Source organism: Camelus bactrianus, chromosome 7 (assembly GCF_048773025.1).
Source record: "Camelus bactrianus isolate YW-2024 breed Bactrian camel chromosome 7, ASM4877302v1, whole genome shotgun sequence".
Lineage (NCBI taxonomy): Eukaryota > Metazoa > Chordata > Mammalia > Artiodactyla > Camelidae > Camelus > Camelus bactrianus.
In genome coordinates this window covers 5,639,384-5,700,331 of record NC_133545.1, presented here as the reverse complement: position 1 = coordinate 5,700,331, position 60,948 = coordinate 5,639,384, and the positions used below count along the sequence as shown (strand labels likewise).

At 52.4% G+C, this 60,948-nt stretch overlaps 5 protein-coding genes across 24 annotated transcripts; 4 read left to right on the top strand and 1 right to left on the bottom strand.

The window, feature by feature from the left end:
• The first annotated feature begins 2,571 nt into the window (after positions 1 to 2,571).
• Positions 2,572 to 15,537, top strand: LRRC61 (leucine rich repeat containing 61). 3 transcript variants are annotated; one of them, XM_074366826.1, is made up of 5 exons: positions 2,572 to 2,807; positions 3,289 to 3,461; positions 3,871 to 4,035; positions 5,851 to 7,006; positions 14,000 to 15,537. In XM_074366826.1, the coding sequence occupies exon 5, from the start codon at positions 14,128 to 14,130 to the stop codon at positions 14,905 to 14,907; it is 780 nt and encodes a 259-aa protein (XP_074222927.1). In that variant the 5' UTR covers positions 2,572 to 2,807; positions 3,289 to 3,461; positions 3,871 to 4,035; positions 5,851 to 7,006; positions 14,000 to 14,127; the 3' UTR covers positions 14,908 to 15,537. The 3 variants fall into 3 exon arrangements, with proteins under 3 accessions (XP_074222927.1, XP_045372497.2, XP_074222928.1); XM_045516541.2 differs by lacking the exon at positions 5,851 to 7,006; XM_074366827.1 differs by lacking the exons at positions 3,871 to 4,035; positions 5,851 to 7,006.
• On the top strand, positions 7,013 to 10,331 carry ZBED6 (zinc finger BED-type containing 6). The gene has a single exon (XM_045516540.2). The coding sequence runs from the start codon at positions 7,411 to 7,413 to the stop codon at positions 9,136 to 9,138; it is 1,728 nt and encodes a 575-aa protein (XP_045372496.2). The 5' UTR covers positions 7,013 to 7,410; the 3' UTR covers positions 9,139 to 10,331.
• Positions 15,538 to 15,767: 230 nt separating the features above from the next.
• On the bottom strand, positions 15,768 to 18,983 carry RARRES2 (retinoic acid receptor responder 2). 9 transcript variants are annotated; one of them, XM_010954835.3, is made up of 6 exons: positions 18,837 to 18,983; positions 17,717 to 17,913; positions 17,374 to 17,478; positions 16,397 to 16,492; positions 16,085 to 16,213; positions 15,768 to 15,909 (listed from the first exon to the last, which is right to left on the bottom strand). In XM_010954835.3, exons 2-5 carry the CDS (start codon positions 17,888 to 17,890, stop codon positions 16,094 to 16,096), a joined length of 495 nt encoding a protein of 164 aa, XP_010953137.1. In that variant the 5' UTR covers positions 17,891 to 17,913; positions 18,837 to 18,983; the 3' UTR covers positions 15,768 to 15,909; positions 16,085 to 16,093. The 9 variants fall into 9 exon arrangements, with proteins under 9 accessions (XP_010953137.1, XP_010953136.1, XP_045372500.1 ...); XM_010954834.2 differs by having other exon boundaries at positions 15,768 to 15,888; positions 18,837 to 18,982; XM_045516544.2 differs by having other exon boundaries at positions 16,085 to 16,210; positions 18,837 to 18,981.
• A 15,757-nt stretch (positions 18,984 to 34,740) lies between these two features.
• Positions 34,741 to 40,266, top strand: REPIN1 (replication initiator 1). 6 transcript variants are annotated; one of them, XM_074366800.1, is made up of 3 exons: positions 34,741 to 35,180; positions 35,855 to 36,052; positions 37,461 to 40,266. In XM_074366800.1, the coding sequence occupies exons 2-3, from the start codon at positions 35,896 to 35,898 to the stop codon at positions 39,185 to 39,187; spliced, it is 1,884 nt and encodes a 627-aa protein (XP_074222901.1). In that variant the 5' UTR covers positions 34,741 to 35,180; positions 35,855 to 35,895; the 3' UTR covers positions 39,188 to 40,266. The 6 variants fall into 6 exon arrangements, with proteins under 6 accessions (XP_074222901.1, XP_074222899.1, XP_074222898.1 ...); XM_074366798.1 differs by having other exon boundaries at positions 35,017 to 35,180; positions 35,926 to 36,052; positions 37,464 to 40,266; XM_074366797.1 differs by having other exon boundaries at positions 35,017 to 35,180; positions 35,926 to 36,052.
• A 3,569-nt stretch (positions 40,267 to 43,835) lies between these two features.
• Positions 43,836 to 58,231, top strand: ZNF775 (zinc finger protein 775). 5 transcript variants are annotated; one of them, XM_074366788.1, is made up of 4 exons: positions 43,845 to 43,946; positions 45,347 to 45,420; positions 48,579 to 48,656; positions 55,883 to 58,231. In XM_074366788.1, exons 3-4 carry the CDS (start codon positions 48,626 to 48,628, stop codon positions 57,460 to 57,462), a joined length of 1,611 nt encoding a protein of 536 aa, XP_074222889.1. In that variant the 5' UTR covers positions 43,845 to 43,946; positions 45,347 to 45,420; positions 48,579 to 48,625; the 3' UTR covers positions 57,463 to 58,231. The 5 variants fall into 5 exon arrangements, with proteins under 5 accessions (XP_074222891.1, XP_074222889.1, XP_074222890.1 ...); XM_074366789.1 differs by lacking the exon at positions 43,845 to 43,946 and adding an exon at positions 43,999 to 44,385; XM_074366790.1 differs by lacking the exon at positions 45,347 to 45,420 and having other exon boundaries at positions 43,836 to 43,946.
• Positions 58,232 to 60,948: the final 2,717 nt, after the last annotated feature.

The following is a 60,948-nucleotide window of genomic DNA, read 5'->3' as shown; positions in this document are numbered from 1 at the left end:
GAATATAAAATGGCACAAACAGCTTGGCAGTTTCTTAGAGAGTTAAACATAATTTACCATCCACTCCACTCAATCTTATTTACCAAAGATAATTGAAAATGTCAGTCCACACAAAGACTTATACAGGTATGTTCACAGCAGCTTTATTTGTGATAGCCTAAAACTGAAAACAACCCAAATCATCAACAGGGTGAATGGGTCAACAAATGGCACTGTATTCCTCTAAAGGAATTCTACTCAGCAATAAAAAGTAATGGGTTCCTGATTCACACATCAACATGGATGAATCTCAAAAACATTGTGTTAAGTAAAAGAGGCCAAACATATAAAGACTGCATACAGGATAGTTCCATCTATATGAAGCACTAGGAACTGTAAACCCAATCTTTCATAACAGAAGGTATAGTAACAGTTAGCTGGAGCCCAAGGTGAGAGGTTAACTGGGAAAAAGCAAGATGGATCTATTACTTTGGGGTATGTGTGGTAGAAATATCCTACATCGTGATTGTGGTGGTGGTTCTGCAGGTGAATAAATTTGTTAAAACTCATTGAAATGTGCACTTAAAATTGAGACATATATTGGATCTAAATTATACCTGAAAAAATAGATGTATTCCTGTAGGGAGAGATAATTAGTACAGAACAGAAAGACATTAGAACAGAAATACAGAGCCTAGGAGAAGATCCCCAAGAACAAATCAGTGAGGAAAGGATGGACTGCAAAAGAACTGGCTCTCTAAATGAAAAAAAAAAAAAAAAAAGGTTAGATTTAATCTCTCAGATCACGCACAAAAGTAAAGTTCAGGTGGGTTAAAGACAGAAGCAAACATCTAGTTATCTATGAGGTGTTTTTTCATAGGTGTCATATTTTTTCTGTGCTTTATTAGATGTTTGAAATACTTTATATCTAAAAATATATACAAGTCATGAGGTAGTTGAAGATTTCTTTAAAAGGACACAAAAAGCACTAACCATCAAAGAAACACTGAAAAGTTGAACTTCGTTGTGATGAACTTCTGACCTCACAATACATGATTAAGAGAGAAGTTAAGAGACAGATTGGGAGAGAGTATTCACAATATATATGCCTAATAAAGGATATATGTCCAGAAAATATTAACAACTCCTAAAAGTCAGTAAGGAAAAGACAAAAAAACCCAATTGTTTTCAAAATGGGAACATTGTTGAATGAATTTACAGTGAATAGTCCCCTCTTTGTTCAGGTCTTCCTAGCCCTGAACATGATCTGCCTGTCCACTTGTTCAGGTGTTCTTTTTGTAGTCCTATGTTTAAAAATGTATTTTTCACATAAATTTTGTACATTTTATTAAGCTTATTCCATGACGTTTAATCTTTATCGTTAGTAAAATTGAATCTTTTCTTTATATTTGTTAAATGGTTGTTGTTTGCATATATTTGCTTTTGATTTCTATATATTAGCATTAAATCCAGCCAGTTTACTGAGTTCTCTTATCGTGTATAACAGTTCTTTCAGCTTATTATCTGTGTCTCCCAGTTTTGCAATCAAACCACCCTTGGTTCTAGAGTGCCTCTGGGTTAACACTGCAAAGGGACCAGCTCTGAGCCCACTATATACGGACCCCGACACAACAGTATGATTTTAGTATCACTTGTGGCTCCTCCCATCTCCTACTGTAACACACTGTGGGACTGGGTCTCTGTTTCCTCATCTGTATAATGGAAAAATCAATAACCACCATCTCGGAGGCATGGAATCAAACAAGATTTAAAATAGCTTTGGTAAAGTGAAAAGATATATACTCTCATTGCAGGGGTCCTAGTTTTAGCCCAAGCCGGAGGACTGCACCAGCCTGGAGCTGATGGACTTGGGCCCAGAGGAGGGGAGCCAGAAAAAGATGGCAAGAACCGAGACCAGCCCTGGGAAGGTGAGTAGGGAGGACTGCCCAAGGCCCAGTGGTGTCCCAGCAGAGGCCCTTGAATTTGTCTTACTGTAGTGGTGGAAAGAAGCTCAAGGTAGCCTGTGAAGCAAGAGTTGGGTTAGTGCCCAGGTGGGACCAGCGCAAGGAGAGAGGGACAATTGTTTGGGGAGTTGGCAGAGCACCACAGTGGTGGAAGGCATGGATGACCCCTGGGTTCTGGGAGAGGCCATCAGCGCATCACCGGGAATGTGCCCCATAAGACGCTTTATGGGCTTCCTGAAATGCTGGGTGAGCCTTCAAGGCAGGAAAAGACTCCGACACATGGATCACTGCCGTCACCGTGGTCCCTTCCGTCTGCACGTGCGAACGAGACCCAGGTTGCACTCGGGCAGTCAGACTCCGGTGGCGCAGAGAGGCCGGGGCGGAAGGGGCCTTGGGGATCGGCTGGTGGAGAAGTATGACTGGACTACGTCGGCCCGGAGAGCGTGCAAGTGTTCCTTTTAAGGCCTATTAAACTAGCACTACTGAACTAATACCAAGGGACCTAGGTCAAGGAGGGAGCAGCGGCCGACATCCGGCGGAGGAGGCGGCGTGACCCCCACCCACTTCCGGCCTCGGCCTCTTGCGCCTGCGCACTTGGTGCTGGCCGCCGGCTCGGGGAACGTACCAACCGCGGGACGGGGGTGGGCGCGGCGCCGCGGGCTGTTGCTCCCGGAGGTGTAGCTCTTTGCGACCCGGGACCCCCCCGGCTCTGCGGGGGCCTTTGGCGCCTTCGGGTACGACTCGCGGTGGCGCGGAGGTGGGTGCGGGTGGCGGCGCCTTGCTACCCGCCGCGGGGGCGCGGTCGGCCACAGCAGGAGCCGCGTCCAGCTCCGCCAGCCCAGCCAGCCGGACCCCTGGCCGTAGGTGAGCCGGGGTGGGGGCGTTGTGGTCCCGCTTCACAGCTGTGGACTCGGGGGATGCGGAGATGGCTTGCTCTGGCCTGCCCCGCTCATTGGCGGCTCAGGTGACCCCCTCCTAGCCTAGCCTCTCCTTCCCAGTGCCCTGCACCTGAAACACGAGGTGAGGCCAGAATGTACTGGACGGCGGCTCGTAACGTATCCATTGCGCACTCTGCGCCAGTAACTGCTCTTAAACACTGTGGTATGCAGACATGGACTCCCTTAATCCGTAACAAGCCAGTGAGCTGGCTGCTGTTAGCCCTGTTGTATAGACCAGGAAACCGAAGCACACTAGTGCACGTAGCGCTCAGTCACAGCTGGTGATCCATCTTGTTGTCCTCAAGTGTGTGCGTGTGTCATCCGTTATGAGAAGTGTCACAAACAACTTCTGATAACCAAAGTCCTGGAATTTGTGGGTGACTTTCTTTTTACATTTCTTATTTTAGATTCACGTAGATTCAAGGTTGGCTCTGCACAGTGTCCACCTCGCTGTCATCCTGACGTGGTTCAGTGGAAAAGAGAGAGGTAGCATTACTGTGGGTCCCAGGGATTGCACACGATCCTGGACCTATCCCCAGGGGGCTGTCAGGAGATAAGGATCCGGAAGCAGTAGCCTAAGGTAAGCCACCCTTCCAAGACAGAATCGAAACTCCCATGTCATAGGCCCGGTTTGCCTCTAGGTCAGCCCGAGGCCTGGCTCCAGGGTGCCTTGCCCTGGCGCTGGGAGGCATTTCCAAGTCATCCTCTCCTCCTGAGCCCGCATGCAGCCAGGCAGTTACTCATCTTTAGGTTTGTGTTTCTAGGGTACAGGGCTGACTCACGGTAGACATTTGACAAATTTTTGTTAAATGGTCAAGTGGATCAAGAGTCTCTGCAGAATATGGACAGACTGGTGGGACAAGGCAAGTTGGCGGACAGAACAGGATTGGTGCCCTGGGGTAAACTAGCAGGTCCTCAGGTAAAGGCTTTGGGGTGTGACCTAGGCAGCAGCCTGACTCAAGTGTTTTCCTTTTCCTTGCTCTTATCAGTGAGAGCAGGCCAGCCACGGGCCCACCTAGTTCTGTGTTCCTGGGAGCAATGAAGCCTACCAACTGCTTCTGGAGGCCCGGCGCTGGCTCTGGACCTCCACTCTGCCACTGACCATCACGTTGCTGCTCTGGGTTTCCGTTTCCTCAATCAAAACAAGAGCGGAGGTGAGCCCCTGTGGTTCTGATGCCTGGAGCACCTCCTGTGGGGCAGGACAGGGTCTTGCACTTCATTTGCACCTTGACCCACAGCGTCATCCACAGCGCCTCCACAGTGTCACTGCCCGTGGGCCGCAGACATCGGGTTCGGTGGCGGCTGCCTGGGTAATTTCTCTTAGTTCTTCTGAGGGCCCTCCTGCTGGAAGGGGCTCCTCTGCATCATATTGTCCACGCTTCTCCATGGCCAGTTCTCGCTTGAGCCACCGGTCAACAGTGAAGGCCATCCTGCCAGCCCTGGTGATCCTTCTGAATGGTTATCATTGCCCAGTGTCAGAATGTTCTGGCTCCCATCTCCTCACTTACCCTGCACTTTGCTCTGGTCTGGAGAGACGCACACTCCCTGCTCTCAGATGTTCAGGGTGGGATCTGAGCCACCTTCCTTTGAACCTTCTCTTTCCCCGGGACACGTGTCCTGGCTCCCCGGGCTCCTCCTTCCTCACATTCTCTTCTTTCCACACATTTTTCTTTTGTTTTCTTCATGTCTCTTTTCTTTTGATAGTCCTGAATTTGACCTCATCTCCGGAAGATGAATGCGGGGAAGGGAATTAAGGATTGTCCATAGGTTTGGGGTCTGAGCATCTGGGTGAACAGGTGTCCCATTTACCGAGATGGAGTTGACTGTGGGAAGAGCAGGTGAGGGGAGCCTGGGAGGGAGTTGGGAGCCAAGAGGGGTTCACAGGGGTCTGTGTGGAAATGCAGATGCAGCTCCAGTTGGGGAGGAGGTAAGGAAGTAGAACCAGGGCCTGGAAACGAGGAACCCTGGGAATCGCCATTGAGGGATGGGCAGAGACTGAAAAGGAGTCACAGGTGACAGGAAAGCCAAGAGAACATGGTGTCCCAGGGCCTTGGGCCACAGCATTCTAGATGGAGGGCTCGAGCAATTGCTCCAGTGCAGAGAAGTCCCCTGAGGTGGGGCCATGAGGGTCACCAGGGGGCCTCAGCTGTGTCAGTGTCAGGGACCTGTTGGGGCGGGAGCTGGAGAGGAGTGGGCTTTCGAGGAATGGGAGGTGAGAAGGTAGAAACAGCCCTTCAGGAGTTTGTCTGTGATAGGATGCCGGGGGTCTGGGTCAGTGGCATCGGGAGTGGCCCCACACCGTGTGCTCTGGCAGAGGCTTAGGAAGCCTCGGGCTGCATGATCCGTGAAAACTGATCGCTGTTACCTTTTCATGGTGCCCTGGAGGTGCCAAGTACCACCTAGGGGCACAGGATGCAGAGACCGGCCACCTCCACTCGCTGCCGGCCTGCAGCTCTTCCAGGGAGACCTAGCTGTTTTCCTCATGAGTGTCTTCCTTATGGGGTCTCACAGCCCCTGTAGTGCTCCTCCACACCCTACACCTTGGCTTAAATTGTCTGTGTCGTGCATGTCTCTTATTCACGTTTGTCTCGCCCACCAGCCTGAGGGCCATGTGCATGCAGGTGCCTTGCCAACTTTATATTGTATCCATCACACAGGAACATTGCCAAGTGCCTACTAGGTTCTGGGTGAACATTGAAAGAAAAGAGAGAAACCTCAGTTAATTTGGCAAAGAAGATGGACCCAGAAACCACTAACGTGCAGAGGGCTGTGGGGGTTCTGGTCCAGGGCGGCTCCGTTGGGTCTGGAGGAGTGAACGTCAGGCTTCATTCACCAAGGAGGTCGGGGTCTGGAGAGTTTTGTCCTGGGGCTGATTCCATGTGGTAACTGCACCTCCATCCTCAGCTCTCTTCTCCCCTCTCCGGCCTCACCTCCCCTCGTTGAGCTGTTCTTCTCATCTTGCCTTACAGCCTGGGCCTTCTCATTGCCCCAAGCTCCCAAGCATGTCGGAAGTAGAAAAGGTCAGAAAGCCCCCCAAGAAACATACACCCTCAAGATCAGTGGGGCAAGAGCCCCCTCTGTGTGCTGACTCTGCCAAGACTAGAGCCAAGAGCCCAGTTACCACTCTGGCTTCTTCCAGCTCCAAGTTCAACACCAGAGCCACCAACACCTCTTGTGGACTTGGCTGGGATGCAGGGGGGCACCTGCCAGAGAACGAGGTCAAACTTGAGTTTGCAGACATAGAGGAGAAGGCTGGTGGCTCCAGGAAGATCAGCGCCTCCAACTCCCAGAAGAAGAGTGAGAGGGAGCTGCCCCTGCAGAGGAAGAGACCTCGATCCCTCCCCAGAGCCTTGTCTGTCCCTTCGCCTGACCAGGCTTTCCTGGAGGAGCAGGAGGAAGGTCCCCTGGGCCTGCATGTCTGCAACAAGAAGAGAAGGGCCTACTCCCTGGAGAGGCCTGGTCTTCACCCAGCTGTCTCTGGGGCAAATTGCCACGCCAGCCCTGGGCAGGATAAGAATAAGCCAAAGGGAGACCCTGGACCCTGTGGTCTCAAATCTGTGCTGGGGCAGGAGCCCCCGGTGCAGCCTAGGAAGAAGGTGTCCAAGCAGAAGGCACGTGGACGGAGAAAGGAGGGGGAGCAGGCAGCAAGGACATCGAGGGACCCAGTGCTCAGCTCTGGACAGGCCCCTTCCAGCCTGGTACTGGTTCAGACCAGCAGCCCGGACAGGCGAGAGGTGGGCCAGCCTGGTGAGAATGAGGAGGTGAGGCAGACCGACGTCCTCATAGCCCGCCTGGCCAGAGAGGTGCGTCACCTCAAGAAGTGGAAGAAGAGGCATTTGCTCCCTGGCGTTGGGGAGCAGCCGCCCCTGCTGAGCCTCCAGAGGCCACTCTGCCCCAAGAAGCTGGTCAGCACGGCAGGGGCGGAGGCCAAGGGCTGGGCCCCTGGGCCGCCCCCAGGCCCCCTGGACACCATGGGTCAGAAGCCCACACCCGACCTGAGACGATTCTTCACCGTCAACTACAGGAACATCTGCCGGGTCACCTGCACTCTGTGCCATGCGAGCATCAGACAGGGCAAGGTGAAGGGGCAGTCCCAGCCCTCGGGTCTGGTCCGCCACTTGGCAAGTAAGCATGGGCTGGACGTGGGGAGAAAGCCAACTGCGGCCGGCCCTGGGAGGGAGCGGGGAGGGGCTGAGAAGAAACAGAAGGGCCTGCCCGCAGGTGCCGCTGGCCAGGTCTCCGAGGGGCTCCCATCACCACGACGCTGCCCGGATGCCTCACCTCCAGAAGACGGGGAGGGGCAGGCAGCCCCAGGCAGGCCTGAGCAGTTGGTACAGGATCTGCCCCCGCTGCCTACTCCCACCAGAGATAAACCTACTGCTGCCCCTGTGGCGGGTGGGGAGGACCAGGGTGGCCTGTATGCCCCCAACCAGCCCCGAGCACAGGCCTGGAACCACAGCATTGCCGAGTTACTCTGCAGCCTGGCCTTGCCACTTTCTTTTGTTTCGTCCCCACCCTTCAGAAGATTTATGGCCCAGGTGGATCCCTGCTACCACCTGCCACCTCCAGCCTTCTTCTCTGGGAAAGCCTTGCCTCTGCTCTATGAAGCAATGGGGGAGCAGGTGCGTCAGGAAATGCGGTGGGCTAAGGGTGGCTGCGTTCACCTCAGTGTGTCCGTGGCAGCCCAGGACACAGTTGTGGACTATGTGGCCATCACTGCCCACTGGGGGATGACACGGCCGGGTAGCCAACAGGTGGGGTCTGGGAGCCCAAGGAAGCAGGCTGTGCTCTGGGTCTGGGGCCTTCCCCTGGAGAGTGCCCTAGAGGACAGGCAGTGGGAGCTGCGGGAGCAGCTCAGCTTGTGGCTCAGCCACGGCTCCCTGAGGCCGGGCTTTCTGGTGGCGGGTGGCTGCCCCAGCCTGGAGCAGGCGGTGAGGACAGAGGGCTACATCCCTGTCCCTTGCTTTGTCCACTGCCTCGACTCTCTGGTGGGAAGCTTTCTGTGTCACCATCACAGCGTCCAGATCATCCTGGGCACGGCCAGGGCCATCTGCAGCCACTTCCAAGGCTCCGCAGAGGCCCGGCGGCTCCTCTCCCGGCTGCAGCGGCGGTGCGGCCTCCCAGCGCACCAGCCCTTTTGGGAGCTCTCGGACCACTGGGTCTCTGCCTACCACCTGATGGAGTGGCTGGTGGAGCAGCAGCGGCCACTGCAGGAGTATGAGGAGAAACACCAGCTGGGGAAGGCGGGGACGGCCCTGTCGGCCATGTTTTGGAGCCTGACAGACAGCCTGGTCCAGCTCCTGCGGCCCTTCCAGATGGTGGTCCGGGAGGCGAGCACCACACAGGCTTCCTTGAGCCTGGTGCTGCCCCAGCTGCGCTACCTGCACATCTTCCTGGAGCAGGTTCGCGGGTACTTTGAGGAGCAGAGCGCTGGGGAGATGGGTGCAGCTGTGCGGCTGGCTGAGGGCTTGGCCCTGCAGCTGACCACTGATGGCCAGCTCACCGAGCTCTTCCACCGCGAGGAGTTTGTGCTGGCGACCCTCTTGGATCCCCGCTTCAAGGGGAGGATCGAGGCCATCCTGCCCGCGGGGGCCGACATTGACCACTGGAAGCAGGTGCTTGTGTACAAGGTGAAGGAGATCATGGTGTCGGAATACTCCTTGCCTCCCTCGCCGTCCCTGCAGAGCCCCAGGGCTGTGCGTGCGGACGCCGCCTTGAGTGGCAGAGTGGCCAAGAGCTCCGGGGCAGAGGGAAAGGACCAAGAGGACCCTGTGCAGAGAGGCAGTGCCTCTGAGTCTTTGCTGTTTGGCCAGAGGGAGAAGAGCCTGCTGGAGCAGCTGGAAAGCGTGGGGCTGCTGGCCTCCAGGAGGAGTGGTGCCTCGCTCTCCATGGAGAACCACCAGGCCAGCGTCATTGTGAAGAAGTACCTGCGCGAGAATGAGGTGGTGGGTGCCCAGGAGGACCCCCTGGCTTACTGGGAGAAGAGGTGGGATGTCTGGCCAGCCCTGGCGAGACTGGCCACCATCTATCTGTCCTGCCCCCCGACGGGCACCTTCTCGGCAAGTGTCTTGGCCTCCCTGGGCAGCCGGACCATCACGGAACATGACCCCCCTCTCCCAGTGGACGCCATCCAGCATCTTCTCTTCCTGAAGACCAACCTGGAGAATTTCCCCAGCTACACCCCGCCGCCCCTTATCTTCCCCAGTGGAGACCTGGCTGATGTGGAACAGACCAGTGAGCCTGACCGCACGGTCTGATGCCCCGAAAAGCTGCCTGTGGAAAGAAGCAGAGTATTGCACCGGAGGACATTAGACAAGGGCAGCGGGAACCTTAAACATGTTTGAAAAGAATGAGGGCAGTTTCTCACCTCTTGCCAGATGGCTGCTTTCGCTTCAGGGAGGTGTCCTTTTCCATCTGGCCGCCGCTTGACTTATGGCCAGCGGTGTGTGTGTGGAAAGGTTTACTCCGCTCATGGGTGACTCCCAGTTGTACTACACAGCTTATTAACTGTGGTGCTCTTTTAAAATACCAGTGGGTAGTAAGGGCCCCCCATGCAGCTTGTCCGTGTGTGTCGGGGGTGCGGGCCCTGAGAGCAGCCAGAGGCCAGGGGAGCCGTGTGTGCTGCGGGGGGGATATGCCCAGCCACCCAGGGCAGGGGGACACTGTGGGCGCTCTTCCCTGAGACAGAGGAGCTGTTTTAAGAGGAAGGGGCCCACGGGCACACAGGGCTTCTCAGGGCCTGTACTCTCCCTGGATCCCAGAGTGCCCCAGAGCTCTGGTGGCTGGGAGCTGAGGGCATGTGACTGAGGAGAGCTGAGACCCCCCAGTCCTCACACTGTCATTTTTACCTGTAGTTTGCAGACCCCCAGAAACCTTGGGGTTTCTTCCTTTCTATAGTGAACACCTCAGGAAGCAAGGAAAGATGTATATCCTAGGAATGGAACAGCCTGGCCTGAGTTCTTTTGGGGCCAGGGCAGGACCTGAGGGCATGGGACCAGGCACTGGGGGGATCCGGTGGAGAAGAAGGAAAAGGCGAGGTAGGGGTGTGTGGGGTGGCCCGTCCCACCCCACAAGACGCGAGTCTAGCTCTCCCAAGGTGCTGGGTCACCAGGGGACGTGGCGATGAGACGGAAGGTGGGGAGACGCAGGGCGAGGCACCAAGGCCTAATCTGCACTGTGGCCCTGGCTGTGGGGGTGAGCCTGGGAGGCCTGTCCCCTTGCTTCCCCTGTGTCACTGTGACTAATTCACTGCAGGACATTCGGAAGTTACTGAGAACACGAGGAGCTGGAGAAATTCACAGTCATCCTTTCATTCAGATGGCCTCTGTTACTACTTAAACATATTTCCTTTTTTTACTTTGAGATCATACCCTGTCCTACTTAGCATGGTGTATTTTCATTTTAACGGTGTCATTGTGGCATCTTCTTGAATAAAGCTTCGTACAGATCACGTTCAGTGGTTGGAGCAGCGTGACTGGAAGTCAGGTCTGGCCTCCACACTGCTTAGGTCGCATCTCCTGTCCCAGCCGTTGGAGAGGGTGTGTGTCACCGGCTCCCTGTGATGAGAGGCCAGGACTGAGGCTGTGCTCTGTAACGTCCCCGACTCTGTATCAACCTCATTTGGTGATGAGATCAGGGCGCTGCCCTGCACCAGCCCGGCCCCCTCCCTGCCTCCCTCCCTTAAATTGCACATGTGGCTCAGACTTGAATGTGAATCGCCTGAGATCATCTTAAAACTGCATCATCCTGTCCCTGCCTCCCACATGCGGGTGCAGTAGGTAAGGTGGGGGCGGGGATGTGATGCACCCCAAGTTGTTCTGGGGGCCGCTCATGGTCAGTGCCACTATCCCCTTGAGCTGTCCTTGGCAGGGGCACCGTCCCCTTGCTGTTCGGCGTCACGGAACCGCACTCTGTGTTCCTGAGGGTGAGGGGCTGGAATGGAGAGGCAGTGGGGTGGGAGCATGTGAGGAAGACGGGGGTCGGTGCAAGGAGGAGGGTGAGAAGCTTCACGGTCTTGGGGGCTTGGGCTCCAGAGCAGTGGTTCTCAACAGGAAAAGTTTTGTTCCCCAGGGGACATTCAGCAGTTTCTGGAGAGGTTTTGGTTGGCACAGCCTGTAGGGGGAATTGTTCCTGTCCTCTCGTGGGTGGAAAACACATGCTGCTGAACATCCTGCAATGGCCAGAGCAGACCCCACAACAGACGCAATCCAGCCCCAAATGGTGGTAGGGCCAGGGTTGAAGAACCTGTGCCAGATCGGGGACGGGAGGCGATGGGGTGGAGGAGGGTCCCCAGTCCGCCGAAGCTGCCAGGTGACTGTCCACCTGAGGCTGCTCTGAGTTGAACTTTTTCTCTCCTAGACTTAGCTCTGCCCCACTCTTCCTGACTCACGGGCATCCTTTCCTGGCCCATTTCCTACAGAGGTAACCTGAGATTCAGAAAAGCTGGCTCTGAACAAGGGAAGATGGGCCTCCCTCCGGAGAGCTGAATGTCACCTGTGTCTTGGTCATAGTCTCATCCACATAACTAAGTCCTTTTCACAGACCCGCACTGGGCCAACAGCCTCTGCTCATTTCCTTGCTTTTCAGAGAGGAGGGCTGACAGGGTTAGGTGTGGCTGAGCCATTCTCCCATCGTGAAGAGCCTCCTCTCAGTTGCTAGCCTCTCCATTTGGGTACACCTGGGTTTGCACAGGTGTGTGGGCCCTTGCCTTGTTGAGGTGTGCAGATCTGAGGTAAGACAGTGACTAGGAGCAGAACGGAGACGGTTGATGCACTGGCAAATCGTGTTTTGACTGTGGTGCTGTTCATCTAACTGCGGACAAGGGTGCAGGACCGAAGGCACAGAGCCGTGGGCTGGAGGGGCATGTATTTCCCACCAGATAGGACCTTGGGGCACAGAAGGCTTGATTTGCAGTCCCAGTGGGATCTTTCTGCTCCTCTGGTTCCTCTTCTGCAGAAAGCATTCCTCTACCCTCCGGCTTTACCGTGGGCAGCGGGTACACCATTCTGTCCCTGCTCCCTCGTTCTTTCCTTCCCTTCGGGCCACCACCTCCATCTCCATCACTAACCTGCTCCTCAGGGCATCTCTCCCTGACCCTCGTGGTCCACTGTGGCCTCCCCTCTGCCCCAGACTGCCCCACCTGATGGCCTCTTCTCGTTTGGACCCAGTGTACCCCAGGGGTTCCTGACCACTTTCACCCCCAAAATAGTATGGCTGGGAGGATAGCCATCCTCCTAGAGTAAGGTCCACAGATAACTGAAAGAAGCCCGTGTCCCCTTAAGGCTGGCCTGGTGTGCTGTGTGCTCACATGGTGGGTGGATCTGCACCTGCCTCCTAAGGCCGATGCCACAGGCACCCTATAGCCTTGTCCCAGCTAAGTCTTCTTGCCCCCACCCTGCCTGTCCCAGCTGCGTGGGAGGTAGGAGCTGTGCGTCTGGTCACGTGGCCAGGTCCCAAGCACGTGTTCTCCCTCCTCTCCATCTCTCGTTGCCTTTGGCGGGGTCCTTGTCGCTTGCTAGTGCTTTTATGGCATGTTTTCAGGGTCTGGTGCCCCTCGTGCCCCACCCCACCCTACAGGCCAGAGCAGGTGTAACCAGATGCAGAGGGGACTGCGTCACTCCCTGCTGACAAACCCCAGCAGATGCTCCTGCGGAGAATGAGCCAGGCTTCTTCAGGTGCCTCCAATGCCTTTTGGCAAGAAACTCTGGTGGAAATGAAGGAGCTGGACTGCTGCCCACGAGGGGGGTGCTGGGTAAAGATGGGGGACCCCTTTCTCAGACGTGGGGTGGGAGGGTTGGGGCCAGATACGTTAGCAGCCTCCCCAGCTCCCCAGGGCTGGAGGAGTGGGGTGTGGGAGGAGCTTTGGGTCTGGTTTCCTAGGAGGGGGAATGGAAAGTGACGTTACTATAGAAACGCAGCTTGGGCCTGGCGGACACTCCAGCCCCGGTGGGTTTTGTAAACAGCGGGAGTGAAAGGCCCCTTGGTTCTCTGCAGGCGTCACCCTGCCTGGCCTGGCCTGGCCTGGGCCTGGCCGGCGTCTGCTGGGTTGGGGAGCTGCCACTTGGAGCAGAAGTCCCTGTTTGTTTTCCTCTCGCCTAAACCCTGACCCCTCTGTGCTCAGCATCGCCAGCGACCCACCCCCAGGCCTCCTCTGTCACGGCTGGTCTTGCACTGGCACTTCGGCTTCTGTGGCCCCTGGTGACTTGAAAGTCCCCTCCTTCCCTTGCCTTTCTGGAGCTAACATAGGTGCCACCCTGCCCCTCCCTCCAAGATGGCTTCCTTGACTGCCTGGCCTGCCCTCCCCAGACCCCCTTTGCCCACTTTGGAAATGATGTCATGTTTGCAGTTGGAACCGTGTTATCTGGCATCCAGAGAAATGCTGTTCTGTGGACGCCGGAGTGAAGAGCCAGTGCCCGGGCGGGCCAGCGGGCGGGCGGGGGCGGGGGTAGCGGTAGCAAAGGCCTGGGGCCTGGCAGTCCTGCCGCCTACTCCCCGGGCGTCTGGCGTCCCTCAGTTGCCTCATCTGGGACTGAAGGCTGAGCCTTCAGGCCCCACAGCTGCAACCAGAGGTTACAAGTTGGCCCATGGAACCCGGAAACCATTTTGAATTCATTGCTTAAAAGAAAAATTGAGTCCAGAATACATTCGGGCGAATAAAGCAAGGCCCAGCGTGCTCTACTTTGTGTTTGCAAATGTATAGCTCTCCCAGGAAGGAAACAAGATCAGCGATGATGGTGACCTGTTATCTATTCAAAAATAAATTTAAATGGTTAAAAAGAAGCACCTCAGAAATAATAACAGATAATCATGAGTGGTTACCAAGAAAGGAAAATACCGCGATTGTGCCTGAGTGCAGATTTGGAAAATGGGAATAATTGGCAACATTGGGCCTGAATTCCATCCAGCATGGCCATGACCCCCAGAGCCAAGTCGGGGGCCCCCCTTAGGTGGGGGCCTGTGCCCACCCACCTCTCTCTAAGGGGCTCTTTGCCCTCCTTTGCCTTGGACTTGAGTCCTCACGTCATGCTGGGCCATCTAGGTTTCTGGCCCTGGCGGTAGAGGCTGGGTGGTCACGGAGGTGCTCGGAGGCCCGCTGACTATGTCATTGTCTCTCCTCAGGGACCTGCAGGCCTGTGAGTCGGGGTGTTGGAAACAGGCCTCCTTCAGGGAGAGCAGCCAGCTGACCTCCAGTGGCACCTACATCCCAGGGACGGACCTGCCAGGGCCTAGGTGGCCCACTTTGTCTCATGGAGCCTCGGGGTGAGAAGCCAGGTGAGGCTGATGGGGTGCGCGTCACACCCCAGCTGCTCAAGTCACGCTCGGGCGAGTTCGCCCTGGAGTCCATCCTGCTGCTGAAGCTGCGGGGCCTGGGGCTGGTGGACCTGGGCTGCTTGGGGGAGTGCCTGGGCCTCGAGTGGCTGGACCTGTCGGGCAACGCGCTCACCCAGCTGGGCCCGCTGGCCTCCCTGCGCCAGCTGGCTGTGCTCAACGTCGCTAACAACCGGCTGACGGGGCTGGAGCCCCTGGCCGCCTGCGAGAACCTGCAGAGCCTCAACGTGGCCGGCAACCTGCTGGCCGGCCCCGGGCAGCTGCAGTGTCTGGCGGGGCTGCGGGGCCTCGAGTGCCTGCGGCTCCGCGACCCACTGGCCCGGCTCAGCAACCCGCTCTGCGCCAGCCCCACCTACGGGGCCGCGGTCCGGGAGCTGCTGCCCGGCCTGAAGGCCATCGATGGCGAGCGCGTGAGCGGGCGCGGCAGTGACTTCTACCAGCTGTGCCGGGACCTGGACAGCTCCCTGCGCCCCAGCTCAGGCCCCGGCCCCCGAGCCCGGGAGGCCCAGCCCTGGGTAGAGCCTGGGTACTGGGAGTCCTGGCCCACCCCCAGCAGCGCCATCCTAGAGGAGGCCTGCCGGCAGTTCCAGGCCACCCTACAGGAGTGCCGCGACCTGGACCGCCAGGCCGGGGACAGCCTGGCCCAGGCTGAGCGGGCGCTCGGCCCTGCAGGCACCACCTCCTCCTTTGTCTTTTGAGCGTGTCCTGCGGCCTGGCCCAGGGCCATGGGGTTGGCACATTATGCCTCCTCACCTACAAGTCCCCGCTTGCCTCCGTGCTTGTTTTCACCATTTCATCATGCTGGTCACTGGCCCTGCACCTGGGGCTCTTCATGGGTCCCTGTCCCCAAGAGCAGCCCCCTCCCTCCCACTCTGACCTCAAGAAAAATTCCCCACCCTCTGCCACATACGTCAGGGACACACCTCCCTCCAGAGCGGCCTCTAGCAGGTGTGAGGGCCCTCAAGCCCTCCATTGGCAGCTGGCATTGTGTGAGGCTGTCCTGCAACCTACACTGCGCCTTGGAAGAGGCCCCGTGTCCACAGCTGCTGCCACTCCTGGCTGCGAGAGCCCGAGACTCAGTGGAAGAAAGTTGCTTCTTCCTAAGGCTCAAGGTGAGAGAAAGACACAGATAGCGAGCCTCCTGTTCCAGCCAGTCCTGGGTGAGGACAGGGCAGAGCACAGAGCGTGGAAGCCGCACCTACCCACCTTCCGAATTCGCCTGTCCCAGTGACCCTCTGCTGTGCCCCCAGTCCTGGGTCTCCCCGGAGCCTGCGCTGACTGTTCCCACCCACGCCCATCCCTATTAAATACTTGTGTTTTTGTTTGCATCACTGCCTGTCATTTCCCGTGGGCTCTTGAAAGCAAGCCTGGGTCCCTGCCAGCTCTGGTCTCTCCTGGGGGAGGCGGAGGAGCACACTGCCTTCTGGGTGTCCAATGGGAAGTATCCTGTGCCCCTCCCCCATCAGGCTTCACTGCATCCAGGGCCTTTCTTCACATACCAGGCCTCTGACCAGTTAAGCTGGGGGGATGGAGAGGGGATATGTACGGGAGGAGGGAACACAGCTGGAGAGCAGTTTTATTAGCTCAGGGATAGTGGGCTGGTCCTCCCTGGGCGCGGAGAAGGGAGGGTGGTCTCTCACTGGTTACCTCCCACAGCTTCCAGGAAGCCAGATGAACTTCTAGAGGAAAGGGGAAAGAAACTAAGACTGGGTGTGAGGGAGGCTGTTTGGGCCCGGTCCCAGCTTTCTTCTCAGGCTGTGAATCCTTCTCCTCCCTGCCTCCCACAGCCTAGCTGCAGCTCAGTCTCCCAGCCCAACCCCACCCCAGGCTGTCCTCGCCCCACTCCGTCCTCTCTTCCTCCCTCTGGCCACCTACCTTCAGTCCTCAGCTGGGGGGCAAGGCTTTGAGGAAGGCAAACTGTCCGGGTAAGTAGTAGCTCTGGAGGTCCTCACCGGCCCGCTGCACCCTGCTGCACTGGGCCTCCTGGTGCTCCTTGCTTCCCTGCTGGCACCAGCGGCTGCTCAGGCCCACGCCAAGCAGCGCCCAGGGAGGGCTGGCAGTGTCCACCACCACATCCCCAAGTCCCAGAGCCCCTCCTCACCCCTCCATCCAGGCTTCGGCCTCCCACCTCTCCCACAGACCCAGTTGCTATCCATCTTGCCAGCCCCCTCCTGTGCCCACGCATACCTGTTGAGCCTGCATCTCTAAGGGGCAGTGGACCATCCGGCCCAAGACTTTATCCTCAGAGTCCAATTTGATGCAGGCCAGGCATTTCCGCTTTCTCTGGGGAGGGGGGCATGGAGCCGGGAGAGGAAAGGGGTGAGGGGAGGCATGCCGCCCCAAGAATGGGGAAGCTGGGGGGCAGCCTACAGCGGGGGTTGTTCCCCTTGGCAGGCCAGCTGGTTCCAGGTGCAGCGCACCTGGAACTGGGGCATTTCAGAAGCCAGACCATCCTGCAGTTTCCCAGCTATGGAACTTGAGGGTGTGAGTGTGTGTAGGCAGGACTCCTCCCCCAGGTGGGTTCTCCCCACCAGAGCCACTCTGCTGTCACCTATTACATTCATTTGCATTTTCTAAGATTTGATGTGAACACAAGAGTCCTGGTATAAAAGTCTGGAAAACCACAAGTATAATCCAGTCCCCACTTTAAAAGATGGAGGGAACTGAGATCTTCAAAGAGTCTACAGAGTAACAGGGCTGGTGCTTGGTGGAGCTGGGACTAGACCCCAGATCATTGGCTCCCAGCCCACGGAGCTCCCTTGGGGCAGTGGACAGTCAAGCCTGGTTTTGAATCAGCCCAGGTTGGGCTACCTCCACTTGAAAACTCATGGAAAATGGGGAGTTCACCAGGCCTAGGGTGGGGGCCCAACAAACCCCACACCATGGGCTTCTTTCACCAGTGACCTGAAGCCTGAGAGAGGAACCCGGATGGGAGGTAGACCCACCTTAAGGAACTCGTGTCCTCTGAACAGCTCAGCTTCCCTCTTCCCTCCCGTCCAGGCCGCCAGCCCACCCACAACCATCATGACCACAGGCTCAGACTGAGGCAGTCAGCTGTAGGGAGGCTGCTCCACCCTGGGGTCTCCAACCCTATCTGCTGCTGAACCCCAGTCCCATGCCCACCGGGAGCGCGTGCCCCGTCACATACACGTGCCCTCACTCACCCCGTTGGGCTTGACCTTGCACTCAGCATTCTTCCAGTCCTTCTTCCGGCAGCTCGTCTGCTGGAGCTTAAATTCCAGCCTCACAAAGGTCCCGGCCGACAAGGGCTGCCAACAGACAGAGGGAGGCCAGCGGCCAGCTAAGCGGGCAGAGCAGTTCCTGGGTGTGACCTGTCCCTGCTCCCCTCAGTGAAACAGCACATTCCCAGGAGGTGGCTGGGGTGGTGGCCTTTCTCTGGAGAGCTGGGTGCTTGGAGCCCAAGTGCTCTTGCTGCTGCTTCCTGAGAAGGCACCGGTGTCCCGGGCCGTGGCCCTGTCCCCCACCCCTCCCTGCGGTGTCGCTCACCATGTCCATGGCACTGTCCATGCTGGTCTTCTGGAAGGCCCACTGCACGGGCGGATGCTTGTGGAATTCTTCCAGGGCCACCTGCAGGCCCCGGTGCTGGGCCTCCGTGAGCTCAGCCCTGCCCAAGCCCATCGCGCCCAGCCACAGGGCCAGCGGGAGCAGCAGCTGCCACATGGCTCCGCCTCAGTCACCCTGACCTTGCGAAAGGTGCGGGTGTGGGTGGACCCTCAGCTCTTCCAGGCTGCCTGTGGAGCCACCAACTCCCTGGCCGTGTGGCTGGGGGGCTACACCTGGCAGAGCTCCAGACCCCCGGCCCTCCAGAGGTGGAGGGACGGGAAGTAGCCCTGTGTTCAGAGACGCCCCTGGTATTCCCCGGGGCCTTCTCCTCCTAGCCCTGCCCCAACTCTTGCCCAGTCCAGCTCAGCCTGGGTTTGGCCCTGACCCTGGTCGGGGCTGTGTCGGCTTCAGTCCTCAAGCTAACAGCTCGGGAAGTGATGCTGTTGCCCACTCCGACCCTTCCCCTTTTTCTGGCCTGTGTTCTCTCTCGCTGTCTCTGACCCCTGCTCCTGCCCCACCCCCCCACCGCTGGCTCGCTGGGTCCTGGCCCCTGACCCTCACCATCCGGCCCCTGCAGCTGGGGGGAAGGGGAGGGGCAGGCACAGAAAGGAGGCCGGCTGGAGGCTGAATATTTTTGGGAGGACGTAAACACGTGGGAGGGGCCCAGAGCGGGTGGGAACTGGGATGCGTAACCCTCCCGGTGCTGAAAGTGCCCGTCGCCATCAGCCCTACCCCCAACCCCAGAAATGAGGGTCTCGCCTCGGCCCCACCCGCGGCTTTCTTCTTAAGGTAGACCCTCCCTCCCTTGCTGTTTTCTCTGGGGCCCTCCCCACCACGGCTCTCCCAGACCTCTGATCCTGCCCCCCATCTACTACTGGGGTCGCCTGAGGGCTGGACCCTCCCTGAGAACTCTACCTTTACAGTGGTCTTAGGACCAGAAAGCCACACATGTGCCTTAAAGAGAGGGCTCACGGACAAGGTGACAAATCTCACCCTTCTGAGGTGCACCCTTTACCCTCCCTGTCCTCCGGTCCAGCTGCCCCCGCCACTGTCCCCTCCTCACCTCCTTTCCTGCGCCTTGGGGTCTCTCTCCTACGCCTCCCAAGGCCGACTCTTGGCCAGGCTGTCAGCCTCTTCCCGGTACCCCCTCCTCCCTCCTGCGGGTCAGCCCCCATCTCCTCCCACTCCCACCTCCTGGGCCCCCTCCAGATCTCAGCGCAGCCGAGGCTCCTCCCCACCCGCCGGGACTTGCCTCTAGGCGCTTGCCCTCCGGGACTTCCCTCCCCATCCCACCCGCCTGCCCCCTGCCCTTTGTCCCGCCTGCCGCTGCCGCTGCCGCTGCCGCTGCCCCTGCCCCTGCCCCTGACGGAGCCGCCCTCCCCTCCGCCAGCTGTCCGCAGTCTCCGCTGGGCCACGTCTCTGCAGAATGCAGGACGGCCCTGCCCCAGGTAGGGCTGCCCTTTCCTTGGGCCCTTCCTGGGCGACCAGTCCCCAGCAACACTCATCTCAAGAAATTCTTCCCAGAAATACAGACATCCTCAAAGCATAGGAGAACATAAGGAGTCATTAGATCCTCCTCCTGGCCCCGCGGCCCCAAAGCCACGCTGAGAAGGAAGGGGCGTCCCTAGAGATGACTCCTGTGGGTGGACGGCGTGGAGGGATTCGTAACCTCGCCAGGGAGTCAGAGAAAACAGGGGTCCCGCTCCCACTTGTCCTGCGCAAATAGGAACAAGCTCTGGGACTTGGTGTGTCTCTCACCAGGACTGCAGCTTCCGGGCCCAGGACCCCTGCCCATCTCCCACGGAGAGGACCTCATTGAACTGCCCAGACCCCTGGAACTTCTGTTCCTTTCTCTGCAAGGTTGTTCTGAGGATGAAATGAGAGTGGCCAGTCTTTGGCACCAGGCTGTCTTCCCTTCCCCATGCACCCTGCCAGGATTCTCTGTGTGGAGCTGGGAGCTTCCTTTGCAATATGCTCTGGGGGCACCAGGAAGACCTTTGGCTTCAATGAGCCAATTCTGTGGCTGGAATCCCACCATCAGTGTTTCAGTCCCATCTGTGAGTTGTCCACGATCATTAAGCAGAGATGAGAGCTGGGGTCTTTGTTCTCCAAGAGCTTCAGGTGGGGCTAGAGAGACAACAGGCACACAGAAGACACTGGGGCCCAGGGCCGCATGCTGGGGGACGTCCTGGGGGTGGGTGACCAGAGAAAACTTCCAAGACAAGGTGGGAGCTGAGGAAATCACAGAAGTCATCCTGTCTTTGGTGGGGGCTGCATCAGTCCCGGGGTGAGCAAGGGGGGCAGGGAGCAGGGCAGTGGCAACGGGAAAGGAAGGAGACGCTGGCGAAGGGGGGGGATGTTGCTGGGGGCAGACACAATGTAGGTCACACCGCCAGACAAAAATCCCCTGTGGGTGAAAAGACTGTGATGGGTGGGCCACCGCACTGCAGAGCAGTCACAGGTGGGGACATGTGAAGGGGTTACTAAGTGCACATCTGTGAGCTCAGCGCCAGGTGCCATGTCCCAACCCAGGGGAGGGGTAACAGCCCTAAGCTACTTAACGGTGGTTAACAACCTTCCCAGCACCGCAGTTGAAACTGGAGATTCACAGATCCAAGTCATTCCGGCGAAGTTTTCCAGTGACCAAACTGACTACCAAAAACATTTTCCTTTAACATTTGCAACCGCAGAGACAAACTAGTATATGTTTTTTGAAAGAACCGACTTGACCTTGAAGCAAAAGCTTATCAGTTTCAAAACTACATCTGTCCAAGTTAGGTAAAGTCACTAACTCCGTGTCAACTCAGTATAATTCACATAAAAGAAAAATAACATTGCATAAATTCAAAAGCTTCATGTGTTTATCAATTTCAACAACGTATCCTTCAAATTTTTCTTGTAATTTTTGTAGCCGGTTTACATAATGTTATCTACCACAGTTAGAATCTTTGACATACTGATTTGTGTGAGAAAAGTAGGCAAAGGCAAAATTATTGATCACTGTTAGTATAAGATTTAATTTGAAATTCTTATATTTTCTGGCTAGATCTCAAATGAGCTTTTCCTTTCTCCAGAGCTTCAAATTTACCTTGGTCAATCAGTAGTGTACTGTTGGTGAGGAAACTTTTGATCTTTGATTATCGAATATTTGGTTAATATTCTTTTTGTTTCCAGAAAATCTTGGAGTTAACAATACAGTAAACCTTAGTAAAACCCTTCCACAATACAACCACTGAATGTTGGCAGAGAAAAGATTATTAAATGCATTGCCTTCTAGTTCTTTCAACAGTCCTATAAACTGGGGATGTTTCAGAGCATTTGCACTTAAATACATAACGATTTTAACAGCTGCGTCACTCTCTTGCAGAGAGTCCATTCAGAAAAGTGAGCACAAGTATCTTCAATGTGCAGCATTCAGTGGGATGAAGCCACGTGGTAAACACCAGTCTCTTGTTTTATTCCATACCCTAGTCGCACTGGTCAGGTGGCAAGTGCTAATTAAGAATGATGTGTATCTATATATGTTCATAAATTCATGGACTATTTCTAGAAGGGAAAACACATTGTTGTGTAACCATGACCACTACCCACCTCCAGAACGTTTTCATTATCCCAAACTGAAACTCTGTACCTATTAAACACTGACTCCCCATTTCCATCCCTTCTCAAGCCCCTGGTTATCAACACTCTACTTTCTGTCTCTATGAATTTGGCTATTCTAGGGGCCTCCTGTAAGCGGCATCATACAATATTTATTCTTTTGTGCCTGGCATATTTCACTTGGCCTAATGTCTTTAAGGTTCATCTATATTGCAGCATGTGTCAGAATTCCCTTCCTTTTTAAGGCTGAATAATATTCCATTGTATGCTTGTGACACATTTTGTTCATCCATTCTGATGATAGACATCTGGGTTATTTCCGCCTTTTGACTATTGTGAATAATGCTGCTGTGAATATGAGTCTACAACATTCTATTGAGATCGTACTTTCACTTCCCGTGAATATATATCCAGAATGGAATTACTGGGTCATATGGCAATTCTCTGTTTAATTTATGAGGAATCATCACACCATTCTCCACAGTGGCTGCACCATTTTACATTCCCACCATCAATGCACAAGGACTCCAGTTTTCCAAGTCCCTGCCAATGCTTTATTTTCTGTTTATTTTTTGGATAACAGTCAAGCTAATAGGTATAAGATAGTATCTCCTTGTGGTTTTGATTTGCATGTTCCCTAATGATGAATGATGTTGGGCATCTCTCATGTACTTAGCCATTTGTGCATCTTCTTTGGAGAAATGACAATCCAAGCGGGTTGACCATATTTCAATTTGTTTGTTTATTTGCTGCTGAGTGGTAGGAGTTCTTTATACATTCTGGATGTTAATCCCTTATCAGATATATGATTTTCAAATACTTCTCCCATTCTGTGGGTTGCTTTTTCACTCTGTTCATAGTATTCTTTGATGCACCAGTTTTTAATTTTGATGAAGTTCAGTTTATCTATTTATTTTGTTGTTGTTGTTTTTGCCTGAGCCTTTGGTGTCATATTCAAGAAGTCATTGCCAAATCCCGTGTAATGAAATTTTCCCCTACGGTTTTTTTCTAAAAATTTTATAGTTTTAGCTCTTATGTTTAGGTCATTAATCCATTTTGAGTTAATTTTCGTTTATGATATTAGGTAAGGCTCCAGCTTCATTCTTTTGCATGGGAATATCCTGTCTTCCCAGAACCATTAGTGGAAAAGAATGTCTTTCCCCATTGAGTAGTCTTGGTACCACTGTCAAAAGTCACTTGACAAAGATTTATTTTTGGGCTCTCTATCCTATTCCATTGGCATGTATGTCTGACTTTATGCCTGTACTGTTTTGATTGCCAAGTTTGTAGTAAGTTTTGAAATCAGGGAGTCCTCCAGGTTTGTTCTTCTATTTCAGAATTGTTTTGGCTATCTGGGGTCTCCTGAGATTCCATATTAATTTTTATTTCTGCAAAAAGTGTCTTTGGGATTTTGATAGGGGTTGTATTGAATCTGTAGATCACTTAGGGTAGTATTTAACAGTTTAACAATAGTGAGTCTTCCAAATTCATGAACATGGGATGTGTTCCCATTTTTTGTATCTTCTTTAATTTCTTTCAGCAATGCTTTATAGTCTTCACTGTATGAGTCTTTCACCTCCCTTGCTTAAGTTAATTCCTAAGTATATTATTCTTTTGGATGCTGTTGTAATTGTAATTTACAGTAATTTCCTTTTCAGATTATTCATTGTTAGTGTGTAGAAATGCAATTGATTTTTATGTGTTGACTTTGTATCTTGCTACTTTGCTGAATTTATTTCTTAATTCCGACAGATTTTTTTGGAATATTGAGGGTTTTCTATGTATAAGGTCATATGAACTGCAGAGATAATTTTACTTCTTCCTTTCCAACTTGGATGTCTGTAATTTATTTTTCTTTCTTTCCTTTTGCAGGGACAGATAATTAGGTTTGTTTGTTTGTTTATTTATTTATTTATTTATTTATTTAATTTTTAGAGGAGGTACTGGGGATCGAACCCAGGACCCCGTGCATACTAAACAAAGGCTCTACCACTTGAGCTATACCTTCCCCCTTGTAATTTATTTTTCTTGCCCCACTGCTCTGGCTGGAACTTCCAGGACTTTGTTGAATAGAAGTAAAAGCAGACATCCTTGTTTCTTTCTTTTTTCTTAACATTTTTTATTGATTTATAATAATTTTACAGTGTTGTGTCGAATTCCAGTGTAGAGCACAATTTTTCAATTATACATGAACATATATGTATTCATTGTCACATTTTTTTCTCTGTGAGCTACCATAAGATCTTGTATATATTTCCCTGTGCTATACAGTATAATCTTATTTATCTATTCTACGTTTTGAAATCCCAATCTATCCCTTCCCACCCCCCTCACCCCCTTGGCAACCACAAGTTTGTATTCTATGTCTATGAGTCTGTTTCTGTTTTGTATTTGTGTTATGTTTGTTTTTTTTTTTAGATTCCACATGTGAGCGATCTCATATGGTATTTTTCTTTCTCTCTCTGGCTTACTTCACTTAGAATGACATTCTCCGGAGCATCCATGTTGCTGCAAATGGCATTATGTTGTTGGGTTTTATGGCTGAATAGTATTCCATTGTATAAATATACCACCTCTTCTTTATCCAGTCTTCTGCTGATGGACATTTAGGCTGTTTCCATGTCTTGGCTATTGTAAATATGGCTGCTATGAACATTGGGGTGCAGGTGTCATTTTGAAGTAGGGTTCCTTCTGCAGACATCCTTGTTTCTGATCTTAAAGGAGAAGCTTTCAGTTTTTTGCTACTGAGTATGATGTTCAGTGTGGGTTTCTCATATATGGCTTTTATTAAGTTGATAGTTTCCTTCTATTCCTAGACTGTTGAGTGGTTTTATCATGAAAGGGTATTGAATTTTGTCAAATGCCTTTTCTGCTTCAATTGAGATGATCATGTGGCTTTTTCCTTCATTCTGTTAACCTGGTATATTACACTGATGGATTTTCATATGTTGAACTATCTTTGCATTCCAAGAATAAATCCCACTTGGTTATAGTGTATAATCCTTTTAATATGCTGCTGAATTTTTTTTGCCAATATTTTATTGAGGTTTTTCTTTTGCATCAGTGTTCAGAAGGGATATTGGTCTACAGTTTTTTCGTAGTTTCTTCTGGCTTTGGTGTCAGAGCAATGCTGGCCTCATAGAACGAGTTAGGAAGTGTTCCCTTCTCTTCAGTATTTTGGAAAAGTTTGAGAAGAATTCATATTAATTCTTCTTTAAAAATGTTTGATAACATTCACCAGTGAACCCGTCTGGCCCTGGGCTTTTCCTTTTGAGGACAGTTTTGATTACTGACTCCATCTCCTTGCCAGGCATAGTTCTATTCAGACTCTCTATTTCTTTGTGATTTAGTCTTGGTAGGTTTTGTGTTTCTATAAATTTATCCATTTCATCTCAGCTCTCCAATTTGTTGGCATACAATTGTTCATGGTACTCTCATAATACTTTTTATTTCTGTAGAATCAGTAGTAATGTCTCCACTTTCATTTCTGACATTAGTAATGTGAGAGATAATTCTTGACCTTATCTTTTATGCCTTTTATTGAACTTTTAAACTAAAATTTCATTTTTTTTTTTGGTGTGAAAAAGCTCCTTCCTATTTAAAAATACCTTCCTGGAATTACAGAATTTCTTTTTAAAAAGTTCCATTTGCTCCTTATTTCAGTGATTTTGATCTTTCATGTGGGAAGCATTCCTCAAATGCCCAGCTAAAAGCTCTTTGGGAGGTCTGGGGCCTTGCCAATGGGTGGGCTGCGTTGTAGGGTGATCAGGTAGTAAGCCTGATTTTTTGTTGTTGTTGTTTGAATGATTCCCAATATTGGTATTGTCCGCAGGTCTTTTCTTTGTAGTCATCCAGTTTTTCCAAAGAAGGGCAATGCTAAACTGGTTGTGTTCTGGGCGCCAAGTGCGGTCAGGAGGCTGAGAGCCATTGTTAGTATGAGGACTTTGACTTTGCCCTCTTGTTTCATTTTGGTCATTGCCCTCACCTGATTCCCTCTCCACAGAGCAAAGCCTCTGGTCTCTGGGAGTGGAGGAGGGGTGAGGATGTTCCCCTGATGTCCCTAACTTCATCCCTGTCTCCCATGTACCTTTCAATCCAGAGCCTTCTGTTCAGTGGATTGAGTCCCCCGCCCCTTGCAGGAGCTCTGTTCTGCTCAGTCACCTCCCCTGTTCCTTCCCCAGCATCTTGTAAAGTGTGCCATGTGTGTGCCATCCACTGTTTCTCCTCTCCCACCTTCTCTTTCCTTGTGAATTCATACCTTTTTATTCCTTTACTGTTGTTTTAATGATGTTTTAGGAGGGAGTAGGGATAAACATGTGTGCACAATCTGCCATGTTTAATAAGGATCTATAAGCTACTTAAGAAGAAAAAGCACTATATATATATATAATCTAAATGTTGAATTCCCAACCCCCCAGTACCTCAGAATGTGACTATATTTGGAGAGATGGACTTTAAAGAGGTAATTAAGGTGAAATGAGGTCATATGGATGGGCCCCAACTCAGTATGACTGGTGTCCTCATAAGGAGAGATTAGGACACAGAAGAAGACTGTGTAAAGACTCACAGAGAAGACAGTCACCTACAGACCAAGGAGAGGCCTAAAAGAACCAACCCTGCCCAGCCCTTGATCTTGAACTTCTGGCTTCCAGAACTGTGAGAGAAACAAATCTCTGTTGTTTAAGGGACCCAGTGTGTGGTACTTTGTTATGGCAGCTCTGGCAAACTTACACCCAAAGACACACACGCACACGCACACGCACACACACACACACACACACACATGCATGCGCACGCGCAGGAAATCCTTTCCTAAGACTTGGTGCTATGCACTCAACCTGACTATTTGAAAAGCGAAGTTTTTGTCTGTGACACAACAATCGGGTGCTTTGTGATCAAAAGAACAAGGCTGGGGTGGCTGAGGCTAAGCTGAAAAAAATAAAAATTACCTTCTTGAGAATAAACATACGAATCTTATCATTTATGTCCAAAAAAGGGTAAGAAATCAGGATGCCATTTTTAACGTTTTAATGTGGTGGGAAATGAAACTTGGCTTCTAATCAATGGATGCACCTTAACATTAATGTGATGTACCATTATGATTATTCTTTAAAGGAAATTCGGCAAACTAATAAGGGAACTTGCACTTTTATAAAGTACATTTAAAAAGGTCAGCTTCATGAGTGCAAAATACTTTCCTAACTCAAAACGGTGAGAAAGCAAATACCAAAGCTGAATGTCCAACAGATCCCACTGGGCTCATTAAACCTCACTCAAGGGTCTACCACTAGATGGGGATAGTGAGTGCAAGCTGGGTCTTTCCTCTGCGCTTAATAAATTCCCCGTTTTTTCAAATAACAAGGCTGTGGGATTATTTTTCTTACATACTTGTGGTTGCTTATCATCACTTTTTGATTCCTGGTTTAACCCTAATAACTTCTTTAAACTCCCTGTGATCCTTAAATCATGCCAATTTGTTGCAATTTTTTGTTGCTTTTTGTTTGCAATGGTTTTGTATGTCGGATGTATGTTTGTTACAGCTGGAAACCAGCACAAAGCAGAGAGAACAGGCAGCATCTCGACTCTCGACCAGGGTAGCTTAGCTACTATGAAATCAAATACACTTCAAGTGTTCTTTTTACAAGTAGTTTTACCTGGGATACTATTTGTTGAATGTAGTAATTTAATAGAATGTTACTATGTAATAATTAAACATGTTTTATTGTTTTAATCTCCAGTAACACCCTAAAAAGAAACCTTCTTAAATCCTATTAAGAGGAAGCTCTCTTGTCATGTTTTAAAACAGCAAAGGCAAACCAGTTCTGACAACATCTGAGACCTCACCGGCCAACTCCCAAGGCACCAAATTTAACTGTGACCCAGATTTGGTCTTGGAGCCCATCAGAAGGCACCACGCTGAAGCCAGGTTTACACTCTGGTTTCTCCAACTCACCAAGTGGTTTTACTCAAGAGGGGCCTGGGTAGGAGTGAGCTCAGGTTAGAGGCAGCATTTTTGTTATTTGGTAAACAAGCACAGATGGCATTCACAAACAGCACCTGATGCTCACAGGAAACCAAACACTTGAAAATACACCTGCCTCAGCTAAATCGCACACTTCAGAGATTCTGTTCAGAATTTTCTTGTGTTTCTAAAATCAAGCTCAGCTTTTAGTAGATTTTAAACCGAGAACGGATATGCACTGGCTTCTAAATCCATCTTTTGAGTTTAGTTGAAGAAGCTGGAGCCTGATGCCCCTCTGGAGTAGAAAAAAGACAGAGATGAGATTTGACCTTGAAGGGGTAAAAATGTAGATTTCTAGGGAGTGTCAAGTACTTTCTCTCTTGGCTGAGACACCAAGGTGATCTGTTGCAGCTTCTCCTGGCAATGTGTAGTCCTGAGAGCAAATCCCCAAGAGGTGGTAAACGTGGTCGCCAGGGCGTGGAGTGCCCTCCTCCCGCTGAACGTGTGACTCTGGCCACGTCAGTCCCCCTCGGAGCCAGTGGTTCCCAAAGGACACCCGCCCTCCAGAATAAAAGAGTACGTTCAAGGCACTGCTACCTATGATCAGAGGCTGTCAAGTGGGAGAGCTGCAGGCTGAAGTTTTCTCACAGGTTCCTTGTTCTTTGCCTCACTCACATACCGATTGGAATTTTTCTGTAAGAAAAAGCGTTTGTTTCCTCTCACTAAAATTTCCATCCGACTCCATCGCCTGCTTAATAAGCGGTAGCCAAGGGGGGAGGTTGGAGGGTCAGCAGTGGACACCAGCTCGGGCCGCTGCCTCGGCGCTCTGCCTTGTGGTCTTGTCAGACTTGTCTCACCTTCATCGGGGAACCCAGTGCTCACGTTTCCTCTTTCAGCTGGTCCACAATCACTCAGGGGTTCCTGCCAGGGGCTGGCACCTTTGTAGAGGCTGGCTGTGTGGTGGTTTAAAAAGGTCAAATCCCTGCCTTCGTGTGGCTTCTATTGATGGGTAACTAGACAGAAGCCATCTGAGTGAATATATAGCCAAGTTATTTTGGATAGGTGATAAAAGCTGGAAGCGCAATAAAGCTGAGACGGGAGCTTAGAAGGTGGTGGGGGGGGAGTGGGTGGTGGGTTGAATAACGGCTCTAATCCCTGTCCAGGCCTTAATCCCTGCCCGGGCCCTAATCCCTGGAACCAGTGAATGTTACCTTCCATGGCAAAAGGGACTGCAGATGTGATAAGCGAAAAATTTTGAGATGGGGAGATTATGTTGGGTAAATAAAATTAAAAACAAAATCTCCTGCCAACCCAGAAAGGCTCCACATAAAGGTAGAAGAGGAATAAAACAGTTTTGTTATTGAATAAGCATTAAGCCAGAAAGAGATGCGCGTTACCAGCCACATGCTAAGAGACTGCAAAGACAGAACTTCCATCCTGTTTTGTAGCCCCACTGCGCAGACGCAGCCCCACTGCGCACTGTTTGCCAGCATAACCAGTCCTCAAGGAGGGGGATGGACCGCACTGTTTATCACAGAGAGTTCATCCTAAATTCACCTGGACTTGGGTGCCCCCCTTACTTGACAGCTAGTTACCTTTATGCCAAGGAAAAATACGCTTCTTGTATCTTGGTGACAGGAGGAGTTTTGCAGCCTGGAGCCCGGCGCTGTCCACCTAGGCTCCCACCCCCCACTGGGGCCAGGACATTGGCTACTGCTCCCTTGATGTTTGCATTTCGAAGAGTTGGCTCCTAGGTGCTTGAGGAAGACAGTCCTTTGTTGTAAAGCTGGCAAGAGGCTTAGTGAGCTTTTAAAAAGATTTGCCTACATCTCAAAGGGGCAGAGAAAGAACTTCCAATTAGAAGTTTTCTAAAGAAAATGCTGTCAGGGAAGTGGTGGGGTGATGGAGATTGGTGGGGGAGTCTCTTTTTGCACCAGGGAGAAATAAAACTTATTTTTCTCAGTTTTAATTTGTATCTTGCCTTACAACTCTCCCAGATTATCTGGATGGCCCTGAAATGTAATCACAAGTGTCCTCATATGAGGGAGGCCGAGGGAGATTTGACTACAGCAGAGACAGCCGTGATCACTGAAGCAGGGTGTTACACCTGGCTTTGTGGGAGGAAGGGGCCCTGGGCCACAGAATACCCAGCTCCAGAAGCTGGAAACAGCTTCTGGAAAGCAAGGAAACAGATTCTCCCTTACAGCCTCTGCAGGGAACACTGCCCTGCTCACACCTTGATTTCCACCCAGTGAAACTGTTTTTGGACTTCTGCCATTCAGAACTGTAAGAGATTAAATGCATGCTGTCTTAAGTCACCAAATTTGTGCTCATTTGTGAAGCAGCCACAGGGACCTTGTACAGGTGGGAGATGCAGAGGGGAGAGAGGTTCACTGGGGAGTGCGTTTTGAGGAGAGGATACCTGAACCCAAATCTGAATGAAGTGAAGGAGTGAACCCTATAAAGAGCTGGAGGAAGAGCCTTCCAGGCAGACAAAACAGCCACTCCGAAGGCCGTATGGTGGGAACGAGATTTTGCAGCTGTGCGGAGTGGCCAGCAGGCAGTCAGACGAGGTGTTTTGTGGCAGCCTTTTGCGATGTTGTCCAAATGTGGAGTCAGCAACCTGATCTATGTTTAAACAGATCAAATGGTCTGGGAGACTGGGCTCCAGGCAGCTTGGCCAGAAGGGAGGCGGGGAGGCGGGGAGAGCAGGCAGCTGCAGGGCCAGGTGGATGCAGAGGCCGGGAGAGGGAAGATGTGGTCAGTGCCCAGCACGGGTGCTCGCTGCAGGAGACCTGGTTTCCTTTAGACGTACTATGTTCTTTCTCTTAGAAAGGGGACTCCTGGAACTAGATGTGCAACCGAAGTGCAGCAGAGTTTGGGGGATGGTATTTGATCTCAACCTAGGGCTTCTCCTCCAATGTCTGTCCTTGCCATGCATTCTGCAGGCCCCCTTCCTGCATTTAGGGATATTTCTAGAACTGCAGAAGTAGGAGCACTTTGCTCTTTTCCTGACGAGTTTCCATAGGACCTCGCAAGACTCCTTTCACCCAAGGCTCCAGCCTTGGACAGTCGGGCCTTCCTCAGTTTGGGCTTTGTCTTCAGATGGGAGGCGGGAGGGGGGTCCCCGGGGCAGAGGGCTGTTTGAGCATCTACAGTGACTGTGGCCATGGGAGGCTGTCCCTGCAGAGGTGGCCTCCACCAAGGTCAGCGTGTCTGCGCTTCCTGCCTCCTCCCCAGACTGCCCGCAAACCTACGGGAATGAGCTCTGTGAGGGTTTCCAAATCTGCCTTCCAGCTGCTGTCTGAAGCCGGAGTTGACAATAGTCCCAGTAGGTCCCATGGGAGTGGAGATTGCCTCTCCTCTCTCCTGCTCCCTGGTCTCCTCCAGCTTTTCAACAGTCCTCAGTTCAGAAATTACCAACAAGCATTTGGTTTTATTTCATAGGAAGTACTTACCCAAGAGATCCTCCCATCGCTAAACCAACATCCTCTCAACATCCTTTCACACTGCGGACAAACGGCACGTACTGTTTCTGTTGGGCTCGCGGTCAGGACCCGCCACTGGCACAGTGGCAGATGGTGGGCGCTGATTAAATATTTGTTGAATGTATGAGCGAGTCCCGTGGGGAGGACTGGACAGTACATCTGCGAGATGTGGATTCAGTTTCCCCTTTTGTAGCTACAGGGCTGCTGTGAGACACTACTGGGTGTCTTTGGAACTGAGCAGGATCCTGATGCCTCCCCGGGATAGACCCCTTCCTCCCATGTCCTCTGCTTTAATTCCTCTCGGAAGTACCTAGATAACAGTATCTGATGCACATTTCCTGAGTTGTTCTACTGATGCTAAAACCCCCGCCACGTGGAAGAAGTTAACTAGTTGATGACCATGAGCCCTTAGCCCCTAGACCCACTGGAGCCTGAGGATGGATAACGTTAACCCCTGTGACACCGCCCTGTTACCCCAGCACCAGCCAATCAGAGACTTGTGCACGAGCCCATCACACACTCTTCGACGCCCCTCCCTCACCTGGCCTTTAAAAATAAATGCCTCATTCTCATCCAGGAGTCTGGGCTTTTAGAGCATGAGCTGCCCTGGGCTCCTTGTCCAGCGCCTTACAGTGAACACTGCACTTTACCCAGTGCCAGTAGATTGGCTTTACTACTCGTGGGTGAGTGGACCCAAGTTTGCTTCAGAATCCATCTTCACAGAGGATTTCTGGAGACATCGTTCCCCTCATCCCCTGGCAAGCCCACATACTTGGCCATCTAGTCCAGGAGTGGGGGCGTGTGGAGGGTCAGGCACTGCTGGAGGGGAAGGTGGATCCTCCCAGGGCCCCTCTCAAGGTTTTGCTGTCCGGTGGGTCCCCAACTCTGCATAGCCCTATCTTTCTCTTGCAAGCATGTCAAAGCTGAGACAGTCTCTATCGGGCTTGGCCATTTGGCCATGTGGCTGGCTGTGGCATCAACCCTCCCCACTCCCTCTCTAAGGCACATTGAGGGGTGAGTCCCAAATACCAAGGCATAGGATTTCCGGTTGGTGTAAAGGCTCAGGGATCCTTCCCTACTCCTTTGCATCTTCTCTCTGCCAAGAGAAGGCACAGTCGTACTCAACTTAGTTTCCTTCGGCTACGCCTAAGAGGAAGTTACAGCAGGTGGCTGACTCCTGCCTGGGCCAAAGGACATTTGTTTTAGTGGGGGCTGGGGAGTGAGCCAGGAGTTGGGGCCCTGTTGAAGTGAAGAGCCTTTCTGCTAAGAGAGACTGACTACAGACAGGTGAAGACAGTCTGTGAGTCTATGAGGGATTCCCCCTCAGCGTTTGGTGACATACAACTTTAGTGTTTAAGAGCGGGGCTAGGTTCCCATCAGCCACGATCTAACTGTGTGGCCTTGGGCAAATTCTTTAACATCCCAGTTCATCAGTTGTTTCATCTGTAAAAGGAGGACTAGAAGAGTCTGTTTCCTAGGATTGTTAAAAGGATTAAATGAGATACGTATGTGGAGAGTTTATCACTATGTCTGACATAAGATAAGGACTCCCTAAAAATTATTGAGTATTTAGGAGGAAACTCCAGTATCTTCTGATCGCACTGATAGAAAAATTCATTCTTCTGTAACCACCAAACTTGACATATATGCTACAATATACAGTCTACCACATTTTCTGAACCTCAAAACTATGTGAACTTACAAAGGTATTTTTTCATATTTTGTGAATTTTATTAGAGGAAAAATATAAGTGTTATACATTTATTCTACAGATAGAAGACTTGACTGTGAGAGGTAAAATAAGGCCTGAATAAGTAGAGGGAGGGACATGAATCTTAAGTCTCTTCAAATGGATTTTTTAAATGTTGACAAGGAAAATTTTTAAATGTTGACAAGAAATTCTAAAGTTAATTTAGAAGACCACATGAGTGCTTCTAGCCAAGAAAGATTTTTTAGGAAAAAAAAAAAGGAATTTATGTAGAGGGGGAGAACTTACACTATTAGACATTAAAACTTATTTTCTATCATAAAGACATAAAATTTAATTTGGGGTGGGGGTGATGTGGCCTATCTAAACATAACACCAAAGGCAGAAACCATAAAAAGCTTTTATTTTATAAGGAGTGCCCCCCAAACAACGTGAAATAAAACCAATTTCCCAACTCTTTTTTTAAATTGAGGTATAGCTGATTTACAATATTATATTAGTTTCAGGTGTGTGGCATAGTGATTCAACATTTTTACAGATTATACTCTATAGATACTATAAAGCATTGGCTATATTCCCTGTGCTGTACAGTAGTACATCCTTAGCTTATTTATTTTATACATAGTAGCTTGTGCCTTTTAACTCCCTACCCCTCCCCGATTCCCTCTCACCACTGGTAACCACTAGTTTGTTGTCTATGTGTGTTTCTCTTTTGTTATATTCACTAGTTTATTTTTTAAATTCAACATATAACTGATAATATACAGTATTTGTCTTTCTCTGTCTGACTTTGTTTCACTAAGCATAATATCCTCTGTGTCATCCACGGTGTTGCAAAGGGCAACAGCATTGCATTCTTTTATGGCTAAGTAGTATTCCACCATATGTATACACCACAACTTCTTTATCCATTTGTCTGTTGATGGACACTTAGGTTGCTTCCATATCTTGGCTATTGTAAATATGAATATTGGGGTGCATATATCTTTTTGAATTAGTGTTTTCATTTCCTTTGGATATATACCCAGGAGTCAATTTCCCAATTTTTAAAAATGGGTAAATAGAAAAGTGGGCATAGGGACATAAATTCAAAAGAGAAAATACAAATGGTTAATAAATAACTATGTGAAAAAACAAGCCAGCCAACTAGTAATTTAAGAAACAAAATTCAAAACAATGAGAAATAACAACTATAAATTAAATTAGAAAAACTAGCTTGGGTTGTCAAGGATATGGAAACGGGGGCATTTCTCAGAAGAAAACTAATAAATTCTCCTCGAAGATAGCTTAGAAAACATTCAAAAAATATACTTTGCCTTTGACCCATCAGTTTCCCCACTTCTAGAATTTTAAAATCAGGCATATCGATAAAATATGAATCCATAATGTTATAGAGAAGTAGAAAATTTATGTGCACTTGTGCTGTGCTTACGAATCGTGTTATAAAAGAACATCTAATAAACGGTAGAAAATTCACAATACTGTTTAGTGAAAAAAGCAGAATAATCTTTGCAAGGCATTATTCCAATGATGTCAAACATGCATAGAAAAAAATATCTCATGATACATATACCAAGATACTAAATGTCATTGACTCTAGGAAGAAAAAATGAGAAATTTTTGTATTTTATTTCCTATTAATGCAACAGATTGTGTTTTTAAAATAACCATATAATTAGAAAGTTGCCTGTGTGTAAAAGCATAAAACTACGTGAAACTGTACAAGCCTGGAAAACTCAGGAAGTGTTTCTTTCGGAAAGCCAAGGCCACCTGCTAGCCGGTGAGTCATGGACGCAGGCTCGCACCTGCCTCCGCGCTCGCCAACCCGCTGCAGTGCGTTTCCGAGCGAAACGCCCCTGGTGCGAGGACCGCCCCTCGGCCAGGCCCCGCGCCCCGCGCCCCGCGGCCACGGTAGCCCGGAACGCCTGCGCTCGGCTAGTTTCTGGAAGCGGGGTTATTCCCTTTTCGAAGTTCACCCGGTCGGGCCTTTGCTTTCTCCACCTCTCAACAGCCCAAGAGGCAGGCTTTTGGGTCGGCCGCGCCCCCGGCCAGGTGGACGGCCGGCGCGGCTCAGCCCCCGCGGTATTCAGATTCCGCCGCCCGGCCAAAGGTCGAGGTGGCCGGAAAAGAGGAGGGGACGGCCTGGGGATGGGGGCGCCATCTCGAAGGCTCGGGCCAGCTAGGAGTTTTTGAGAAGCCAGCGAGGCCCGGTCAAGCCGAGTGACCGCAGTCTGACCACGCGGTCTCCCAGGCACCCGCGTCCTCCGTTGGGACAAAGGGTCGGGAAACTTGAGCCCGGCCCGTCCCGGAAAAATCCGAGCTGTGGTCGCCATGGTAGCAGAGACGGGCCCGCGGCGGCCGCCCCCGTCCCGCGAGGGGGCGCTGGGGGCGGGAGAGGGACCCCGCGCGGCCGGCCCCGCTGCCCGCCCCGCCCTCCGGCCGCGGCCGCCGGCCCGAGCCCAGGACTGACCCTCGGCAGCTCCTGTAGTCACGTGGCGCTGGGAACCGGCGGGGGGGCTGAGCACGGGCCTGGCAGTGGTGAACTCGAACCTGCTGCTGTCGCCGAGGCGGGGTGGGGAGCGCGGCTGCCGGCGCCGGCTTTCCAGCCCCATGGACGCGCCACGCGCCTCCGCGCTCCCCGCCGGAGAGGTTCGTCCGGGCAGGGTGCGGGGTTCCACGCGAGCCCGTGGCGGGGCGGCCCTACCTGCCGGGCGCGTGACCGTCTGTGCGCTGGGTTGGGGGGAGCACTGCTGGACCGAATATGGGGGCGAGCCCGCGCACCTGCGCACAGGCTCCGCGAGCTGCGCTCTGCGTGGGGACCCGAAAGGGCCCACTCGGGGAGCGTGGAGCCGTGTGTCCGCGAATGCGGACATGGGGACACGCGCGAATACAAAAGGGGGGTGTGGGGTCTCCACGGCCCTTTGCCACCCAGGACGCGCCAGGCGATTATGACCGAGTTCTGGTCACACGCGCTCGCCAGCGCAGCCCCCTGGGAAACGGGCCTGGAATTCCTGTTGGGAGGAGGGTGGGGGAAGGGGAGCCAGCAGGGATTCCAGAGTTCCTGCCACAGGCCGGCCTTTGGCCACCAGCATGGAGAATTCGTGCTATGACCTTACCAGTGGAGGAAGTGACCCCCAAACGCAGCCCTGTGCTTTCTTGGTGAAGGGGACAGGTTCATTTGCTAATCCAATATCCATTAAGGTCACTTGGAGGCGGGGTGTGGGGCTTGGGTGGGGGAGGGGGAGGTGGCTGGCGAGGACACAAAGATGACTGCCCTAGGGGAGCTCCGAGCCTCATGCGCGTTTTCTCTCCCCTCCCCACAGGTAAGGCTGGCCTCTCTACCGTCAGAGGTCTGAGCTCTGCCATGGGGGTAGGGGTGTCTTTACTGCTGCAGTTTTCTCTGACATCTGGGGGCTACCAGAGTGTGGGCCGAAGCAGGCGCTCCAGCCGCAGAAGTATCCCCGGGAACCTCCCCAAGAGGAGCTGGACAAAGCCTCATCTCCAGCTCCACAGCCTCCAGGGTAGAGTCTGGCCTTCTTTGTTGGGTTCTCAAACCATTCCATGGCCCCAGTGCTCAGGCCTCCCCCCCCCCCCCAGCCTGGTGGAAGGAAGGCACCTGGTGGGGGAAGGGGCACCTTCTCATATCCTGGGAGCCTTCCCTGTGCTCAGTCTGGCCATTAGGAATGAGTCACATCTATGCTCCTGGAGAGGAGGATGCGCTCTGGGGAATTTACGAGGATGTGCCTGGAACTTGCGAGCAGGCAGTGATGGTCCCTTAAAAGTTTACCTGCCACCCCACCTCAGAGTGGGTGTAGGAGGCTCTCCTGCAGGAATCTGTGCTCCCTGGCTCTGTGGAAGAGCTGAATGTGGGGCAACCCCTGGAGGGGTTGAGGAAGGACTGGGTGGGGGACAGGAGATTACAATCTCTTCCTCCCCTTCTCTGGCCCCAGTAATCCCTACCACCAGAGGGAGGCAGAGCCGGGGATCGCCCCTGAGGGCAGCAGGCTGTGGGTGTTCTTGGATTCGGAGAGCTCTCCTTCCTGCAATGTCCTAATCGAGTGTGGCGGTGGAGGAGGGCAGGCGGGCAGAATGTGGGCACAGTCTGGACAGGCAGCGGCCTGGCATCGTGCTGGGAGTAGCATTCAGTGCTCCCTTCCTATTCCCGAGAAAGGCTGTTCTCACTGGCTCTTCAGGCTTCTCCTGTGAGAGACTGAGGTTAGGAAGGCCAAAGTGTCTCTCCCATGATTAGATTAGATTAGAGCTCAGGAGAGGATAACAGAAAGGAGAAGCTATAGGAATTTCTTTTCTGTTATCTCTTGGCAAATCCAGGTATATCAGAGAACACTGGCCTGGGAGTTTAGAAGACCTGTCCCCTGGTCTTGGTTCTTGCTGTTGGTTTACTTTGTGCCCTCAGGAAAGTCTCATCACCTTTTTATGAATCACAGTTGCTTCATCTGCCAAACAGGGAGCTTTATGTCTCTGGTCCAGCTTCAGAATTGCTGTGAAGCTCAGATATGGCAACAGGAAATGGTAGAAACAAGGAGAGGGCAGCAGGGAAACACCTGGGAAGGTGTAAAGCTCTGTGGGGAGAGGTGACTGCGTTTTCTGGTGAGTCCTAAGGCAGGAATGTTTGCGCAGTCACTACTGGAGTGTTTACTCCATGCCAGACACAGGCTGAGGGGGATTCCAAGAAGTGTCAGAGTTCCTCCTTCCAGGGTCAGTAAAGGCTTAATGACAGATATACTTGAAATGGTCTCTAGGAGCCCAAGATTGAAATAATATAGCAATACGAGGAAACAGAAGAGTCGTCTGGATTCCAGGACTCTATGAGTTGAGAAGGGCAAGCTCCTCGTGGGCCTGGGGTCTGCAGAGGAGGAACTGGGGGCAGGATATGTGATCTCTAGAGTGACCATGCTTTTCCACCCTCAGCAGAGGAAGAACCGATGCTGGAACGCCGCTGCAGGGGCCCCGTGGCCATGGGCCCCTCCCAGCCCCGACTCCTCTCTGGGCCCTCCCAGGAGTCACCCCAGACCCTGGAGAAGGAGCCCCAAGGGCTGAGGTCAAAAGGCTCTTCCGTGGCCCAGTCAGGCAGCCAGGCCCTAGGGCGGGCCCGTCGTTGTGCCCACTGTCGAAGGCACTTTACCGGCTGGGTGGCCCTCTGGCTTCATGCCCGCCGCTGCCAGGCCCGGCTGCCTCTGCCCTGTGCCGAATGCGGCCGGCGCTTCCGCCACGCCCCCTTCTTGGCACTACACTGCCAGGTCCATGCTGCTGCCACCCCAGACCTGGGCTTCGCTTGCCACCTCTGCGGGCAGAGCTTCCGAGGCTGGGTGGCCCTGGTTCTGCATCTGCGGGCCCACTCGGCTGCCAAGCGACCCATCGCCTGTCCCGACTGTGAAAGACGCTTCTGGCGAAGAAAGCAGCTGCGAGCCCATTTGCGGCGGTGCCACCCCCCTGCCCCTGAGGCCCGGCCTTTCATCTGCGGCAACTGCGGCCGCAGCTTCGCCCAGTGGGACCAGCTAGTTGCTCACAAGCGGGTTCACGTCGCCGAGGCCCTGGAGGAGGCGGCGGCCAAGGCTCTCGGGCCTCGGCCACGGGGCCGCCCAGCGGTGACCGCCCCCCGGCCAGGCGGAGACGCTGTCGACCGCCCCTTCCAGTGTGCCTGCTGTGGCAAGCGCTTCCGCCACAAGCCCAACCTGATCGCCCACCGCCGCGTGCACACGGGTGAGCGGCCCCACCAGTGCCCCGAGTGCGGGAAGCGCTTCACCAATAAGCCCTACCTGACTTCCCACCGGCGCATTCACACCGGCGAGAAGCCCTACCCGTGCACCGAGTGTGGCCGCCGCTTCCGCCACAAACCCAACCTTCTGTCTCACAGCAAGATCCACAAGCGATCCGAAGGGGCGGCCCAGGGGGCCCCCGGCTTTGGGAGCCCCCAGTTTCCCGCCGGCCCTCTGGAGCCTTCATCGGAGCCCACCTCCGAGGCCCCACTGAAAACCGCCCAGGAGCCGGCTCCGGAGCCTCTGGAGGCCCCCGGGGAGCCCCGCCAGGACCGGGTGTTAGTGCCCCCCTCTCTCTACAGTTGCGAAGACTGTGGTCGGAGCTTCCGGCTGGAGCGCTTCCTGCGGGCCCACCAGCGGCAGCACACGGGCGAGCGGCCCTTCACCTGCGCCGAGTGCGGGAAGAACTTCGGCAAGAAGACCCACCTGGTGGCGCACTCCCGGGTCCACTCCGGCGAGCGGCCCTTCGCCTGCGAGGAGTGCGGGCGCCGCTTCTCGCAGGGCAGCCACCTGGCAGCCCACCGGCGTGACCACGCGCCCGAGCGGCCCTTCGTCTGCCCGGACTGCGGGAAGGCTTTCCGCCACAAGCCCTACCTGGCGGCCCACCGGCGCATCCACACCGGCGAGAAACCCTACGTCTGCCCCGACTGCGGCAAAGCCTTCAGCCAGAAGTCCAACCTGGTGTCCCACCGGCGCATCCACACGGGCGAGCGCCCCTACGCCTGCCCCGACTGCGACCGGAGCTTCAGCCAGAAGTCCAACCTCATCACCCACCGCAAGAGCCACATCCGGGATGGCGCCTTCTGCTGCGCCATCTGCGGCCAGACCTTTGACGACGAGGAGAAGCTCCTGGCCCATCAGAAGAAGCATGATGTCTGAGAGGGCGGGGCCACGGGGCCGAGGGAGGGCGGACCTGGGCGTCATTCACACTGTGCCCTGTGCTGCTGCTGTAGGTGAGGGAGGGGAAGAAGGGGAGTGAGCTGGGCCCTGTTAAGGAGGGAGGTCGTCTCCCCCCCCCCGCCATCAGGAAGCCCACTTGCAGAGCAGAGACCCTGGCCTTCAGCTGATGTTTGCTAAAGTTTGGTCCTGACTGTCCTGTGCCCTGGAAAAGTAGCAATAGCAGCTCTACCCACTTCTTAGAGCCCTCCCGCCGGAGGGGCCACCAGTGGACAGGAAGCCCCTCCTCCTCTGGTGGTAACGCCTTAATGTCTCTCTCTCTTAATATGAGTTCCTTCAGCTCATTTTTTGGAAGTAGGTGTGGTACAGTCCTTAGTGGATGAGCACCTGGGAGGAAAAGTGGACCAGCTGGATACACCTGGGAGAACCTGCCAACCTTGTTAGGCAGCACCTGGACCTTTTCCAGGACTGGGAGGCCAAGCCAGGCTGCTCCCACCTGCCCCACCCTGTCCCCCCCAACCCCTGCACAGGCACCCAGACTTGGAGAGACCTGTCTGCTGTTAGTACTTGGCTTCCTTTCCTCCCTGAAGTTCAACCCCCCCCCACCCCCACCCCGGGCATCTTGCCATTGGTCTGACTTGCTTTATCCACCACCGTCCCAGCGCTTAGAGCATCCCCTGGCTGTCAGCCGCCCTATGTCAGGGCTTTTGCCTGAACACCCCAACCCTCCTTCACTCCTTTCAGAACTCGACATGTTGTGGAAAGGACTGCCCCATTGACAATGGAAGGTCAGCTGATGGGCAAGGAGGGTGAGTTTCCCTTTCAGCATTTCTAGCGTATGGACAGCCAGCCTCCGCCTGAACACTTAGGTGATAGGGAGTCCCCTCACCTCCTGAGGCCCTGGTTCTATTGTAGGGTAATTCTAATTGTTAGAAATTCTTCCTTATAATGAATGAAGTCTGCTTCCCTGTAATTTCTACTGTTGGGCCTTGTTCTCTGGAACTAAACACAACCACTTAACCCTCCTTTTCAAACTAGAGAATAAAGATCTGGTTTTAGAACCGGTGGCTGAGAAGTGTTCCTTTGTCCTGGGGAGCTGGGGAGGTGGAGGGAGGGGCAGCAGCTCTACTTGGATGGGGACAGGTGGGCAACAGGCCAAGTGGCCCAACATGTCATGCTTTTCTGCTTCCTGCCCTCCTTCCCCAGGTTGGGGCCAGGCTCACTCAGCAAGTGGGGTTACCTCTTCAGTGGTGCAGCCTTCTGTGGGGTTGTCAGCCTTGCAGGGGCCAGTTGTCGGGGAAAAGGTCTGATTTGATTCTGTCCTGCGGGCCTCTGGCTGGCCTGCTCCGCTTCCCCATGTTGGTTACTATGTTTGCTTCCCTGCACTGGTTGTTTCATACACATTTGATCACTTATTTTTGACAGGTATAGGCCCTTTCCTGACTTACTAATTTTTGCATAGACCTCCAGCACCTAGCACAGAGTCTGGTGCAACCACAATTTGTTTATGTGAGTGGCACCTTGCAAAGAAGTTTACCTAAATTATCTCACATAATCCTGGTGCAGTAGGTACTTTTTTATTAACAGATGGAAACATTTGCTCAAGGTTGTATAACTGGTAATCACCAGAGGCAATTCAGACCTGGAGTCTTCGATTTGGAACCCGTGCTCTTGACCACCACCGCGGGTTTATAGGGTGAACGCGGTTCTGCTGCTTTGGGTGAAGGTAAGTATTAAATGCCTGTGGCAGGCTTGATGGGATGGAAACTCGGGATTTACAAAAATAAGACACAATCTTACCCCTCAAGAGGGCTGAGTCTTGGAGGACTTAACACCTGTATGCAAATCATGAGAGAGATGGATGAGGGGTGGGTGGGGTTCCAAGTGTGTAGGATGGAAGCTGACAGCTTCAAAGCTTTAGTTTATGGGGTTATGGGGCCACTTCAAAACCTCCATAGTTTATGGCAGGTTATCTCTCAGAGCCTGGGAACATTGTCTCAAGAGAGCCTTCCTTGAATATGTCTCTTTAAGGGGACTTGGAGCTTCAAGGGAAGAGGAGCAGTGCTTTTTGTGGGGTGACCAGGAAAGTAGCTAGATGTCTGGGGATGATGGGTGGGGAACAAGGGACAGGTCCTCAGGCATCTAGGGTTAGGACTGGGTGTGGGGTGGGGAAAAGGATGAAGGAGAGGGAAACTGATCAGTGGTCCTTTTTGAAAAACCATTGTTTATAAAGGAAGTGCCTGGCCTGTGGGGAGGTGGACCTTGGGTTCTCTGGTGCTATGCTGACCACTGCTTTTGGGCTGAGATGGTGAGGACAGGATCAAAGTTCAGGGAAAGCTGCAGAAGTGACCTTGAGGGGGCCAGTAAAGCAAGGACAGAGCAAACTTGTCCATGGTTCCTTCCTGAGTCCCTCAGGGGGCCTAGTGGGTCCCAAGTCCTTGCTCAGCCTGGCACATGTTGACAGCAGTCATGAAGGAAGGACTGCGCCATTGGAGGGGTCAGCCCTCTGATAGGAGCTGCCCTTCTGTGCCGAAGAGTCCAGCTTTTTTTTTTTTCCTTCTATAATTACAAAAGTCTTAAATTATTTTGTCAAAATTAAACAATGCAGACATATTTAGATTTATTTTTCAGTGTGAAAGTTCTCCATTTTTCCCCCACTTCACCCCTGCTCCCCTCACCCCCGCCCCACGGCTTTTCTCATCGCACCATGTAGAGTTTGAGAGTGGTCGTCCAGACATTTTTCCTGTGCCTTTGCAAACGTACACATGCAGCCTCCCCTTTTCTCGCTTAATGGAAATAGGATCCCAGATGTGTTTCATTGTTTCTACCCTTGAAGTACCCTTGGCCATGAAATGTCCGTCAGGAGGAAGTCTTTCACTCTGTAGAAGGAGGAAAGAGGCCCAGAGAGTGGAAATGACTTTCCCACTCATAGCCGGTGGCAGATGTGGAACTACAGTTCTGGAATTCCAGAAGTCTTGGTTAACTTCCACCAGGTACTCTAGAAAATAAAATGGATGAGACTCTTTAAATAAAGAGTTGATGGCCTAGTGATGTCTGGCCTCTGGGTAGGTTTTTATCCTTCACAAATGCTTCTGTAGATGATAGACCCAATTAGGATTCTGCCAAAAAAAAAAAAAAAAAAAAAAAGGACCCAATTAGTTGTTCTTCAGTATCCTCTGGGAATTGGTTCCAGGATCCCCCACGGATAATAAAATCCTTAGATGCTCGGGTCCTTTATATAAAATGGCACTGTATTTGCATGTCACCTAAAAATGCATGTCCTGTGTACTTTAAATCATGTCTAGATTATTTATAATACTTAACATGTAAATGTTGCCTGTGCCTGCGGAAATTCAAATTTCACTTTTTGGAAATTTCTGGAATTTTCTTCCCCTGAATATTTTCAGTCTGCTGTTCGGTGAATTCATGGATGAATTACCTGTAGCTGCGGGAGGTTGACTAGAAAATTATTAACTCTTCTACTGATGAATGAGTCAAAGTCCAGGGACAGAAAGAATCCTTTGTAAAAACTGCACAAGAAGTTTGTGGCAAAACTGACAGCATCTTGGGCCGTGGTTTCTATGTGTTGAAGCTAAACACCAGCTGGGCCCGTGGCAAATGCATAGTAGGCAGCTGCTGACTGATTAATTAGAATAAGGTCCAGGGGCTGAACAGTAAGGTTTGTAGGAGGTCTCAGAGTGAGGCCAGCTTCTCTTTTGTAGTGACCTCATGTCCCAAAGGTGGCTTCTAAGCAGCTTGGGAAAATCTGCCAGTGGGAGTTGACCTAGCTGGCCGGCCCCTTTGAGGTTAACAGTGTGAGGAATTTTATTGACACAAAGGAACATTTCCTTCCTATCAGGGTGAGTAGATGAGAAAATAATCCTTCCTGAAGGTCTCGGGGAACGGAAGACCAAGGGCCATCTGGACCCTGCCTCTAAATCAGCAGTACACTCGACCTAGGAATGCAGGTCGCCGTTTCCTCAACTAGAAAGCGAGAGGTTGGATTTAATGATGTCCAAGTCTCTCATAGAGACCCCGGGATCATTTATCACGTGCCCACGACAGGCCTACGGCTGCGCGGGTGCGGAGGGCGATTTCTTTTCCGTTGCACGAGGCTCGCACATTACACTCTGTAACACCTGGTGTGCTGTACTGCCAAGTGCCACCATCATGTCACATGCACACTCGAGTGTGAGCGTTGGAGCAAGGTTCGTGCGTCATGTTCCCCCGGATTCCAGTACCAAGGGCGATGCGGGTGCGTCGCAGCCGTCGGACAGAGTTGTCCAAGTGACTGGATCGGTTTCCGACCGCGCGTCTGCGGGGCCGGAGCGCTTGGCAGAGGGGAGGCGCGGGTGCTGCGGCGCCGTCGGGCCACCTGCAACCCTACCTGGCCCTCACCCCTCCTCCCCCAGGAGACTCAGCCCCTTTCCAGTGGCCAACAATTTAACGCCTCGCGGGGCCCCTGCTGGCCCCGCGGGAGGCGAGGTCAGCCCGCCCACACCGGCCATTGGCTCCGGAGAACAAAGGGGCCGCCCCGCAGACTTCTCCGATAGGGCTGAGCTGGTCATCTGAGAGGCGCAGCCAATCAGGCGGCGGGGCGGCCCCGGGGATGGCCAGGCCCGCCAGCCAATCAGGGGCGCGTGCCCGCCCCGCCTGCCCCGGGACTGGCGAGGCCGGGGAGCGCAGTGCCCAAGTCGCCCCGGGGTGGCAGTTCCCGTTAACCTTAGCCACAAAGTCAAAGGTATTTATTCCCGTCCCCTCCCTCCGAGTCCTTCTGAATCCGGGCGGGGAGGGGCGTGCGGAGGGACGGACCTTGCCACGGGGCCAGCGGCCGGCCCCGCTCCTTCCGCGCTGTCTGCACCCAGCCTTGGGCTGGAGGCGGCCTCGGGGTCCCCCGAGCCCCTCGCGCTCTCAGCCCTGAACTTTTCCCCACCCCCACACAGCTCACGGGGAAAGGGGCCCGGGTCGTGTGTGGGGAGGGGCTGCAGGCCGGGGCAGAGAGCAGGAGTGGGGCGTGAGAGCGGGAGAAACGGGGAGGAGAGCGCGGGGACTGCCCCCCAGCCCCTCTGGGCGCTCTCTGCCAAAGCGCTGTCCCGATGTTCGGGAGTGGTGTCAGCTCCCCCGAAAGACCCAGTTCCTGGAGGGCAGGTACCCCAGTGCTCGACGCAGAGTGACACATAGTAGGTGCTTAATAAATGATTAAATGAGTGGGCATAAGGATTAGGGTTGAGAACAATGAGAGGGAAGAACTACAGAAATTGGAAGTGTGTGTGTGTGTGTGTGTGTAGAGGTCTCCCCGAAACCTCCATTCCAGGAAAACAGGCATGGAACTGAGATCTCAGGTTGGGGGGGGGGCGGTAGGAGCAGGGTGATGGTTTCTTCCCTTTTGAAGGTGGAGGATATAGAGATGCCGCCCGCTCCCGACCTTTGGGCAGGATGGAACCTGGAGTGTGTCTTGGGTCAACCAGACCTGGGGGTGGGTGTGGTCCAAGCCAGGAGGTGAGGCTGGTGATGTCCACACTCCACTATTAATTGTTCTTTTTGGGTCCAGATGTTCATCTGTAAAATGAAGAGATCAGAGGCCATTTGTCTCCTTTCAGCTCTAAGGTTCCATGATTTTATGCTTCTAATCCGTTTTGGACTTAAATTTCTTTTATTTAAATGTTCTTTTGTTAAAATTTTAAGCAGTGGTTTACAGCATGCTGGACCTTGTGCTAGGTGTTGGGGAGAGAGAAACATTCCTTGTGTTAAGATGTTTACCGTCTTACTGTGGAGACAAATGGTTTTTATACCATGTAAATGGTACTGGGTTGTGTGGGTGCACAGGTTAAACAGAGAAGGGCTCCTAATTGAGCCTAGTGTATCCACAAAGGCTTCTTGGTGAAAGCGATCCCTGATCTGGGCTGGGCAGAGCAGAGTTGGGCAAGGGTATTCCAAGACTGGTCACAGGCATCCAAAGACACAGCAAGATCAAGGAGCCACATGTTGGGACAATGGGTTAGGTTGGTGGTGCAGTGAGAGGTGAGCAGGGGCCAGATTTTATATGGTCTTGCCAAGAAATTTTTAGCAGAACCTGAAAGCACTGAGGACCCATTGAGGTATTTTAAGCAAAGTAATAACACCTCTAAATTGTAATTTTAGGAAAATTGCTTTGAGTCTGGGAGGTGGACCGAGTGGAGAAGCAAGATGAGCTATAATACTGGTGCGGTCTCCAGGTGAGCAGTGCTGAGGCCCGAACTAAGGCAGCGGCAGTGGGAGGTCTTGAACGTATTAAAACAAAACTGGTATGATTTAGTGACCTGTGGATTGTGAGGGCTGCGCTCTGTGGGAGTGAAAGGTGGTGGCAGTTTTGAGAGGCCTGGTGAATCCCCCCTGGAGAGGCAAGGGATGCCCAGGGCAAAGGGCAGAGCTGGGTAGAGATAGTCTGGTACATGCACCTGCCACCCTGGTGACGGCTATGCGGAGGAATCCAAGGTTTCCTAGGGTGTGGGTGGCCTGCAGGGCAGAGTGTGGGCAGGTTGTGCAGGGGACCTTTCACAGTGTCCCCCCTTGAGATATATATATATATATATATATATATATATATATATATATATATATATATATTCTGTGCACAGGACCAAGCATTATTTGCATTTGCAGATGGGGGAACTGAGGCCCAGAGAAAGAAGGTCGCTGGCCCAGGGTTACATGGCTAACCAGTAGCAAACCAAATCCCAAGATCTCAGGCCTCCAAGGCCTGGGCTTTTTTTGCTACGACGTGGTCTTTCTGTGGGATGATGGCCTGCCCCTCTCTCTTGCTTGCCACCTCTGACCCCTTTTCTGAGACTGAGGACCACAGTGTTTGGGAGGCTGAGGTCTGAAGATGCTAGAGTAGGAGAGGGGAGAAGGGATGGGGCTTGGAAGAAGGTAACAATGAGGGGTGCACAGGGACACTCGGTCCAGTGGTGAGTGAGATCTAAGGAAGTTGGAGAGGAGGAGGAGCAGGGTGGGGGTGGGTAGGAGATGTGGTGGGGGCCCTGGAGGGGTTCGGGAGTTGTGGGAGTTGTGGAAGGATGCTGCACATGCCTTATGCTGGGGTGTAGGATGGAGGCAGGCTTCTAGGTGGGTGGAGGTGGTGCTCACCTGTTCTAGGCTGGGTCCTCAGCCTACTTTGTCTGTGGGCACGGGGCCATAAAACGAAAGAAGCAGCATTTGCCCTGCCTTTCTGATGACATTGTAAAGTCACACATTGGTGATTGGTTTGCGTGTCCTCCTTGGTCAGAAATGCTGGAGGAGAAGGGCTCCAGGGTCTGGGAGCTGATGCCTGGAGAGGGAGCTGATTATTCGGAAGCCCACCAGAGCACAAGCCTGGGGATCAGGCCTCGTGCAGGAGTGGCCTTTGTAGGACTGGCTGTGGGAGAGGGCCTGGTGGCTGTGGACCCAGTCTTGGGAGACAGAGGCTGCACTTGCTCCCTGCCCCAAGCAAAGTCAGGGTGTGAGCTGAGCCAGCAGAAATGCCCAAGGCTCTCTAGTCCAGCCCGCTGCCTGGTGCTCAGGGCCCCAACCCCCGCCCTGCTTTCCTTAACACGGCCACACAGCCCCCTCCACCCCCAGCCTGGTTGGGCACCTCGCCTCCCTACCTAGCGTACCTCTCCAGGGACATGCAGTACCTGGAGCTGCTCGGTGGGGCACAGTTCTGCAGGTGGCCTTAACCATGAGAGCTGTCCACGCCCTTTTCCTCTGTGAGGCCAGCTCCCACTGCTGAGCAGAATTTGGGGTTCCTGTGTGGGCACCAGGGGCCTCTGGAGATTCTGAAGCAGCTGGTAGAGTGATGGTTTAAGAGTGAGCCGGCAGTGGGGCATCTGGAGAGAGGGCTCAGAACATTCCCGTGTGGATCGTTCTCAGGCCACGATAAGGGGAGAGGAAAGATGGTACCAGTTTATAGGCTTCAGAAAGCCTACTGTTCCTCCCCTGATGCTCACAGCCAAACCCCAGAGCAAGTGTTTTCAGTCACCTTCACCACTGGCAACCTAGACCTGGAGGAAAGTGATTTACCAAGGGCCAGTGGGCTAGAACCAGGGCCCCTGATTCCCAGTCCAGGTGTGTGTGGGCCTGAGGAGAGGGCCGCACTTGGGAGTGGACTTTGGAGAGCCAGCCCCTCAGGGGCTCACATTCCCAGGGGGAGGGGAGCGGCCTGCTGCCACCTCCGGGACAGACCCCCTGCAGGCCTGGCCTGGGGTCTTGGGCTGCACTGGCCTGCTGGGCGGAGCCCCGTCCTCTCGGCCTGCCCCAGCCACAGCTCTTCTTCCTGGACCACGTTGCATCTAAGAGAAGGTGTGGAGGTACCACACTTTGAGTTCCTAATACCTCTTGGAAGACAGACTAGATCAAGTCAGGCAGATTTGATTTGGCTTCAGGGGCCTCATTTGTGTCCTGTAGGTGTTTTATGAATGAGGCCAAGTCCTATGACTGTCCTCGCCCTGATTTATGGCCTTCGCCACCCCCCCAATCTGTTTCCCTGTGTCAAGGTGGCCCCCCTGTTTGCCTCTAAGTCTCCTTAGGTGGACGTTGAGTCTCCAGTTGATGAGAGGCTTCCCCATGGTGTGGGACACAGAGTGACCCAGAGGGAAGAGGTGGCACTAAGGCAGGAGCACCGCTCCATCAGGGCCTCACGAGGGGCCTTCTGTCCGCTTTGCAGTGTCCTTTTCTCTGCACCACCGGCAGGTTTCAGTGTCCATAAGAACCCACAGCAGGAGTGCGCAACAGACCCCTGTTGGGGAAAAAGAATTAACCAACTCAGAAAAGCACCCCACAAAAATAGAGAAAACAAGTTTTTGATGGTGTAAGCTTTAAACCGGAACGGGATACACATACAGGCAATGCGCTAACAGACTGCAGACAGAAAGAACCCGTTACACAGCAAAGTAGACACGACCCCACTACAAACCTGTTCTCCAAGTAAAGCGTAACCAGTCCTCAGGAAAGAGGATGGACGGCACTGTTTATCACACAGGGTTCATCCTAAATTGACCTGGAATTGGGTGCCCCTCTGATAGTGAATTGCCTTTATGCAAAGGAAAAAGACATTCCTTGTATCTTGGTGTGGCCCTGGCCTGGGAGTTAGAAGTCTCGGGATCTTGCCCAGCTCTGCTGTTCAGCCACCTCTGTGATTTGGGGCATGTCAGTGGCCCTCTCTGGCCTCAGTTTCCTCTTCAGAAAATGGGAATGATACACATTTTACCTGCCTGGCAGGTGTGTGCTTTAAGAAAAATCTTGCACATTTCAACTGAAGTCATAGAAAAGCTGAAAAAGAGGGGCTGCCTTCTGTGAGTGGCATTCGTCCTTGTCCCATGGGCCAACTCTCTTTCCTTTGCTCCCATCTCACCCACAGACAGCTGGGCAGGGAGCCGCAGTGCTGATGCTGAGGGGCCTCCAGGGATGGAGAGTGGCCTGGCTGGCGGCAGCACAGGTAAGAGAGAAGACGGGAAGGTGGGAGCCACCTCGGCCTTCTCCCCAGCCCCATCTCCCCTGTCCCTCTGTAGCTGATTAGGAGTTGCTTGTGACTGTAGAAGTGCAGGGTGGGACCCGGACACTGAAGGTCACGTCAAAGGATGGAGCAAACACAGACTAGGGAGTCTAAGGAGCAACAGAGCCAGGCAAGAGCGCACGCACGCGTGCGCGTGCGCGCGCGCACACACACACACACACACACACACACAGACACTCACACACATCCTATGCAGAAATTTGCTGCGGGAAAGTCAAGTGTGTGTCAGGTGCTCGGTCAGAGCATTCATGATGTTCAAGGTCATCACACACTGAAAGCTGGCACTCTGGGTGGCAGGCATGGTTAGAACAAGCGCTGCTGGCTGTTGTTCAGGAGAGTGTCTCCAGTTCGGTCCACGAATGCTTCTGGGGTCACTCAGTTCACGGTCTGTGTCAGCTGATGTGCTTAGAGCCGTGGTGAGGAAACAGAGCGTGAGTCCTGGTGTCTCCTGGACGGGGGGGCACTGCTGAGTGGCAAGTGTCCTGTGGAAACCCCTCTCCAGCATCCCCACTTCTGGGATGGAGAGGCCCTGGCAACTGAGACCCTCTCTCACAGCCTCACAGCGTGTGGCCAGGCTGCAGGCGGCTCTGGCTCCAGGAGAGGGGACGGGCCTGGCCCTAGGAACCCCACCCCTCGGCACAGTTACTCAGGTGTCATTCCCTCCCGTTCCCTCCAGGGGAGTTTTCCCATAGATCCGAGGGCCCCTGCCCTCCAGCACCCACGAGGTGGGTGTGTGTGTGAGAGATGCTGGCGTTACAGTAATTACTAGGGCAGACGGTTCCCAGCATTTTAACAAAAGGACCCTTTGCCCACGTCAACTCACAAGTGAGATCCTAATTCAGATGTGTGGGACGAGCTCCATCAGGCCCTCTCTCCCCCATTCGGCAGCTTTGGAAAGAGGTGGGAAAACACTGGCCTGGACCCTGGAGGCTCTGGGGACTGGAAACCCTGGATGTCACGGGCTCCCTTGGGCTGCAGCCACATTCTTGCCAGCTCTGGGCCCCCACAGGCTCCCATGCCTGCTGGCCAGGTTTAAGAAATGACTCTTTTGGATGGCCAAAGTTTTCAGATAACTGAGGGCTTACCTCTTTTACCTATTACTATTGTATTTATTTTATGTTTTGTTTTAACGTGGTAAAATGTACATCACATGAAATTTACCATTTTAACCATTTTTAAGTGTACTGTTCAGTGGCATTAGGCACAATCCCACAATCCCACTATCCATTTCCTGAATTTTCCCATAATCTCAGAAACTGTACCCATTAAGCAACAGCTCTCCAATTAGTACCTTTTAATTTTATCAGAACTATTTAGAATCTTTTAAAATTTTAATTTTATTTATCTTTACTTTTTGGAGGGGATAGAAATTAGGTTTATTTATTTACTTATTATTTTTGGTGGAGGTCCCAGGGATTGAACCCAGGACCTCGGGCATGCTAAACACACACTCTCCCGGTGAGCTGTACCCTCCCCTCCCCATTTAGAGGTTTTTTTTGAATGATGCTTTTTATGCTGACTGAGGAGCAGTCCCTGTGGAACAGGCAGGCAGAGGCCTGTTTTCCTCTGTGCCAATGCCTGATCCCTACAGGAAAGCGCCCGGGATGACTGAAGTCCCAGCACACGCACATCACAGGTCTGCACACGCCATCCCTGGGCTTCAGGGCCCTCTCACACTGCACAGCACTTATACCCACCCGGACCCTGGAGCAGCGGACAGGAGTGTCCTCTGGGCTGTCAGGCCTGGCCAGCTATCTGGCTGGGGAGGGAGGATGAGCCTTTCCACCCATCAGCCGCCATGATAGATGTCAAGACCAGGTTTAATCAAGGAAAAGCAGCGGCTTTTGTGGGGCTCTGGGGCATTAATGGGTGCCTTGTCATGTGGGGACAGTGGTCCCCCTCGACTTGAGTGTATTTTGGATTCACCACCCTGACCACCAATTTGGACACCCAGCCCTGTTAAATACTTCCACTGGCCAATATTTCAGTGGGACACATTCTTATAATCAGTGAAACTCGTTACACTCAGGTATCCAATTACTGCCAGCATCCAGTTTAAATCACCAGTCTCATTTTCAAATTATTGTTCCAGATAAAATGATTTCCCACAACCAAGCACCTGAGGAGCCCTCACAGTGTTGTTTCCCAGGAAGAAAACTGGCCCCTTACAAGTGCTTTCTGTGACAACCCTGCCCTCCCACCCCCACCCTCCATGATCACCACATCAGTTTCTGTGCCCTGATGGTGGCCAGTGAGGCTGTGGAGTGGACCAGAGCTCTCTGGCCCCAGAATTAAAGGCCACAGCCAGATTAGAGGGGAAGTTTTCTCTTTATTTCCTAAGATATTTTCAAGATTTAAAAATCATGATATTCGAATATTCTCATAAAATTTCAAACAACACGTATAAAGTGAAAGTCCCCTTTGACCTCTCCGTCTAGGCCTGCCCTTGTCCACATCACCTGCAGGGTGACCACCGTCTTGGGTTGATGTGAACTGTCCTGCACTGAGCATATGTACGTACATTGAGAGGGATGGTTTTATTTTTTGTAAATTGGATCAGATGACTGATACTATTTTTCAACTTTTTTTTTTTGTTTGTTTTCTCTTAAAATGTTTTGGAAATCCTTTCACATTAGCACATATAGCTCTTTTCAATTGCTGCATGTTATGAAGGGAGTAAAATTTTTATTAGGCTATTGATGGGTAATTAGGTCACTTCCCCCTTTTGTGATGGTTGCAAATAACACTTCAGTGAATATACTTGGATGTTCCTGTTTGTACTCATATGTAAGTATTTCTTAGGATAAACACCTAGAGGGAAGTTACCGGATGGAAGAAGTAGAAGATTGTACACATTTATAATTTTAGTAAGCACTGTCCAGTTGTCCTCAAAGAGTCTGAATTCGTTTGTGCCCCCAGCATACCCATGTTATCCTTACCCTTCTGTGCAGTTTCCATGCATATTGTGAAGCAGGCATCATCAGTCTTTTCAGTATTTGCTGGTGTGATGGGTGAAAAGATGCTACGCTGTCCTTTTTCACTTTGCTGATCACTGGTGAGGTTGAACCTCTTTTCGTCTTATCTGCAAGCGTCCTTTATATACTCTGGGTATTAATCCTTGCTCAGTTATATATCTGCACAAATATCTTCCTAGACGTGTGTTGTCCAGTATGTGGCCAGTAGCCACATACGATTAAATTTAAATTTAGATTTCAATTAATTTAAATAAAAGAAAATAAATTCAGTTCCTCAGCTGTACTAGCCACATTTCAGGTGCTCGGTAACCACGTGTGGCTGGAGGCCACATGTATCAGACAGCTCAGATGGAAGACATTTTCACTTCTGGGGAAAGGTCTGTTGGAAAATGCTGGCCCAAACTATCATTTCTGTTTTAATTACATGTGGTGTTTTATATTTAATTTTTATGTTTTGTATCCTGTTTAAGAAGATTTTCAGTTACCTCTAGGTTCTAAACAAATCTCCTAATTCTTCTAAACTTGTGTTTTCCTCTTTCAAACCAGCGCTTACATCCATCTGGAACTGATTTCTATAAATAGAATGAACTAGAAATCTAACTTAAATATTCTTCCCAAATAGATAGCTGGGCCTAAATTGATGAATAGGCCAGTCTTTTACAGTTGCCTTGGAATGCCAGTTGTTCCATTGATCTGCTCATTGTGTGTATTCCACACTTGCAACTATTGTTTTAGGTTTTTGTTTTTTTTTTTTTTTTTGGTGGGAGGGAGTCTGACTCACAGCCTCACCTGGCTCACCATGGGGCAGCCACATCTATAACGAGTGCATCAGTCAAGACTCTTTTCAGTGGACTTTTGTAGAGCAGTCTTAGATTGACAGGAAAAATGTGCAGGAAGTATAGAGGGCCCTATTCCCCCTCTCTCCGGTTTCTCCTATTATTAACATTTTGCATTAGGGTAGTACATTTATTACAATTGATGAATCTTTATTAAATAAAGTCCATAGTTTACATTAGGGTTTATGCTTTGTGGTGTACATTCTGTGGACAAATGCTTAATGTCCTATGCCCACCATTACTGCATCATACAGAGCAGTTTCACTGTCCTAAAAATCCTCTGTGCTCTGCCTATTCATGCCTTCCCCCCCTGGAACCACCTGTCTTTTTCTGTCTCCATAGTTTTGCCTTTTCCAGAATGTCATGTAGTTGGAATCACACCGTAGGTAGCCTTTTCAGATTGGCTTCTTTCACTCAGTAATATGCACTTACATTTCCTCCATGTCTTTTTATGGCTTGATAGCTCATTTCTTTTTCTTGCTGAATAACACTCCACTGCATGGTGTACCACTGTTTATCCATTCACCAACTGAAGGACATCTCTTGGATGCTTCCAAGTTTCAACTATTATGAATAAAGCTGCTGTAGACATCTGTGTGTTTGCGTGGACATAAGTTTTCAACTCCTTTGGGTAAATACATAGGGGTGTGGTTTGCTGGCTCATATGGGAGGAGTATATTTAGTTTTGTAAGAAACTGACAGACTGTTTTGCAGAGTGGCTGCACTGTTTTGCATTCCCACCGACCATGAATGAGAGTTGCTGTTGCTCCACGTCCCTGGCAGCATTTGGTGTTGTCAGTGTTTGGATTTTAGCCGTTCTAATCGGTGTGTGGTGATAGTACTTTAGTTTTTAATGTTGTGTAAGCAAATTCTTCTTTGCTCATTTTTAGAATTTCTGGGTGATTTATACACATTGTAGATTTTATAATTTACTTAATTAGGCTTACACTGAATTTAAACATTGTTTTGGAGTGAAGACTGCAAACAGGTAGGAATATAATGTACCTGTTCTTTTATTTACATTTTCTTTATCCCTTCAATAAAGTTTAATAGTTTTCTTTATATATTTTGCATGTATACTAGGTAATACTTCCAGTTATTTTATAGCGTTTATTGCCATTTTTAAAAATTGATGAATTTTAGTGGTTTTTTAATCTGGCAATTTTGCTGAAACTTCTATTTCTAATATTTTGTCAGTGGATTCTCTTGCACGTTCTAGATTAATAATTATCAGCAAATGACAGTTTTCTCTTCCTTTCTAATATATATGTATACATATGTCTTTCTTTTTCCCCCTTGATCCTAACTTGAATAGGCTTCTAATCTTCTGCTTTCGGTTATAGCGTTTGCTGCCATTTCTAGTATAGTTCCATTGTCAACCTAAGAAAATTTCCTTATGTTCCTAGTTTGCTAAGGGCTTCCTTCCTTCCTTTTCCTTTCCCCTTCCTTTTCTCCCCCCTCCTTTCCCTCGTCTTCTCTCCCTCCCAAAATGATGCTTAATTTTATCATAGGACTTTTTCACAGCTATCGAGATGGTATAAGGTTTTTCACATTTCTAAAGTTAATGCCATGAAATGTGTTGCGCCGTCTTGGCTTTCCTAGGGAAGATCCAGCCAGGCTATGAGATGTTCTTTTGACACCCCCAAACTTGCTCTGCCAGGGTTTTTGCTTGTTTGTCTTTTGCATATACTTTCAAAGAATGATAAACATGTAATTTCCTGCCTACCCCACCTTCGTCTTGTTTTGATACTGGGTCATGTTAACTTGTAGGATCTCCCCACAACCCTGTCCCCGCCCTAATCATGGTCATAGTTTATGTAAGCTGGGAACAGTCCTTCCCGTGATGTTGTAGTAGAACCTGTTTGTACAGTCGAGTGGCCTGCTACCCGTTTCGAGGTAGAACTTTAGCTGTCTTTTCAGTCTTTCCTAATTGCTTATATAGATATGATTTCTACCTACTCTTGAGTCGGTTTTGTTAATTTCTCACAAAATCATCCATTTTATACTTTCTTTCTTTCTGGGGGTACTGGGGATGGAACCCAGCAAGCATGAGCTCTACTACTGAGCTATACTAACCCCCCAAAATCGTTCATTTCACATAGATTTTTTCAAACTGATAGAACATCTCTACAGAGTATTTTGGGATTTATCAGAATCCTTTTTATATCTTTATGTTCCATTTATCCTATAATCTCTGCTTTTGTCTTTATGAATTCCTTCCTCTTACTTCCTTTGGGTTTATTTTGTTGTCTTGGTAATATTGGCACCTATCCTTTAGAGTTTCTCTCTTTTTTGTTCACAACCGTTTCATTTATTTTTTATTGAATATAAACTTTTCATTGAAGTGCAACACACGGAAAAGTGCTTAGGTCGCAAGCTCTATAAATTCTCATACAATGAACATGCCCATGTAACCAGCACCCAGATCAAGAAGGATATCATTGCCAGAGCCCCAGAAGTGCCCCCTAGCCCCTTCCCATCACTGTGCCCTCTATCGGGGGCCGGTATCCTGAGCTCTCACTCATCCATTAGTTGCCAGCTTCTGACCTGTGTATAAATGGAATCAGTCAGCCTGTATTTAGTGTCTAGCAGGCCTTTTCCATCACGGCTTATGTCCATGAGCCTGGGAAGCAAAGCGCCCCGCAGACCTGAGCCGAGTGTAAGGGGTGGGTTAGCGGCATAGTGTGCTGCCGGTGTGTACTCGGTTAAGTCCAAGAACAAGACAACACCTGTTCTGGGTGCTGAGACCTTTCTGGCCTACTTTCCTGTTTTTGGTTTTGTTGAAGAAAGGCGAGGTCGCCAGGCAGGTGAGATGCTCACGCATCCAGGGCTCCTGCCCTGGAGTGGGCCTGCAGTGAGGCTGGGCTTGGTCACCAACCCCCTGAGGGACGGGGCATGCACTCGCTGAGCAAGTGCCCAGCACAGCCATCCTCTTAGGAACAGAATGAGATGTTTTGAAACTTGGTCACTTTCTGCTTGCTCCCTGGGTGGGAAGACTTCACTAAATTGGTATCTTTACTCTTCTTGGCCTCTCCTGGGCCTCATGGTAGAGAAGGCAGGCATTGATGTCCTTGGCACAGCAACATTCACTTTTCTTTCTTGTATTTTTTCTTCGCCGGCTTGCACACCCCAGCCTGCCCTTGCCTTAGTGTCCTTTCTGCCCTCCCTCCTTTCTCCTTTCCTCATATTTCCTCTTCTCCCTTTTAACATTTTCCTTCTGCATTCCTTTATCTGTGCTCCGCTGTCCTGACACTTCTTCCCTCTCTCCTGCCCGTTCCCCCCACCTCACCGAGCAGTGAATGACTCTCCCCGTCTTCTCTCCCCTTGCCTCTGGCAGGAGATGAGCTGGTGATGAAGATCAAGCAAGAGAAGCCAGAGTGGCTGCTGCGGACTCTGGCGCCGCTGGCCGCGCTTTCCCAGAAGGATAAGGAGAACATCTTCCAGCAGCATCGGGGCCCCCTGCCATGCCAGACCGCGGGGAAGCCACGAGCCCTGGGGGGACAGGAGGAGACTGGGGGTTCAAGGTGGGCCCCTTCCACTGAGCAGGACAGCGGTCTGGCTGGCCGGGCTCCGGGGGCGGCCTCTGGCCCCCTAAGCCCCACTCTTTCTGCGGCCGAGGGTCACTTCGTGTGCCTGGACTGTGGGAAGCGGTTCAGCTGGTGGTCGTCGCTGAAGATCCACCAGCGCACACACACCGGCGAGAAGCCGTACCTGTGCGGCAAGTGCGGCAAGAGCTTCAGCCAGAAGCCCAACCTGGCGCGCCACCAGCGGCACCACACGGGCGAGCGGCCCTTCTGCTGCCCCGAGTGCGCCAGGAGCTTCAGCCAGAAGCAGCACCTGCTCAAGCACCAGAAGACCCACGCTCGGCCCGCCACCCACCCGTGTCCCGAGTGCGAGCGCTGCTTCCGCCACCAGGTGGGCCTCCGCATCCACCAGCGCGCGCACGCCCGGGACCGCCAGGGCGCCCGCGCCGGGCTGCAGGAGCTGCTGCGGGACGTCGCGGCCCGCCGGGTCTGTCGCCCCCACCCGGGGCCTCAGCGGGGGCGCCCCGAGTGGGCCTGGCTGGGGCTCTGCCAGGGCTGGTGGCGCCGGTCCGCGGCCCGGACCGCCGCCACCGCCGCCGCGGGACCAGGCGAGCCGCGCCAGTTCATCTGCAACGAGTGCGGCAAGAGCTTCACGTGGTGGTCGTCGCTGAACATCCACCAGCGCATCCACACGGGCGAGCGGCCCTACCCGTGCCCCGAGTGCGGCCGCCGCTTCAGCCAGAAGCCCAACCTGACGCGGCACCTGCGCAACCACACGGGCGAGCGCCCGCACCCGTGCCCGCACTGCGGCCGCAGCTTCCGCCAGAAGCAGCACCTGCTCAAGCACCAGCGCACGCACCTGCCCGGCGCCCCGGCCGCGCCCTGCCCCAGCTGCGGCCAGAGCTGCCCCAGCCGCGCGGCCCTGCGAGCCCACCAGCGCGCACACGTCGCCGCCGCCGCCCAGCTGCTGCGCCCCGAACCTCCCGCCCCGGGCGCCCCCGATGTGGCGGCTCAGCCGCGCGGTCCCACGCCCGCCCCTCGGGGGCCCGGGGACCTGCCATGGGGCCGGGCGCGGGCGGGCGCTGGTGGGCCGGGCGAGCCGCGTCAGTTCATCTGCAACGAGTGCGGCAAGAGCTTCTCGTGGTGGTCGGCGCTCACCATCCACCAGCGCATCCACACGGGCGAACGGCCCTACCCGTGCCCCGAGTGCGGCCGCCGCTTCAGCCAGAAGCCTAACCTGACGCGACACCGTCGCAACCACACGGGCGAGCGGCCCTACCTGTGTGCCTCCTGCGGCCGTGGCTTCAGCCAGAAGCAGCATCTGCTTAAGCACCAGCGCGTTCACCGGGGGGCCTTGGTGCCCACCCCCAGCGCCAAGGATGAGGCGCTCTAGTGCACCTGGATCCAAGCCGACCCGCGGTGGGGGGCATGCTTACGGGGTGCGTGTGGGGGTGGCCAGGAACGGTGGCTTTTAGAACCCCAAGGGGTGAGACCATATCAAAACAGTGGTTGTCTCAAGGCTCTGAGACCTGAGAACAGAATTCCAGAAGCATCCCAAAAGGGGGACGGGGAAAAGTCCCAGGAAGGGCTGAGAGAAGAGACAAGATCAGACATCCTCATCCTGGAGCCTGGATGTGTCCTTACTCACAGGTGGGACCCCGGCCCTTGGGCAGCGAGTGAGGGGGCCCTGGGAGAGGCTCTCTGGGTGAAATGGTCCAGATCTGGACTGGTCAGCTGTAGCACCCGCTCAGCGGCCAGGTAATAGTTCCTGTGGGATAGTCTCCACAGACGAGTGATGCCAAGCTGGAAGCTGGACGCTGCAGCTGGGGAGGGGCACGCATATCTCCAATGCAGAGGCCAGAGCCTGGCACCTAATGGCCATTCAACACCTGTATTTGGAAGGAGTGAATGGTTTGATGATCCTCAGCCCTTAGCGCCCTGTTGTCCAGGGGGCTGTTATGGCCAGCCTGACCCAGGACTGGTGTGTGTGTGTGATAGTCAGGGGCTGGGACATGGGGCTGGTCTCAGCTGGGGTTCTGTAGCTTGCGGGGGGACCTGCAGCAGGAAGGCGCTGAATGTGCTGCTCCGACTGGGTGGGCACTGACTGGGATCCTCGTCAGCACCGGGCTGCAGAAGAGAGAAATGAAGGACTGACTATCTCACATGGTCCTGTCGTCTTTTCTGAGCTACCCTTCCAGAACTCCAGTCTGTGTGTACTTGAGGGATCCATCTGCCCCAGGACCAGGGCTGGGGGCTTTGGCCATGAGCATAGCTGCTCTCCAGGGTCAGTTCTTGCTGGGAGTGGAGGGCTGTATTCTGTGCCCCCTTTTCCTCTCCAAGGCAATTAGATTTCTTGCCACATACCCCGTTTGACTTCTACCCGTCCTAGAGGTCACCCTCCTGACCCCGTGCCCTTCCAGAAGTAGTGTCAGCTGGGGCCCTGGTGATGACAGAAGAACCCAGGGCTCCAGCTCAGCTGTAGCTTTGGACAGTGTCTTTCTACCGGAGGGGAGGGGATTACAGGAAGGGTGGGTATTGGGGAACTAGGGATAACCAAGAGGTGGGAGGAAAAAGGGGAAATCCTAGGGTGATTCTGGAGGAGGAGGAACTGCCTATCTGCCTCCCAGGGGCCTGTGGGGTTCTCCCTTGAACTCAGAGAAGTGTTATGTCATTCAGGAACTGTGCGGTCACCTTGGCTTCTGGTCACCCCCCCTTGTCAGATTTTGTTTAATCCCTTTCATCTGGCAGCAGCTCTAATTGTTGAAGCATCACAAAAAGACATACGGAGTCGATCCAGCTTACCTGGGTTAACACAATGCCGATGGTTGTTAATGTTCAGCCAGGGCTGTTGACTCGTGGTCCAGGCCTTTGATCACAGACCGTGCTGTGTGAAACCTCACAGGTGGATGAGGTGTGCCCTTCTGGGAGCTCAGCTCTCAGGACCAGCCAGAAGTCAAATCAGAATGGTTTTCCTAGGCGCGCTCTCTGGCCTACACCAGCCCTAGGTGTTTGCCTGCCCCTCTCTTGCAACTCTTCCCACAGCCTGCCCTGCTCAGGGAAGTCACGTACCTTGCATCTCATCAAAACCCACTTGAATGATGGGGAAGTCTCAAGAGTTATTTGCTTCCTCAAATCCTGAGGCCAGCTCGAGCAAGCCCTCCTCCAGGAAGCATCCCAGAGGTGCCATGCCTGTGCTGGGGAGCCCTGTTGAATCAGGTTCCTGAGGGGCAGCGCAGGCCGGTACTGAGGAGATCAGTTGCGCTGGAGCTCCTGCACAATAGGATGTGTTATCGGTCACAAATAGCCCATGTTTAAGGCCCAGATCAATCACACAGCTGTGTTGGTAGGACTTGGGTTTAATGAGGCCTGATTGCAGCTTAACCCCCGTTCCCAGGTGACAGACCCTCTCACAGTTGGGTGCTTTGGGTCACAGTGGGGACAGGGCCCAGTCCATGAGAGTGAAGAATTACTGATGTGACCAGGTCAGGGGATGGCGGGGTGCACAGCATTAATTTACTCAACAAGCCTACTGTGTGCCAGGCACTGTGTCAGACCTCAGGGATGCTGTGCTGAATAAGCCATTGTCTTAGTTGGTTCGGGCTGCCATAATGACATCACAGGCTGGGTGCTTAAATGATAGATGTGCATTTCTCACAGTTTGGAGGCTGGGAAGTCCAAGATCAAGGTACTGGCCAGTTCTTTTCCTGGTGAGGCCCTGCTTCCTGACGTGCAGATCACCACCTTTTCTCTGTGTCCTCATGTGATGGGAAGGAGTTGGGGGAGGGAGAGAGAGAGAGAGGGAGAGAGAGAACCTGGTCTCTCTCTTCCTCTTTGAATAAAGACACTAACCTCACCATCTCACCAGGTGGACCTCACTCTCACGACTAAACCTCATTCCTAATCACCTCCCAAAGACTCTGTCTCCAGATGCCATCACATTGGGGATCAGGGTTTCAATATATGAATTTGGGGACACAATTCCATCTATAGCAGTCACAGTCCTTGCCCTCGAGGGGCTCATTAAGCCTTTGTGGCAACTCATTTTGATACACAGCCTGGAACAATCTATATGGTCAACTCTTAAATTGTTTCCAGCCCCAGCTGTCTAGGCAAGGCTTTCTTATTGGCCTTTTCATTTCATCACTAGGATACGGTGACCTTGGCAGGACAGTGATACAGGAGAGGGACCTCGGAACAGTGGGACTAGTCCACCAGTTCATGTTGCAAGTGGACAGCAGATCCCAGGCCTCATCTTAGCTTAAATATCTTCCACGGTCACAATCACAGGCTTCTCCAAGGGAGGCCTGGCATTGTCAACTTCAATTTTAATGCCCTTCCATTTGAAAATAATAAAACCAGGTCAGGGAAAATTTAGAAAGAGGCCTGCTATGAAATCATAGACGAGAAGGTCAGACTGAGCCTTGTGGCTTACAGTTCAAAATGTTCCGGAGTGTGCTGAGATTAAAGGTTTGTAGAGGCGAACAGAAAACAACCATGAGTAAATAAATCATGATCGTAAAAGACTTATTTATATCCTGTCCACAGCCAGGTAAGTGCAGGTCTGTGGCGAGGACTCAGGGCCAAGCTTCCAACACGCCAGATGGGCCGGGTGGAGCTGCAGTTCCAGGTATGGCCCACATCATCCTCGTGTGTTCCTTTGTTAGGAACAGCCTGGGAGCTAAGACAGATAATTTAGGTACTTAGAAAATGCTCATCCTTTGGCAGGCACCAGGAGCCTTGGGTCAGCTAGCAAGGCAGCAGCCTCTGTGGAAGGGTGTGGTTCCCTGCCGCCCGGTCCCGGGGATCTGCCCGGGAGAGGTGGCTGACCAGGGGAGACAGTGAGACCAGCAGGGACTTGGCGGAGAACACCTGGCAGGAG

Coding starts and splice junctions, on each gene's coding strand:
- ZBED6 (XM_045516540.2), top strand. CDS start 7,411: ATGGCCCAGGTGGATCCCTGCTACCACCTGCCACCTCCAGCCTTCTTC.
- LRRC61 (XM_074366827.1), top strand. CDS start 14,128: ATGGAGCCTCGGGGTGAGAAGCCAGGTGAGGCTGATGGGGTGCGCGTC.
- RARRES2 (XM_010954835.3), bottom strand. CDS start 17,890: ATGTGGCAGCTGCTGCTCCCGCTGGCCCTGTGGCTGGGCGCGATGGGC. Junction 17,479..17,716: donor TGGACAGTGCCATGGACATG/GTGAGCGACACC, acceptor GTCTGTTGGCAG/CCCTTGTCGGCCGGGACCTT. Junction 16,493..17,373: donor GCAAGGTCAAGCCCAACGGG/GTGAGTGAGGGC, acceptor CCCCCTCCCCAG/AGAAAGCGGAAATGCCTGGC.
- REPIN1 (XM_074366797.1), top strand. CDS start 35,142: ATGGACGCGCCACGCGCCTCCGCGCTCCCCGCCGGAGAG. Junction 35,181..35,925: donor CCGCGCTCCCCGCCGGAGAG/GTTCGTCCGGGC, acceptor TTACTGCTGCAG/TTTTCTCTGACATCTGGGGG. Junction 36,053..37,460: donor CCAGCTCCACAGCCTCCAGG/GTAGAGTCTGGC, acceptor TTCCACCCTCAG/CAGAGGAAGAACCGATGCTG.
- ZNF775 (XM_074366787.1), top strand. CDS start 53,292: ATGAATGAGAGTTGCTGTTGCTCCACGTCCCTGGCAGCATTTGGTGTT. Junction 53,371..55,882: donor GATTTTAGCCGTTCTAATCG/GTGTGTGGTGAT, acceptor TGCCTCTGGCAG/GAGATGAGCTGGTGATGAAG.